At 35.7% G+C, this 72,089-nt stretch overlaps 5 protein-coding genes across 5 annotated transcripts; all 5 read left to right on the forward strand.

The window, feature by feature from the left end:
• The first annotated feature begins 376 nt into the window (after positions 1–376).
• On the forward strand, positions 377–3,029 carry LOC131894967 (olfactory receptor 6C1-like). Its single transcript, XM_059245344.1, has 2 exons — positions 377–1,306; positions 3,009–3,029. Exons 1-2 carry the CDS (start codon positions 389–391, stop codon positions 3,027–3,029), a joined length of 939 nt encoding a protein of 312 aa, XP_059101327.1. The 5' UTR covers positions 377–388.
• Positions 3,030–17,673: 14,644 nt separating this feature from the next.
• On the forward strand, positions 17,674–18,612 carry LOC131894953 (olfactory receptor 6C3-like). The gene has a single exon (XM_059245320.1). The coding sequence runs from the start codon at positions 17,674–17,676 to the stop codon at positions 18,610–18,612; it is 939 nt and encodes a 312-aa protein (XP_059101303.1).
• Positions 18,613–33,019: 14,407 nt separating this feature from the next.
• LOC131895035 (olfactory receptor 6C3) lies at positions 33,020–33,955 on the forward strand. The gene has a single exon (XM_059245413.1). It carries the CDS (start codon positions 33,020–33,022, stop codon positions 33,953–33,955), a length of 936 nt encoding a protein of 311 aa, XP_059101396.1.
• An 8,915-nt stretch (positions 33,956–42,870) lies between these two features.
• LOC131894942 (olfactory receptor 6C3-like) lies at positions 42,871–45,974 on the forward strand. Its single transcript, XM_059245311.1, has 2 exons — positions 42,871–42,899; positions 45,023–45,974. The coding sequence occupies exons 1-2, from the start codon at positions 42,871–42,873 to the stop codon at positions 45,972–45,974; spliced, it is 981 nt and encodes a 326-aa protein (XP_059101294.1).
• A 15,088-nt stretch (positions 45,975–61,062) lies between these two features.
• On the forward strand, positions 61,063–62,025 carry LOC131894924 (olfactory receptor 6C75). Its single transcript, XM_059245291.1, has one exon. The coding sequence runs from the start codon at positions 61,063–61,065 to the stop codon at positions 62,023–62,025; it is 963 nt and encodes a 320-aa protein (XP_059101274.1).
• The last annotated feature ends 10,064 nt before the right edge of the window (positions 62,026–72,089 follow it).

Raw genomic sequence — 72,089 nt, forward strand, 5'->3', positions numbered from 1 at the left:
TGCCTTACTACTCTCCAAGGTGGCTGTACGAATTTACATGCCTAGCAACAGTTCCTGTAAATTCTTTTCTCTCCACAGACTCTCCCAATTTTTTTCCACACTAGGCATTTTTACTGTGTTGATAATATTGATATCTCATGTTATTTTTACCAATTAATTTAGTTTTAAAATCTGATTTCAATAAAAGGTTTTTTCCCCTACAAAATGGAAGGAATTAAAGAACCATTGTTGCTCCTATGTGGCTTCCAATACTCCTGAATATAGAAAAAGCATATTTTTTATAAAATTCTAGCTCCACACTGTAACATTTATTATTCTGTTGTTCAAGTTGGTTGTCTGTGTTTTTTCTTAATAGGTCAGGCTAAAATTTTTAAAAAGTGAATGCAGAATGAAAAACCAGACAGAAACCACAGAGTTTATTCTTCTGGGGTTATCGGATGACCCTAAGCTCCAGGTGGTGATCTTCATCTTTCTCTTCATCACCTACACACTCAGCATCACAGGGAATTTGACCATCATCACTCTTACCCTGCTGGATTCCCAGCTCCAGACCCCCATGTATTTCTTCCTCAGGAATTTCTCTGTATTAGAAGTGTCCTTTACAACTGTCTGTATACCCAAGTTCTTGGGCACCCTTATCTCAGGAGATAAAACCATTTCCTTCAACAACTGCATAGCTCAGTTATTTTTTCTCATTCTCTTTGGAGTCACTGAATTTTACCTTCTGGCTGCCATGTCCTATGATCGTTATGTTGCCATCTGCAAGCCCCTTCATTACCTGACCATCATGAGTCAGAAAGTCTGCACAATGCTTGTCTTTGCCTGCTGGCTGGTCTCTTTCCTAATCATCTTCCCTGCGCTCATGTTGCTCTTAGATCTTGATTACTGTGGGTCCAACATCATTGATCACTATACCTGTGATTATTTCCCCCTGCTGCAACTTTCCTGTTCAGATACAAAATTCCTGGAGAAGATGGGGTTTTCCTGTGCTGTCTTTACCCTAATGTTCACTTTGGCATTAATATTTCTGTCCTATGCATATATCATCAGAACAATTGTGAAGATTCCTTCTGCTAGTCAGAGGACAAAGGCCTTTTCCACGTGTTCTTCCCACATGATTGTCATCTCCATCTCTTATGGAAGCTGCATTTTTATGTACATTAAGCCCTCAGCATCAGATAGAGCATCTTTGACCAAGGGAGTTGCCATACTAAATACTTCAGTAGCTCCCATGCTAAACCCCTTCATTTATAGCCTGAGGAATCAGCAAGTCAAGCAAGCCTTTATGAACACAGCAAAGAAGATGGTATTTTTAACAAGTGCATGAAATAATGTGGCCTGTGAGTGCGGGCCACACTGAAGGCCAATTCAAAAGTTAAACATAAATGTCAGTGAACCAGTCACATCAGTGTGGCACTGCCCACCCTCCTTGTTTTAGTCTTTATTTTTGTTAACAGTTTACTAGCCTATCTTGTTATTGTATGTCTTTTCCAACTATTATCTTCTTATGTCTTTCTGATACAAGATTCTTCTGGTATTTCATAATAACAGCTTCTTAACTGTAATTTATTATACAGATAAAATTACAGTTTGAGATATATGCTGGAAAATTTATCCCCAGAAATGGGAAAGCACATTGTAAACATTAATGTATTTTACTCAATATACACTTGAAATGCATTTGGCAATTTTCACATCTTTTTACATACTTCTCATTATGATTGGATAGTCCCTCTAGGATATATATTTAAATGCCATGAAATTAAATGAAATGCAATGTTTCATTTAATTTCATTTAAAAGCACAAACAGCATTACTTATTAACTACAATGTGATATATTCATGTAATTTATTTATCAATAAAGAATGACAATCAGCAAGTGTCCTTGTGGTTTGATTGAGCATCCCTTGGGTATATGCCCAAGAGTGGTATCATTGAGTCTTGAGGTAGATTGATTGCCAATTTTCAGAGAAGTTGTCATACTAATTTCCAAAGTGGCTGTACAAGTTTGCACTCCCAGCAACAGTGGAGGAATGTTCCCCTTAGTCCAATCCGCTCCAACATAAGCTGTCTTCAGTGTTTTTGATCTTAGCCATTCTCACAGGTTTAAGATGGTATCTCAGAGTCATTTTGATTTGCATTTCCCTGATGACTAAGCCCTCTGCATACAGGAGATAGTTGTGTAGCTTGGTCTATTCGAGGGGCCCCTGGCAATGGGATCAGGAGCCCTGGTGCATGAGCTGGCTTTATGGAGCCCATTACTTATGGTGGGATGCCTTGCTTAACCTTGATGCAGTCGGGAGGGGCTTGTTTCTGCCTCAACTGAATGTACCAGGCTTTGTTGACTCCCCATGGGAGGCCTTACCATTTTGGAGAGGGGGTGAGGGAGCAGGTTGGGGGGGAAAGACTAGAGGAAGCTAGAGGAGGGATTGGTGGGGGTCTGTTGGTATGTAAAGTGAACAGAAAAATTTCTTAAATAAATAAAAAATAAAGAATGACAATTATTCATAATATACACATGAGCTATGTGTTTAATGGACCTTTTATAAACAAATCTCATGATTTCCCCATATGTGTGTGTATATGTGTATATATGTGTGTGTGTGTGTGTGTGTGTGTGTGTGTGTGTGTGTGTGTATGGAGAGAGACTATGTTTAGAGAGACTGATATATATATATATATATATACTGATATATATATATACATACACACATATACATATATGTGTGTATGAATATGTATGGGATCCTGATCCCATTGCCAGGGGCCCCTTTGTCAATAACAGTAGCCAAACAAGATGTATTTAATATGTGCATTTATAGCCAGATATATACTCTATTGACAATTATCTAAACCTTGAGTAGTACATATGCATGTATGTTAATATATAGACATATATGCAATATATTCTTAATAGACATGTTTACTACAAAGTATATTTACACACTTTTTCTTCTAACTTTTGAACTATTTTGAAAAAAAGTATAATTTGATTTATTATATGGAGGATATATTTTCTATAAAATAGGACCCCAAAACAAAGAAAAATTTCCAATTATAAAAAGTTAGTGTTACAGTGTGGGGGTGAAGTTTCTAAACACGGTGCATATGCCAAGGGTTTAGTCTCTGGACGGAGTTACCTTCGGGCAACTGTTGGATCACTTGGCTCTGAATTCATGGATTATAAAAAGGTGCAGCATGGTTGGATGAAGTGGGACACTAGAGATGTGATTTTTGAGAAGTTACTGGTCCCATCCAGCTCCCAAAACATAGTAGTGGAGTCAACAGATAAAAGCTTTAGCCAAATAAATCCTTCTTGTTTTAAGCCATTTCCTCAAGTGTTTTGTCATGGTAATGGAAAACTAACAAGACTATACTTGTTAAATTTTCTATTCAACATATTATACTTAAAATATGAAGAATATCTAAAAATATAACTGAGCAAGGTGTGCATACATATTTATGCATATGTGTATACAACTGAAGTAAGAATTGTGGACAATAAAATTTTTCTCAATTACATGAACTGATGTCTTAATAAAAATGGTATAATTGTGATCTTTGTTGCATTATTTTTAACGATTGTCATAAACTGAGAAAGAGAAAAATGATACATTTTGCTGAAAAAAGAAAAGTAATACGATTTAAAGGGATTCGAAATTATAGATGGAAATCATTGATTTTTTTTCCTAATTTCCTACCTCCCAAAAATGAATAACAAATTTTATATTTAAAAGATAATTGATAGAACTGAGAGTTCTATCACTTCAAAGTACATATTATCCCATCTGCAAATAAAGGAAAATATCAGGTAAGTTAAGACTAAATAACTTTTTGGGGGACAAAATCCCACAGATCTGTAAAGTATAAAGAACAAAGGCCTATAATATTAAAATACTAGTAATTATTATTTTTCTTTAAGTCTAATGAATATACTCATAATTAAATTGTTAGTGTGGTGGCTTGGGAGTCGGCTCGACAAATAAAGGCACCTGCCACCAAGCCTGACAGCTTGAGTTCAACCCCACACCCCCATGGTGAGAGGAGAGCGAATGTCTACAAATGGTCCTCTCATCTCCACACAAATCATGGCCCATGTATGACCACACACAATATACACACAGGCACACAAAATAAATAAGACTTTTATTCATTTATTGTCACCACAAAGTGTATGCTGATACACTGTCTATATGATGCCATGACATCTGAGTGAAAGATTTTGTACTTGCTACACAGATCCTTTACCTTCCTGACTTCATCTGGATGTCTGGACTTGTTCGTACAAACTCTCTGGTTTTGTTGGTCTACTTTCTACTTTTCTTTTTAAATAAATTTTAATTAAAATATAATTATATCACTTGCCCCTTCTCTTTCCTTCATCTGACTACTCAAATGCTTCCTCCCTTAAATCTTTCCTATGTCCCCTCTCAAATTGATGGGCTCTTTTTCTTTGACTATTATTGTTATATATAAAGAGATGCATCAATATATAACAACCGAGTCCATTTTTTGTTGTTTGTGTGCATATTATTTCAGAGCTAACTATTTTGTATTGGATTGTCAATTGGGAGACTCATCTCTGAGAGAGGCTAATTTACCCTCCCTCAACAATCATTAATCCCTGTAGATCTTTGTCTAGGGTTGGGAACCTGTGGTATTTTTCCCTGGCACTTTAGCATGTCTATTGAGAGTGACATTCTTCAGGTTTTGTTTATGCAGCCATTTCCAGGAGATAAGGCATCACAACAGACTTCCTGGTCCTTTACCTCTTACAACCTTTCTGCCTCCTCTTTTGTTGCTCACTGAGCCTTAGTATTGGTATTGGTGTTGTGCTGTAGATGTATCCATCACAGCAGGGTTGCCGCAATCTATTGATCTCTGCATTGTGTCCAGTTGCAGTGTTCTGTAATGGTCTGTATTTTCTGTAAGAGAAGCTTCTTTGATGAGGAGTGATAGCCACACTTTTTGTGGGTGTGAAGATAAGTTTCAGAATGTAATTAGAAATTACACTGGTCTAGTTAAGTGGCAGTAATTGATTCTCCTCCAAGATTTATGACCTCACTAGTCATGGGTAATTGACTAGATTTATGGTACCAGGCATGATTGCCCTCCTGTTGAAATGGCCTTAAGTCTAATTAGGCAGCTGTTGGTTACTGTCAAGATATGAGTGCCACTATTGTACCTGTAGGGATATACGCCATGCTGGTCATTGCTGTGGTTTGTAGGCACACAATGAGATAGAAGTATGATTGTTTCACTCCCTTGGCAGCTTACATAGTACTTTCTAGTAACTATGGAAAATTGACCATAGGAAGGTGGCCTAGAAGTTAGACCCAACTTGAATAATCTGAGTCCTGGATCCTAAGTGTGTGATATTTTCAGCACTAGAAACTTAGCTTCAGTTTCTGAGAGGCAACCAAAGACCATAGCAACAGTCTATACTGTTGGAAGTCTATACTTGAACTATTCTGAACAGTGACTCAGAGTTTTCTCATGCCTGGTGGTTGGGTTTTTGTTAGTCTATGACTTTTGTGGGGAGAATTATCAGACACACACACACACACACACACACACACACACAAATTTGTCTACGTATGGATATAGATAATTTTAGGTAAATATAAAAAAATTTTTAAAAATATGATTCTTTGAGCCTTTATCAAACACCCTTGAAGTTGTTTCTCTCCTCCCTTTTCTCATATACTGACCTCCATCCCCCATCCCAATTTTTTCCATTTCCCCTTTCATATCTCCTGTATCCTGCTGCTCTCCTTTCTAACCCTTCCCATGGTCCCATTTTATTAGCACTATGACTACTGTATGCTGCATGAAGCATTCAAATTAATGCTACAACTTTGAAGAAATTTTGCAGCACTATGGAATTAATAAAATAAATAATTAAAAAGTAAAAACAAATTGTGCATGTCATTTTCCCCATGTGGGAAACTACCTAGGAGTTTTAGGCCCAGATCTTTTAGAACTACCAACTGGTTTTTATAGAGAAATCTTTTATTTTTTGAAATTATAATGTAAATACATCATTTCTTCCCTTTCTTTACTTCATCTAAGCTTTCTAATGCACCCCTTGCTGACCTCTTTATTTTTGTTATATGTATATGTATTTCATATAATATATATTGTATATGTTATATATCCAATATTCCTAATTACATAAATATGCTCTGCTCAGTCCATATGTGTATGGATGCATATTATATCAACACTAGTTTGAACTATAAGTCAGAAGAAGGAAATTAAAGGAGTATAATTAGGAAAATAAGAAATCAAACTTTCCTTACTTATGAATGATATGATGTTATACATGACAGATCCCAGAAAATTCTATCAGAAAACTTCTGGAAGTGATCACAATTTCAGCAAAGTTGTAGGATACAGAATTGCAAAAACCAATAGCCTTTCTATTAACCACCAACAAACATACAGGGGAAAAGATCATGGACACACTCCTATTCAGAGTAGCCTCAACCAGTTTTTAACTGCAGAGGAAAAATAACTAATTATGTGTCTTGAATAATGCTCAGGATGCAGATAAGAAGACATACCTCCTAGGGTAACTATATTTACCCTAGATAACTATATCTACCCTAATATATATTAGCTATATTTAATGATTACAAATTTGTCAAAGACAATATTGCAGAAAGCCACAAAATAAATTACACAAAATAGAAAAAAATGAAAAACAGTATCAAAATTGAAAAGAATGTTAAAAATCCAAGCCTAATCACAGACATAGATAATCATTGCTCACAATTAATTTTGACAATATTGTATTTCTGATATTGGACTTTAGAAGAAATTTCAGGATAGCTGGTCCTTCATTTTACCCTGTCCCTCTAAAAGTCATTTCTCCAACCACATGGGAAATAGAGTGCATTCATCAGGGTTCTCCAGAGAGATTGAAACAATTGGCAATACAAAAACACAGCTATCTGCCAGTTGTGATGTCAGAGGAGCAGCATATGTCAATTGATTTCAGGGGATCAGCCCACCAGGAAACAAAACCCTGGTGGGTGAATCTCAGATAGGCGAGGTCCTGAGCTCAGCCCCAGAATGCTTCTTGCTTCTGCTGTGTCTTTGCATGTTGGCTGCTGCCATTTTTCTCTGGTATCTGGCATGGTGTGAATGGGCATGGGGAGATCCCCACTGCCCTTAATGTAGTCTTGGGAATATTCCATTCTACTGGGTATTTTTACCTATGGATTATTATGAAGATGATTTCCTCCTAAGCTGTACTGTTTAACTGAAGCAATGATTTTATACAGTAAGTGTCAGTTTAAATAGAATTTTGAGGATCGAGGATTTTTAATAAATATAGTATGAGATTATAATAGATTAGTTTAGTGGAAAAATTAACCTAGGTAAGAGTAAGATAAAAATTGTCCCTGCCTATGATAAAGCAGTGTAGATTAATTTCTAATTGGTCTTATTAAATAAAAATCACAGAGCCAAATATAGGGGTGAAAGCCTTAGAGAGATCAGGGAAATAGGAAAAGCCACCAGCCAAATTTACCTCACCAACTCTGTAGCTTCCAAATGCAAGTTACTTCCTGTCTACCCACATCTATTTGCCTTGCTGTTCTGCCATCCGATTTGCTCTCTCCATTCAGCTACATTACTTCCTCTTCCTGCATAGCTCTGTCACTTCCTGTCTATCTGTACAGACCTGCAGACCTCCGTGGTTAACTACTTTTGGAATTTAAAGTGTGTGCCACCACACCTGGCTCTATTTCCAGTGTGGCCTTGAACACACAGAGATCCTGCCTGTCAAGTGATTGGATTAAGGGTGTGTGCCTGACTTCTTTGTTTACTTAATGACAGGCCTGTTTCCTCTGATCTCCAGGCAAGCTGCATTAATTAAAGCACAAATAAAATATCACCACATTTCAGCATAAATAAAATATCACCACAAAGCAGAGGCTACAGAGGATAAAAAATAAAACAAGGAAGTACCACACAATTAGAACACACGAATTTCTATTGGGGAGCCATATAGACTGTGGCTTAGGTTAATGATTAAAAAAAACAATTGAGTCCCAATAGCCCAGCTAGCTTAAATTCTTTTAATCTTAATGTTATGAGCTGTGTTCACAAGTTTTGGAGTGCATCATAGCTGAAACAAAGCCTTAAAGAACAAGTTAGATTAAGATGTTTGTGACTAGTGTTGAGGTGGAAACCATTGAAGTGTTGAAGCCAAGGAAACAATCTAAAGTTTTAGAAAGACACATAGTTGAGTGAGGGACTCATTAAGGTTAGGGAACAAGAACAAAGCAGCCCAATTATTATTAGCTGATGTGCCTTTCTTGCTTAGAATTGGTTGATGACCAAAGGTGATGATTAATTCCTTATACCCATTTCTGCACTCAGCTTCTTGATATAAAAAAAATTTTGGTGATTGGGTATGCACCCTAAAGATTTAAAGTTAGAGATGACTGATTGTCCCTCATATATAAAAATTCAGATTTGTGATTCTTCTAAGGTTTCTTGTAAGATTACCTTTTAAGATAAATAATAAAGTTATTGGTCCTTTCTTTGTAACCACAAAATGCAGCCTGCCAGCAAAAAACTGGCTGAGAAGAATACCTTGCTTGCTCACTCTCTTAATCTATAACACATTGCTTGGCTATGAACGTATGTTGGTTCTTGGGACAACTTGTTTTTCACTTGTAATATGTAAAACATTTAATCATGTAAGAGATATGGAAAACATGCTGTTTTTTACTTGTATTCATTGTAATCATTCACTTGAAAAATATAATGTGACCACATAATTTTTATATTGCCTGAAAGGTTTTGCTAGGGTATATAAGCTGTAAGGGAAAAATAACATTAGTTAGAAGGAAAACATCAAGAGAGACATGTAGACGGATTTCTAAAAGGTCTTATTAATAAAAACGAACCCAGGAGCCAGATATTGGGGTGAATGCTGAAAGATCAGAGAAACAGAACAAGTCACAGCTACCTCACCTCGCCAATTCCTCAGCTGATCCTGTTTCCTCAGACTGGAAGCCTCTGAGTCCTCATCCAAATGGATCTCAGCTGAACTGCTGCTAAAAGCCTAAAAGCTTAGCAAGGCTCTAGTTCCTGGTCCTCATGCCTTATATACTTTTCTGTTTCCTGCCATCACTTCCTGGGATTAAAGGTGTGAGTCACCATGCCTGGCTGTTTCCAGTGTGGCTTTGAACTCACAGAGATCCAGATGGATCTCTGCCTCCTGAATTCTAGGATTAAAGGTGTGTGCTACCACTGCCTAAGCCTATGTTTAATATAGTGGCTTTTCTGTTCTCTGACCCCCCAGATAAGTTTAAGTTTATTAGGGTGCACAATATATCAACCACAGAGACAGGAGTGATACATCTAGATAGAAGTAAGAAATAAAGAACTGAGACTGAAGATGATAGACCTTAATAGTGTGTGTGTGTGTGTGTGTGTGTGTGTGTGTGTGTGTGTGTATGTGTGTGTGTGTGTCCCTCTTTCACTGGCCCAAGTACTGCTGGAGGCTGTCCCCACAGCAGCAGTAGCTATCAGATACATCAAAGAGGTTTATTAAGGGGAATTGGCTTCTACAAGCTGAGAGGGAGGGAGGGCCCAGTGGCTTCCAGTGGCTTCATACCTGATTGAGACTTTAGGCATGAGGACTATCTAAGTGTAGAAGGAGATGGACTTTTCAGTTTACTCAACATATGGTAGCCATGGTGCTTATATAAACAATAAATACTGTCCAAAACCTTATAAAAATCTATGTTTTTTCATAAATTTGTAAAGCTACTATCAAAAGTTTTAGGCCATTAGTAATGGATAAGACTCAAGACAGGAAGGAAAGTTCACTCTTCTGTCATTTTTTCCTATGACAGTCAGCAACAGATAGGACAATGCTTACCCACAATGGGGAAAACATCTTCTCCAGACAGTGTACCAATTAAATGGCAATCTCTTCTGAGACACATACTCACAGACATCCCAAAAAAATATTTGAGCATCATATATTAACTGTCACAATGCCCTTACTTCATGGTTCTAAAATAAGGTGAAATGGAAAATCCCCAGAAAGCTGTTGGAGAAGAAAGAACAAAAGCAAATAATAAACTATTTATTTTGTAATTGGTCCTGTAGCCAAGAGCTGTATAAGATATAAACTACCGATTAATATAAACACTGTACACTCTGCTGGGGATACTCATCGACAAAGTTCTATTGTAGCCAACTCTGCTCTTGAATTTTTCTGTCTCATTTCTGTCTTCTAGGTCTGTGGTATTTGCTTCAGTAGTAGGTCTTTTCACTTTTCAAGTACACAAAAAAACAAAACAGACACAGCAATATTTATATATTTGTATGCACATATATGTACATGTATAAAACAATAATAATTTTAAAAAGAGGCTATCAATTTGAGGAGGGGCATGGGAGGGGTTGAATGAAGGGTATCTGGGAGGGATTAAAGGGAAGAAAGGGAAAGGGGGAAAAGATGTAATTATTTTAATTTAAACATGTATCAAATCTAAATCTCACTCTCATATTTAATCATTCTCTTCTAGTGTAATTAACACCCCTCAAATTTTTTAATTGGGCACTGTTTTTTTAATTTTATTTTATAATTTAACTTAATTTTACATATCAGCCATGGATTCCCCCTCCCGCCCCCCCCCCCCCCGCCCCCCTGCCTTGTCTGAGGGAACCGGATGCAGAGATCCACAGCCAGGCCCCAGGTGGAGCTCTGGGAGTCCAATTGGTGAGGAAGAGGAGGGTTTGTATGAGTGAGAATGTTGAGACCAAGGTTGGAAAAAGCACAGGGACAAATAGCCAAATGAATGGAAACACATGAACTATGAACCAATGGCTGAGGAGCCTCCAACTGGATCAGGCCCTCTGGATAAGTGAGACAGTTGATTAGCTTGATCTGTTTGGGAGGCATCCAGGCAGTGGGACTGGGACCTGTCCTCAGTGCATGTGCTGGATGTTTGGAACCTGGGGCATTGTCTTTATTACATTGTGCCCTTATCAACCAAATCTACACCTCTGCAGTTTAGACCTAAATCCTATTAAATATTACTATCTCAATACCCAATGCCCTATAGAACACACTATCAGTCACAATCCTACTATTCAACCTTTCTATACAAAGTAAGCAAATTAACCTTCCTAGTTCTCTGTTCACATGATTTATTTTATATTATATTTATATATATATATATATTTATAATATACTTGTATATATTATATGCTCTCTAAAACTGAGATTTTTAGATCATAAATGTTCTTGTTGTGTTTCTTCTATATCCATCCTTCACTTACTATAGTCATTCGATAATATTCCCAAGGGACCATGAAATATTCAATAATAAAGACCAGCTCTAATCTAGATATTAACAAACTGAAGGACTAGACATTATACAATTTTATATACAGGTCATAGAAGCAAACTAGAAATTACTAATTCAAATAAAGATATAAAAGTAGGATATGGACCTCTGGGAATACCTATAGGGGCTTATCTTGTTGATGTGGGCAGACCATCCCACATCAGAGCAGGAGATCCTGGTCACAGGAAGTAGTAAAAACAGAGCTAAGCACTAACTGGTATTCATTGCTCTGTTTCCTGGTTGTTGACATAATGTGACTTGCTGGTTTAAGCTCCTGCTGCCTTGACATTCCCACAGTGGTTCACAACATCTTAGACTATTAACTAAAATAAACTCTTTACAAATTAAAAACTAAAAAAGAAAATATGTGAGAATGAAATAATATAATTGTAAATAGCCAATGCATTAAAAAGTTGAAGAAAAATGAAAATATCTTATACTATATGAAATTCAAAATGTGACAAAAATTGAAGATTAATTAAATAGACTTTATAAAATCAAAGGTATATTTGGAAAACAATTAAATTTTACCACATGTGAGAAAGTGTGTGTGTGTGTGTGTGTATGTTTGTATGTTTGTGCATGTGTGATAATAAATCACACTATATCTACACAAATAGATGTATACTTAAAATTAAATGCATACAATTAGCATCATAACTAGGGTTCATACTCTGTAAGTGGAAGGGAATAAATAATGAATACTATAGCAGATAGTAAAGGGATAGCTAGGAAAATTCAATGAAACCATAAGCTGTGGTTTTAAAATGACCAATTAAATTGATAAACCCCTACGAAGACTAACCGGAGCATTAGAAAGAGACACAGACTATTAACATTATGAAATTCGGTGGTTAATCTTGATTGTCAACTTGAATGGATTGAGAGGCACCTGAAAGGTTAATGAAGCGCTTTTCTGTTTATACTGTGAAGGCATTTTCCAAGGGGATTAACTAATAGGGAAGACACAACCCTAATATTGGCCATAATGTTCACAGATAAATTTATATGGACTAAAATTGAAAAGGAGAAAACCATCTAGTGCAAGAATTATTCTTCTCGGGTTACCTGGTCTAAATTGGTTACATGATCTAAACTGTTCTACTTTACCACGTAATCCCATCGCTAACAGTTGAAACCATGAGTCAAAATCAAAATTTTCTATTCTAAGTTGTTGATATATTAGTTTTTAAATTATTCCTTTTATTTTCTGATTTAATATTATATATTTCCCCTTCCATTTCTGCCTTTCATATACTCTCCTTGCTCTTTTTCAAATTCATGACTTTTTCATTAATTGTTACATACAATTTCTTCAACAACAACAATAGTAGTTAAGGTTAGATTAACTACTGAAACATAAAAACACAAGATGTTATGAATATACAGGAATATTTACGTAAAATTGAGATACGTAGAGAAGAATATCTCAGAAAAATTGGCCAAGAAGAATTCAGCTTAGATTGGACCATCCTTTGTACTTGAACAATGCCACAAAGAACTTAAAAAATAATATTCTTTGAAACATATTACAGTAATTATATATATATATAAACATATATATTAATAAATATAAATAGCTTCCAATTGAAAGTAAACATTTAATGGGCAATTCATAAACATAAAAAAACCAATAATAAAGATGTCTATTTTTAGAGAATATGAAAAATTTTATGTATAATTTTTTAAGTTATAATTATTTCACTCCTTGTTTTCCTCCCTGCAACCCTTTACATGCATTCCTCTTGCTCTCTTTTAAATTTGTGGCCTCTTTTTCTTTAATTGTTTACACACACAATGCTACTTGTATATATATGTTCTCAGGGCTGACCACTTGCTATTGGAAAACCCACTGGTGTGCTCTTCCCTGGGTAAGACTTCTACTCTCGGCATTCTTGAGTTGCCTATAGTTCTTCATCTAGGGTTGAGACCTCATGAGCTCTTCTACTTCAGTGTTGAAATGTCTAAGGGTGCCATCTTGTTCAGGTCTTGTTAAGGCAGCTATGTTGGTAGGACTTTATTGGTGTAGCTTCTCGGACATTTCAAGAAGACACAATCTCACTTCAAACTTCCTGTTTTCCTAGCTAGTACAATCTTTCTGGCTCCTCTTCTGTAATTATCTGAGCCTTAAGTGAAGCAATTTTGTTGTAGCTGTATCTATTGGAACTGTCTCCACAACTGCATTTTTATTAGTTGTGACTTTCTGTAATGGTCACCATCTGTTTCAGAGAGAAATTTCCTTGATGATAAGTGAGAAATGCACATCTGAGGTTATAAGGACAAATATGTAGATTTTTTTTGGTTTTTCAAGACAGGGTTTCTCTATGTAGTTTTGGTGCCTATCCTGAATCTCGCTCTGTAGACCAGGCTGGCCTCAAACTCAGAGATCCACCTGGCTCTGCCTCTCAAGTGCTGAGATTAAAGGAGTGTGCCACCACAACCTGGCTAAAATATTTTTATATCTAGTGATTATGCTGGTTTTATAAAGTGGTAGTTATAGGATCCCCTTCAAGATTTATGACTTCACTAGGCCTGTATAATTGTCTAGGTTTCCAGTATCATTCATGATTCCCCTATTGTTGAACAGGCCTTAAGTCCAACTAAGGAGATGTTGATTAGTGCCAAGATACATATACTTCTACTGTATTCTTAGAGTTATCATGCCATGCTTGTCCTTGCTGGGGTTCATAGGCATCATAGATGAGCAGGACTATTGATTACTTCCCTCCTTTGGAAACTTTCATAGTGCCTTGTGGTACCATGAAAGCTAGTCTTCAGGGAGGAAGCATCCAGTTCAGATCCAGCTCAGGGCCTCTGGGCTCTGTGTTCAAAATAAATGGTGTCTCCAGCAATAGAGACTTAACTTCCAATAATTGAGCTACCCAAGGACTAAAGCAACAGCCTGTAATGTTTTGGGAATCTCTTGGATCATCCTGACCAACAACTCAAAAAGGGACTTCTCATGCCTGGTGTTGGAGGTCTATGGTTCTTCAGAGGAGGGTTGTCATACCAGATGAGAAAATTTCATTTAAACTATATAGGTGTATGTATACACAGACTTGCATGTATTGCAAATATTGTTAGTTAATAGTAGGATTCCTTAAAAGTTTTCCAACCTGTTACCTTACCCTTCTCTTCTTCTCATCTCCTGCCTCCTTCCCTAATTAGACTGCTGCTTTGCCCATTTCCCCTTTCATGTGTATACTGCCATTACCTTATCTATTAGCCCCTCTAGTGACCTCATTTCATTTTACTGTTTCTTCAGATACTCATGTTATGCACTCATATGGAAAGTTTTGGAATTCTATAATTCACATACTAGCAATCAGTACACAGGAACTACCCTGTGATGAAACTTTTGCACATTATTTTATTTAATGTTTTCAAAATCCTATTTTATAACTACAAGATATTTTTAGAAATGTCAATTGAATTCTACTACTTTGGAGCAAAATTGGATTTCTATATATCAAACACAAGAAGTATGTTCTTATTTGAATTAGACCACCTTTTCAATTAAATAAATTAGGATATTATTTTGTTCATTTACTTATAAAATTTTTAAGTATTTCCAATTTTGATTAGAGTTTAAGATCAAGGACTTATAATTTGTAGGAGGGAAATGAAATATCTATCAAAAGTTAGTTTATACATGCATTGTACCAATAATTGTTACATGTATGCAAAAAGACAGAATGTAATGCAGTATTATAACCACTGAGGTGGACAAGTACACCAAATTCCCTGTTCTTAAACAAAAATTAAATTAATGAATTGCATTTAAGACTCCTTGAGTATCCAACATAGAAGTTACACAAGAGTGGAGTTTGTCCAGATAATGTGACAAGAATACCATCAGTACTAACTGTGTACTAAAAAAAATGACAGAACAAGAGAGTTACAGAACATTTAATGTGACATAATTGTATAATTATGTCCTTGTGAAATTTGTAACATGGATTAAATAAAATATACCTTAATACATAAAAATATTTGATAGAAAATTCTGTTTTTATGAAGGTAAATTTGAAGCCATGAGGGTAATGAAAATCTGGTAGGAAATACATTGATAGGTTTCTATATACTACTGTAATACTAGATTTTCATATGTTAATTATAAAATTCAAAATAAAATACAGCTGAAGTACAATTCTAATTTTAAAGATATTATGGTTTTTATCACTCCTCTGTGTGGGAGAGATTTACTAATGAATAAAATAAGTGTCCTGTGTTCAAAGAGTCATTGTAGGATTGGATTTAGCTAATCCCAGAGGCATCAAGAATAAATTACCTTCACTGTATATACTGTATCTATCTGCTTAATGGGAAAATTTAGTTTGGCCAAAGGGAAGCCAGGGCAGATTATCAGCTGATTGGTACAGTTTTTCCATTGTCTCTTTATAGTGTTTGGCTTTCCAGAAGATGTGTTATGACACCACAGCATCTTATGAACCTACATCTGCTTGCCTCCTTCCTTTCATCGATCTAGTCTCAAAGGATTTCTGCACTGGTCAGAGAAGGTAAAGTTCTAGTATCTTTGTGCAGTATTCAAGCTAACTTAACCAGGTGAATGTTTCACCTTCCAGTTTCTAAAAGCAGTTTCCCTGCTAAATTTGCTTGAAGAATTCTTACGATTATAATAGCAAACTTTAGAATTTGAGTCACAGGTCTGTTTCTGTTTCTGTGAGACAAAAAAAAGTATTTAAGAGAAATATCTTTTATTTATGAGACTGCCAGATATCTCACAAGCAGTCCAGTCTGTGCTTTTTCTATGTGACACATTTTGTGTGATAGAGACAAGAATAAGCTGGATGACAAACCTTTATTTCGAAGAATACTATGAGTATATTTCATCTTGTTTTTAAGTAAATAAAGACTAATTTAGGATTACATGTTTGATGGTGTCATCAGACATATCAAGCATATGCTCCATACTTAGGAATAAATTCATATTTTTCTGACATCTAAAGGCTTATTTTATTGGAAAAAGTGCAAGAATTTTAAAATATTACTTTATTACTACTACTTTTACATTTTCAGTATATTTTAATCATTGTTCAAACCACAATAATAGTCTCTGCCTTTTAATCTGTAGTTTTAGGACATATTAATGATAAATATGTCTGTTTATCACATATATTCCTAAATAGAGACAATGCTGAGAGCGAGAAACAGAAAATAGTAAGTTAAATAATACCAATCATTAGCCTTACCATTCACATCTACCACCTGATGTGTTGCCTCATAAAGGAAATTATACAACAAATATGATTGAAAATGTAATTCACAGACTCTATGTTGCTTGACAAGTAATAGGAGAGAATAGAAGGGATTGGAATCAGAATAGTACAGTGTAGAGCTTTGTGGTTCAGATAAAGTAAATCTTATAGAAAATCTTATATATTCTGATCAGTCCTTGAAAAGAAAGGTGATGGTATCCTGTGAGATTTGGGGAAAAGGACCTTAAAAATTTCCTTTTTGTACTCAGAAAAGTTTGAAAGGAAAAGCCCAAAGTGATCTTAGCAAAAAAAAAAAATTAAAATGACATAAATGCATCCCACTGTCATAGACATGTTACTCATCTCTATCTAGATTGTAATTAATCTCTCTGACTTGGGCTTTCATTCCTATAGATTAAGAACATGTTAAGAACCGATACTACCCTTGATCTTAGCCAGCACTTTTTTTTAAGCAAAGTTCATCTATTCCTGTATTCCCATGTTGCCAAACATGTTTTTCCATGGTTGTTTTAAATTGATACATACTAAGAATAAAAGTAATTATAACAGGAGAGTGGCTTGGTAGATGTGGTTATGTGATTATTTTCTACCAATAAATTACAGAAGCTTGGAAATGGCATTAGATTTTTAAATTAACATTATCTATTCAGCATAATTTCACAAACTGTACGAAATCTGAAAACAATGTCTTAATAAAAATTTACATATAAAGTTGAGTGAGGTACATTGCAAGAATTTGTGATTTGAAGGGGTATCTCCAGTTTCTAAACATAGATATTTTGTGAAAAATTAATGAAGGTGACTTTAAGCAAAAACAAATACATGTTCTTTTTCAATTGTACACACAACATATATTTTATATAATTGTATGATTGTATATATTTTAGTAGGAATGAAAAGATTTAGTAAAAAAAATCTTATAGAAAGATTCCTATTGCTTCAGCTCATTGCATATAGTAATACCAATATTTAACTTTTCAATTTCTCTGTATTAAATTTATACTTTGATTTCTTTTTTATCAATAGATTCTGTTAACAATAAATCACTATGAAAAACCATTCTGTGATCACAGAGTTTGTGCTCTTGGGCATAACAGATGATCCAGAGCTTCAGGTTGTAATTTTTATCTTTTTATTCATTGCTTACATACTAAGTATCACTGGAAACCTAACCATTGTCATCCTCACCCTGCTAGACTCTCACTTAAAGACTCCTATGTATTTCTTCCTCCAGAACTTCTCCTTCTTAGAAATTATATTCACTAGCGTTTCCATCCCCAGATTTTTAGGGTCAATAATTACTAAAGTCAAGACCATTTCCTATAACAACTGTTTGGCTCAGTTATTTTTCTTCATCTCCATGGGGGTGTCTGAGTTCTTTCTTCTAACTGCTATGTCTTATGATCGCTATGTCGCCATCTGCAAACCACTGCATTACACCACCATCATGAACCAGAAAGTTTGCATCCTTCTTGTCCTTGCCTCATGGCTGGCAGGATTTCTGACCATCTTCCCACCACTCATGCTGGTCCTCAAGTTAGATTTCTGTGCTTCTAATGTCATCGATCACTTCTCCTGTGACTACTTCCCCATCTTACAGCTCTCCTGCTCAGATACAAGGAGTCTGGAGATGATCGGCTTTTACTTCGCTTTTGTCACTCTGCTATTCACGTTGGCACTAGTGATCCTGTCGTACATCTGCATCATCAGCACCATTCTGAGGTTCCCATCTGCCAGTCAGAGGAAAAAGGCTTTCTCCACCTGTTCCTCTCACATGATTGTCATCTCCATCTCTTATGGAAGCTGCATTTTCATGTATGTCAAACCTTCTGCCAATGAAAGGGCATCACTGACCAAAGGTGTGGCTGTTCTCAACACTTCAATTGCTCCCATGTTGAACCCTTTTATTTACACATTGAGAAATCAACAAGTAAAACAAGCCTTCAAGGAATTAGTTCATAAAGTAATGTTTTATAGAAGCAAATGAGAGTACATGTTAACAGAAATGAATGTTGTAGTGACATAAGACAAAATGAATTTTATTGTACTCTTTCATCCTATTCCTACCTATGCTGCTGAGAACATTAGTGTTGCTTGCTACTAATCTGAACATTACTACAGCATAACTTCTTTTACACACGTGTATGCTTAAAGCAATTGGTAGTTTACAATTCTGCCATTTCTTTGCTCTTTTTTGGTTTGCTTGACTGTTAGGTTCATTTTTGAGACAACGGTCTGGTGCATAGCCCAGAGTGGTCTGAAACATCTAATTCTCTTGGATTCTTCTGAGCAACTTAAATTCACAAGCCTGAACCACAAGTGCCAGAATGTTTTACAATTCTGAATAGAAAACCATTTGCTGGAGACTGTATATCAGTGTGTTGATTCTTGATAATAAAAAATTTTACATTGTCTTGGTTTATAAGATTAAACACTGTCTTGGTAAGCTTACATTGAATTTTTCTCTGACACTAATATAAAACTATAGTAAGATTTTTTAAATATATATTTTAAAGAAAATCTGAGTGTTCCACTTATCTGATGTATTTTTCTACTTAGAAATAATTTGAAGTCCATGACTTTCTCTATTTCTTAATTATTTTGAAAGCATATGCTGTAGGCAGTGCTTTATGTTGTCTGTGTTTGTCAGTATTTGGTTTTAGAAAATATAAAAGGGTAGTCATAATTATTCTGATGAAACCTACAAATCTGATGAGAATTTCCTCCACAATACAGTGCTTTTATAAAGCACTTATTCTATGTCATCTTTTGGCTGAGTGTATTTTATTTCATATCTTAATTTTCATAGCTCCCTTGGAAATTTTCCATGGTGTGTCATTGTTGTTGTTGTTTGTTTGTTATACATGAGTGGAGGATGCTCAGGAAGGTTGAATAACAAGACATGTAAATCAGTGATTACATTTTACTGGTTTAAAGAATGACATAACATAGTTTCAGAGCAATAATACCCCTTAAGATTGCCTGATTTTAAAATGAAACAAAATCCAATGCTTTCTCTATTTTTATAATTTTCATAACTAAGGGTTTGCACTATTTTATTAAATTTTTTTCCAGTAACACTACCTTATTTGAGCATGTTTATATAATTATGGTCTCTTAAAGGAAGGTACTAATCTCTCACATTTTACCAGGCACATAAATAGCAATCAGTCAAAACAAGGAACACATAAACTGATGTTGCTGTGGAGTAACAGGTTGAACAGAAAAATGTGAAACATGAGTGTTAGTAAAATGAGTAAATGAATAACTTCTTGAAGGAGATGCTGATTTTTAGTACAGTATAGCAGCTTCCCAAGTCAGAACTGCTGTGGAACCTTGAGTGTGAATTTAGATTCTGGATTTTTGTTGCCCCTGTCTTCAAAAATAATGCCTATGGTAAGATACATTCATACTTGCTATTATAGGCTTGTTATTATTTACTTCTTAATCTCATTGGTCATTGTCGCTAAAGTTTTTATCTCTAATTTCAATACAAATGTACATTATGCTTTATATTCCTTGTATTTTGTGTATATTCCCTTTATGACTGTTCTGGTACTTTGTATTAGTCCCTTGAGCAGCCTGCAGAGATGGTAGATAAAATATATGTAGAAATATGCCAAACAATATGTAGAATATGCCTTCTATTTTATATTTTTCTGTTTTTCATTTTTGTTCATTCCTTTTTTAGTCAAAGGAATATGTCCACTTTCAATAAAATAAGAAAACTAAGACAGAAACATTTACATTAACATCAAACTAGTTCAAAAAAAGTGAACTAAAAGTGACTTTTAGAAGTGTTTCTCTTAGTTGGATAACTGGCATTATATATAATAATACTCATTATTCCAGGCATTCTGAATATTAGTAAAACTCAAAATTGGAGAAATATTAAACATACAGAAGAGAGTGGAAGACTTGGACATCAACATTGACTCTTTAGCTGAAAATTCAACATTTAATCAAACTAAATATATTATATCAGACTTTATTTTGAAGTTTGGTATATTTAGAAGTTAATAGAACTGTATGTTTTGTTTTATTATATAAATGTGTTCGTTTCTGTTAATTAAAAAGGAGGACTTACTATTTTGTGTCTATGTTTTATTGAATTACAGGTTGTATAGAATTGTGTTTAAGGGGTTATCAGAGATTATATTTGACAATCTTTAACTATGAAGTTTCTCTGAATCATAATGCTTCCTTTATTAATAACCATACATCTTTTAAGGCTAAATGAGATTAAAAGTTTTAGTTTGGCTGGACCCCAGCAGCAGCTGAGATGGGTCCGTTCTTCTGTGACTCTCCTTTCTCTTTTGCTTCTGGAAGCATGGCCTCAGGTGCGGTTGTCTCTGATGGTGCCATCAACGTGAAAATGCTCAAGTTGTCAGCACAGTGAGAAAGTACCAGAAGGTAGTGCTTTTCTGCCTGAGTTAGTACAAAAAATTGTCATCAGGGAGGAGGGCAAGGAGACCCCATTAAGTACTGAGGGCCAAACTGTGGAAGACCTTACATCTGCTTTGTCAAGATGCTGTTGGACCAGGGCCTCATCTCCCCATCCCACACAAACAATCCTCTGCTGTGGGATGTGCTGTATGTCACATGTGTTGCTGATTAGTCAATAAATAAAACACTGATTGGCCATTGGCTAGGCAGGAAGTGTAGGCGGGACAAGGAGGAGAATAAAGCTGGGAAGTGGAAGGCTGAGTCAGAGAGACAATGCCAGCCGCCACCATGACAAACAGCATGTGAAGATACCGGTAAGCCACGAGCCATGTGGCAAGGTATAGATTTATGGAAATGAATTAATTTAAGCTGTAAGAACAGTTAGCAAGAAGCCTGCCACGGCCATACAGTTTGTAACCAATATAAGTCTCTGTGTTTACTTGGTCGGGTTTGAGCGGCTGTGGGACTGGCAGGTGAGAGAGATTTGTCCTGACTGTGGGCCAGGCAGGAAAACTCTAGCTACAATCCTCTTGAATGCAACCTATGAGACCAAGAAGAGCAAGACAAAAGGACCCAGTGCTGATCTTCTGGGTCCCTGGGGGTACAATTGTTAAGAGCAAAATTATATATTCCAGTTCCAAAGACGCCATGAGGAAGAAACGGACAGGAATCAAGAACAAATTTCAAAAAATCTAGGTGAAGGTGCATGCAGGCAGAGACACTAGACAATCCCATCATCTTCCCCGACGGCAAACCTTTCAGTCTCCTCCAGCTCCCTGCCTGAAGTACCTAGGAGTCCCAGAGTTGTTCTTGTGTTTTGCAAGCTGCCCTCTTCCTGACAGACCAGAGTATCTGAGGCAGTCCAAGCAGATGGAGGGCAATCATTTTACCCCAATTGTCAAATGTCTCTCCCATTCCCTGAACCAACCACCTCCCTCCATCAACTACTTTTGATCTTTTATTCCTCTTTAATTAAGAAAGACCAAAATACCCCCACGTACCAGTTTGTGGGTGGATAGGATTGGCTGTATCTTTTTAACGACTCCCCTACTCTCCTTTGGTACACCCCCTCCCATACTGCAAACATCTCAGTTCAATAGTGACTCTGCTTGTCTAGTTCTGTGTGGAAATGACCCCTCACAGCACCTGGTTGACCTCCTTCTTCTTGACCAATAATATAAGCAGGAACAGTTAAGGGACCTTTGACTTAAAAAAAATACAGTAAAAAGTTTAATTAAATTTTTTAACATATATGCTAACTAGAAAAATAATGCTTTCCATAAATCACAGATGCTATGAAAAACCTTCATAATGTTGAGAATTAGTTCCAGCCAAAATAAAAAGAAAATAATTAGTACAGTTATTCTTGGAGCCTGAGAGTCATACATTTATGAAAATCAATTATTTATTTAATATAACTTTAAAATATCTCTTGTAATTACAACTCAATTTTAAACAGAGAAACTGGACTTTAAGGAAATTAAGCTATTAATCCACTATCACAAGTCTCTTCAATGACTGTTTGTGCTTTAATCTAGCTCTCTCTGATGGCAAAACCCATATACTTTTTGTGAAATCAAATTGACCATCTAACATCCTAAATAGCAAATTAACATTTTTTCAATATAACTATTTTGTTATTTATTTTTCATCTATGTTTAATCTTAGAAGCTAGTTAATGAATTGAAAGTATCAGGTTTTGAACAAACATTTGCCATAAACCATTACAGTAGTGACTGCTGCTATTAACTTGTTATTAAATGGGATGTAATGGTCTATACCTTTCCTTGGTTTATTTCTATTCAATGTATTAATGCTCACAGTTGAACTCATCTCTCACTACAGAAATCAATAATATAAGACTAATATTTTTCTAGAAAAAGTTATATTAAATAAAATGGAACCATTTAGAATTTTTCATCTGTCTTTAATAGCAACATTCTATGACCCTTCAAACCTTATCTTGGGCCATCACATAAGTTCTCCATATCTTACCTAGTATACTTGAATGGCTGTTATTTGTGAAAGGCATTTCTATAATGTAAGTCCTGAATATGTTATATAAATGTTTTACTTTAAAATATAATATCACATATATGTAGAGGGCCTAGTTCAGTCCTGTGCAGGCTCTCTAGTTGTCAGTTCAGTCTCTGGGCTCCACCTATGAGCCCATGATCCCAGGTTAGTTGATTCTGTGGGTTTTCTTGCGATGTCCTTGACCCTCTGAGGCTATATATGTGTGTGTGTGTGTGTGTGTGTGTGTGTGTGTGTGTATGTATGTATATGTATATATATGTATATGTATATGTATATGTCAGTTGTGTAGCTTGGTCTTCTTGTGGGACACCCTAACAGTGGAAGCAGGGACTGTCTCTGACTCTTTTGCTGGCTTTTGGGACCCTATTCCTCATACTGGGTTGCCTTGCCCAGACTCAATACAAGGTGAGGTGCTTAGTCTTATTACAACTTGATAAACCATGTTTTGTCAAAATCCATGGGAGGCTTGCCCTTTTCTGAGTAGAAATGGAGGAGGAGTGGATGGGGAGAGGCATAGGGGAGGTGGGTAGATGGCCTGGGAGGAGAGGAAAGAGGGGAAATTGAGGTCAGGATGTAAAATAAATAAATTTTTAAAAATAATAAAATTAAATTAGAAAATATAATATCACTGTTAATTTTAATTTTTAAGGCTCAATATTAGACAGATTATTTTGAGGTTAAGCTACAAGTAATTTGGGTGAAATTGTTGAAAGCACATAAGAATGATGGCTGAAACCATATTGTTCCAGAAGAAAATATGGATCTGCACTAAGGAAGCAAAGCGTAAATGATGACTTCAAAGCCTCAGGAGAGCCTATATCCTCTATAAAAAGACATCTTTTGAGTAGTTACAGGCTCCAGGAACTGCAGGCACTTTATATAATATTGAAGTTCAACTCTTTAAAGATTATAATTATTCATAATTATCAAGCTTATTTTATATCAGTACACAAATCAAAAACATGGAATTTTCATAATAAAAGCATAGTACACCATTCCCATTCTGTACATCGGGTCATTTTTGCCAGAGATTTTATAAAACGTTTTCTGGTCTTTCAAACTGGCTATCAAAACTCTCCCAAAACCTTAATCACAACTTTACTCACAAACTCTGTATAGTGTTTTACAGAAATATTTTACTAGTAGCAAAAAACAAGGAATGTGCATTATTATTATAATAAAATGATAAAATTACCATAAAACAGAAAAAGGAAAGTAGATATAGAATAAACATGAAACAAGGTTAAAATAAAATGTGTTGATATTTTTCACTACAGAGCAATAATAATATATAGTTTTAAATATGAATTCTCAATATCACTAAATTGTAGGAGTTTTAGACTTGAAATTGAAAATAAACTCTATCTAATGAGAAGGTGCCTATGAATTCAGGATGTTCTGAGAAATTCATATTTTCAATAAAAAAAACAACAAAATGATGTTGCTAAAGCATGAATTAAATGAACCAAAGGATAAATTGTAGAGAAATATGGAGAAAGCAACTTAAAATTCATGTTTTGTGAAGGTTTGTTTTACATTTGCTTAATACAGAGAATTGGTTCAAGTATATAATCAGATTTTCAGAGATATAGGAAAAACATGTTTTGTTCAACAATGGTTCAGCTGAGAAAGACCCAGGCCAGAGTGGAGCAAGTAACAGAGAATGACTCCTGATGGCAGCATGCAACAGAGCAGATTTGGTATGAACCAGACAAGTGTCCACAAACAAACTAAACAACTAAACCAACAGTTATTTAATGAAGCCACTAAAACAGCATTTTCAACTACACTAGAGCATGCTGAAGTATTTTTCAGGAATTCACAGTGTAGTGGAGGAATAAACAGATTTTAGCACTGTTGTGGAATATTATTTTAACTGGGTAAAGATGTGTTACTTTTGTTTATGCTGCATTTGTTTAATGATGTATGGATGTGTGTTTAATTATGTAAAGATGTGCTGCATTTGTTTCATTTTGCCTGCCTAAGGCACCTGATTGATCTAATAAAGAGCTGAATGGCCAATAGCTAGGCAGGAGAAAGGATAGGCAGGGCTAGTGGGCAGAGAGAATAAATAGGAGGAGTCTAGGCTGGGGAAGAACTAGAGAAAAAGAGAGGAGAGAATGAGGGACACACCCTGTGCAAGAAGCCAGGCAGACAAACAGACAGACAGACATAGAGAAGTAGTGAAAGTAAGATATACAAAAGTAAGAAAGGTAATAAGCCCCAAGATAAAGGGTAGATAAAGAGAAACAGGTTAAATTAAGTTTAAAAAGCTAGCCAGAAACATGCCTAAGCTGGGCTGAGCATTCATAATAAGTCTCTGTCTCATGATTTGGGAGCTGGTTAGTGGCCCAAAAGAGAAAGCCTGGTACACAGTGCAGTCTGAATGTGGGGTACTGTGAAGAATGAGTATAAGTGTTTATTGCATGTATTCAACAGTATGATTCCTACTACCATGGAAATGAGGTAAGAAGGACTTGGGTAGTATAACGTGCTACACACAATGCTAATCATACACACGTATATGTGTTTCTGTGTTTGGATACATACATAATTTATTAAAGTTTCATAAATGTTTTCAGAAAAAATCTTCATAACACCAAGAGAAATGAACTACCAGTAGGTAACAATATTTCAATGTTGATGTGCTATCCAGACTTCCAAATGAAGCAATCACACTTGCCTTTGGAAGCTTGCCAGAAGATGAGACAGGGTGTGTGTGGAGGGGAGGGGTGTCTGATAACAGCGTGGAAAAGGCAAACATAATCTAGTAACAAAGGTTGTATCTTGTATACCAGGCATAAGAACAAAGCTAAGAATCACTGTTCGACAAAGGAATCCTACTCCAGTCGGTGTTCCCAAAATTGTTGCTTTCACACACTCCTCCTGCTGTTAAGCATGTTTATTGCTGTTTATCTTACACATGGCCTCTTACATTGGACACCATCCCCAAACAAAAGGTTCTCAGCTCAGTGGTCAGGGAGCATTTTCTCTTTTGAAACATACATATATAATGTATTAAATATTAAGCATATCTCCAAAGGTTTCATATATATATTACCTTACGTCCTGTTCAAAATTATCTTATGGGATTGATTTATATAGAGAAGAAAAACTGTATTTTTTACATGAGGAAATAGCACAAACAATTAAGAGGCTTAGATTCTTTTTTATCAATCAACAGGCTTAGAAACCTCTTGAAAATGAAGTTTCTTGTCTGTGGCAAGTATATGTATTTAGGAGTGTGTGTGTATAAAATTAATGAAAAATGAGGCCATGGATTTTTTTTTTTTTTGGTTTTTCAAGACAGGGTTTCTCTGTGTAGCTTTGCGCCTTTCCTGGAACTCACTTTGGAGACCAGGCTGGCCTTGAACTCACAGAAATCCGCCTGGCTCTGCCTCCCGAGTGCTGGGATTAAAGGCACGCGCCACCACCACCCGGCGAGGCCATGGATTTTGAAAGAGAGCAAGAAGAGATATATGGGAGGCTTTAGAAGAAATAAAGGGAGGAGGAAAATGATTTGTAATTATATTAATCTCAAAATAAAAAAATAATTTTAAAGGTATAAAATGTGAGAATGTTTATATAAAAATGAGAAAAGAAAGAAAACTTTGTGAGTAATGGAAGCAAGAGAAGAGTAGAATTCTGTCCATAAACAAAGAATAGCTATTTTGTAAAGACAAAATTAACCACATGTACTAGTGGTAACAAAAAATATTCCACAAGATATATATACATTTTATTGTATCTATCCCTGTTCTTGGATACCTATGCTGGCTCTATAATTAATCTATTTGAATATTGCTGCAATAATAATTAATGTGCAAGTGTCTCTGACATATTGACATGGAATATTTTAGATAAATACCTAGCAGTGGTATAGCTAGGTCATATGAAAGATCTATTTTTAATTTTTTGAGAAACATCTGTGCTGATTTCCATATCTGTTAGGCTAGTTTCTGTTCTCACCAGCAATATATAAGGATTCTCTTTTGTCCATATCCTTGTTATTTGTTATTATTAGTTTCTAAAGATTGTCATTCCAACTTTGGTAAAATAGAATCTTAATGTTGTATTGCTTTACATTTCTCTGATGGCTATTAAAGTTGAATATTTTTTCATATGCTTCTTGGCTATTTGTATTTTATCTTTTGAGAGCTGTTTTTTTATTATTATACATTAATATGTAATAGATTTCTGTGTAGCATTTTTCATACATATCCTTTCCCTTCTTTTGCCCTATCACTTCTGCTGAACTTTTTCTCAACTAGTCTTTCTTAAATTTTCATGTCATTTGTTCACATTGTTTTTCCTGGGCTAATGAGTTTCACTAGAGTTACAGCAGTAAGGGTAAAAGGTTATCTATTTATCTATTGTAACATAGCACCTTACCAATGGCTACACCACAGAAGAAAACATCTATCCCTTCTCCAGCAACCATAACCCACTTGCCTTATGACCTCTGCTAAGACAGAATGTTGGTGTCCCAATCTTTGGTAGATTTTTTCAGATAAGCACAGTGCTGTGTGTTCAATAGTACATGACCATGTCATACCCAGAAGTCAACATTCCACACCACTCCTCAACTTCCTCTGAATCTTACGGTCTTTCCACTTCTTATTCCATTATTTACCCTGAGCCAGAGAGATTATATATAGGTGTCCCATATATAGTTAAGCATTCAGATATCACTTATTCTCCTCACTTGACCAGTTATGAGCCTCTGCAGTTACCACTGCCCACAGGAAAGAGAAGCCTCTCTGACCAAGCTAATAATAACAATAACCAATATGCCATAAATGGTGTTATTTACAAGGCAATGTGCTGGACACATTGTGTCCATTTAGCAAAATAACAGCAATAGATTTCCCACTGGGGATTATACCCAAACCAGTAGGGGGCATTTGAACATATTTTTACTACATAAATTCTCTCCAGGGGACTAGGCCTATGTCTAGCCAGAAAATTGTTGGTTACCCCCATAACAGACTTGCCACAGTCTCAGTGATGGTCATACCTTACCTGGCCAGTTTGTGATGCTGCACACAGGGTCCATAGATGAATATGACTGTCAGTGGCAGTTCTTCCCAGCCACTTACACAGCACCTTCTGATTCATTAACCAATTTGTTAATTTGTTTATTTCCTATTGTTTAGCTTACACACATTCTTCTCCCATCTGGGAGATTGTCTCTTTTCTCAGTGAACTGCTTTTTTTCAATTTCATGAGATCCCAATCAATGAAATTATACTTTTTTTTTTTTTTGCTTATTAACTGAATAGTTTATTTCAGGACTCAACTAAGACCCAAACAAACAAACAAACAAACAACAAACTCAACACCAAGAATCTACTTTAATGCTAATTTCTAGGGCCCCCATTCCTCTCTAAAACCCTTGGTGGAAAAAATAAGTTTAATCTTGGAACAACTTTGCAACTAATTCACTACTTACTGTCATTACATTCTTCAATCCAGCCTGGAAACTACAATTACATTATTTTTTTTTAATTTTGCAATACAATTCAGTTCTACATATCAGCCACAGATTCCCTTGTTCTTCCCCCTCCCGGCCTCCTCACCTTCCCCCCAGCCTGCCCCCCATTCCAATCTCCTCCAAAGCAAAGCCTTCCCCACAGACTGAGAAATTATACTGTTTATAGGACAATAGATGTAACTCTAACTAATCATACTAAGTGAACTAATCCAGTTTCAGAAAAACAAATACCATATCTTTTCACTTATTTGTGGTTCCTAGATTTTATACACATATATAGTCACTTATGTATATACAACATGAAAATAGAAATAAAATTATCTAGAGAAATAAAGGGGACTAACAAAAACGGTAGAGTTGAGAAAGAGATGGTAAGCTTCAACATACAATATACTTTTACAAAAAAATTAAATTAAATAAGTTATTTTTTAAAAAACATTGAGGCTGGAGAGATGGTTCAGTGGTTAAGAATACAGTTTTGCACAAGACCAGAGTTCAGTTCCCAAGTGGCTCACAGTGGCCTATAACTTCAGTCCCGGAGATTCCAGAGGTTTCTTCTGACCTCTGCTGGCATTTGCACACATGTGCACACATACGTAGATATGCACATAGAAATACACATAAATCAAAATATTAATTAAAACTCTGTGTACCACCCTGGCTCCCCAAAATTAAAACATATGCTACTAAATTAATGCATATATGCATGTATTATCTACTATATGTTTAATGTACATGGAGTGATCTAGATTGGGTTAAATTATGATCTAAAACATAATATATGATGAAAATTTATATTACAAATCTAAGTGTAAAAAGATAGAATCCTTGAAAATGGGTTCTTGCCTGTTTTAGATGGCCTTAAGAAAGATATAAAATGCAATCCATTCCTCATGCCATATATATATATCATCTATCAGTGTACAACCAATGTGAGAATGTGATATCCAAAAAATGTCACAAGTCATCCTAAAGTAGAGATGTTCATATAAAATATGTCTGAACTATTTCTATCAAAGACTAATGTCATCTAAAGCAAATAAAAACTGTAAGTACATGTGTTGGCAATGAGTTTAAAAGTGTTGGAAACCCATCTTGGAATTTGAGCAGAGGGCTGGAACTGTGGCAACAAAGAAGTCAATGACAAACTGTACATTTACATTACCACCATTTTGTATCATAACAAGTTAATGGGTTAGAGAGTTTTAATAACAATTAATATATTATTATATTATATAATCATTATTATACATAACTATTATATAATAATGACATAATATAAACATGTATTTCTGTTGGAACTTTAAAATTCACTTTCTGAACTACTCTTTTTCATATGAAAATAAGATTTATTAGATTGGCTTACCCAATATAGTCTTGGTAACCCAACAGTGGCTGTCTTCACATGAGATACTGAAACTGGGAGCTGCTCAGACTCCACACGGCTGGATGCTTCAGCAGTCCTAATCTGGTGTGGAAGGCCTGGAAGATTCCCAGAGGGCCATTGTCTTCTGTATTGTTGGAAGGCCAAAGAAGCTGAATTTTGATGCCAGCAAAGGATGATGGGGGCAGCAGCAGCAGCATAAACCGAAATAGGTAGATGAAATTGATAGCAATACATGAAGGCAAAAAGGCAGGGAGCAAAATATTTTCAGCTAGGCCTGCCATGTTTAGTTATGTGTGCATGGATCATTACATAAATACAGTGAATTTGTATTTTGAGGAACACAAAAGAAATGATAGAGTATAGAAGATTTATTATCTGAACTATTCTTGAAAATTAAAATAAGCAAAATCTGAAATGAGCGTCTAAATCTAACCTATAGGAAAGGACACTAATACAAATTGTCCTCCAATGATTAGTAATGAAATATTTTTTACCAACTAGTATTTTTGTGGTTAAAGAAAAATGTAACAACATTTTTACTATTTCCAAGGAATTAAGTTGATAAAGACATCACTCTTTGTGATATAGAGCCACATCTGCCAAGATGTTTATGTACCTCATACTCTATAACACTAAAGGAATCAAGTTTGCATCTCACCCATAATATAGTTCTCTATGAATGACTGTTATTGAATGCACAGGTATATGTATATCAAAGTATCATGTTATATACCTTAAATGTATACAGATGTCACTAGTATCAATAAGGTGGAAAATAAAATAAAAACTTTATTATATATGCTACCTCATTTTTACATACATGAATGGTTAGTTGCTTTATCAAAATGTATAACATTTATTTCATTAAATTATACAACATGAATTTTAGCCATTAAATAATAATTACATTATGTCTTTATTGTCTGGTGATATACATTTTACTGTCAAATATTTGAGAAACAAAATTTGTGGAAAAAATAATTAATATAACTCACTAACCAGAATTTCACATAAAAAATATTAGTGCTCTATGATACTTATAATTTTGAATAGATTGTTTAAAAAAGGCTAACAAGTATAATAAATATGAATAGTGAAAAAGTTTATAGTAAGGATTAAATTATACTGTAAAATGACATTTTATTTCATTGTGTGTACAATGTATATTTTTTAATTATTATTATTTAACACAGCATTTAACCTTTTATTTCATTATACCCTGACACATAACAAAACTAAAAATAAGCCACTAAATATGTACAAAATTTATATTTGAATGATATAATTAAATATCAAATGTTAAAGTGTTCCAGGCTTTCAAGAAAGCACATTTCATAATTATTTTATTGCTCATGAATTATTAGATAAGAATAAAATGTGAAGTAATTGTAGTTAATGTGAGTAAGTATTTAGTAGATGAGAACATTGTGGGCTCTCTGGGATACAACGATGAACACATTCTCAAGGGAGATCCATTTGTGAGCAGAGTTAGAAGTTAGTGAGATATTGAAGGATGACTTCTGGAAATCCCCCATGGTCTACAGGAGAGCAGAGCTATGGCCTGGACTTTTAGTTCCCAAGAGCTCAAGTCTTTTGAAGTCAAAACAAATATACCTGGAGCATCTTTAGCATAAGTACAAGCTGTCAGAGGCAGGGTTCTATTTTAAGCATCTTGTAATCATAATAGCAGTGTTGCCACATCCTACTCTGTTCTCTGTAAATAGTACTTTCTGAACTGCTGCTTGAGATTATAGAAGGCTGGAGTGTGTTTCTATATCTCTGAGGGTTTTTAATACTCTATTTTTGTTTCAAGTACTTCTATTCAGTCATCATAAAATAAAGAAAAATTAAATGAAGCCTGATGAATATGAGTGTTACAAGTGTCCAGCAGAGCAGCCATAACTTTACACTCTGTTCTTCAGAGAAAAAAATCTGCCTTCATGAAATAGAGGCAACAATTTTTGAGATTTAACAGATAAAATCTAAAGAATATCATATCTTCTAATGTTGTGTTTAAATAGCTGAGAATTAACTAAATAGGTGAAGATGAATGGGAACAGTTCTCTATGTATCGCTATGTATCCTTGTGGATGAATAGACACATACAACAAGTGATTTTGTATAAATAAAATATCTGTCCATAAAGCTTTGTAAATAAACAGAAGTATGATCAAATGGAAGACATACTGTAGGGCAATTCAACAGACAGAGCTGCTAAGACCTAAGGCAAGTAATGACTTTTGCAATTTGTGTTCTAGAGAAAAATTAAAAGCAAATAGAATATGTTTCTTTGATCTCAAAAGATAGTTTCCTTTGTACAATACTTGTATTTCTAACTCTGTAGACAGAATCAAGTGTTGCTTACATATGTTAATTGAACGATAAATCAATATCTAAGTATATATTTCCTATTTGTTAAATAAGATAATTACAAATTCTATTTTAATCATACAACATATATATAATGTTCTTTTGTTAACAATTATTCCATAATATTGCTATTAAAATAAATTTAATTACTTAAACATGAATAATAATCTTCAAATATTTTATTTGCTAAGAAGAATCATTGGCTGATTTCTTATATATAAAAGAGTAAAGAGCTGTCATTATCTTTCAACAGCACTAGAATCATCCACTTATGTTTTTAGGAGGACGTTCACTCTAATGTACACATTAATTAAAAAGGTAAATGTTTCATAATACTTACATAAATTTTAATAATATTTCACCTTAATTAGTCATGAAACAAAAATTATTGACTTTATTTTTCATTTTCTAATAATATGTCTTACAATACAAAAATTTCCTAAGATCTCCTGTTGTACTTAAGAGACCACTAAGTAAGTTGCACTCATAAATATCTACTAAAACAATGCAAAGATAGTCCATATCTAATTGTCATGAACTATAGCAGATACTTCAGAGCTGTATTAGTTAGAATGCTATTAATTATGAGTTATATCTTTCTCCTTTAAATTTTTTTTCATCCTATATATCTTTAGAAGAGGAAACAGGAGGAGAGAAGATATGAATCACACGGAGATTACAGAGTTTGTTCTCTTAGGCCTTTCTGATGATCCTGACCTCCAGATTGTGATTTTCCTCTTTTTATTAATCACGTATATATTAAGTGTCACTGGAAATCTGACTATCATCGTTTTGACCTTTGTAGATTCCCATCTGCAAACACCAATGTATTTCTTCCTCCGGAATTTTGCTTTCTTGGAAGTCTCATTTACAAGTGTATGCATCCCTAGATTTCTGGGGTCTATTGTCACCCGGAACAAGACAATTTCCTATAACAACTGTGCTGCTCAACTCTTCTTCTTTATCTTCATGGGTGTTTGTGAATTTTACATTCTCACTGCCATGTCCTACGACCGCTATGTTGCCATCTGCAAGCCCCTTCACTACACGACCATCATGAGCAGGAGACTCTGCACCCTGTTTGTGCTGTGTGCCTGGCTGGGTGGGTTTCTGACTGTTTTCCCACCCCTTATGCTCTTGCTCCAGCAGGATTACTGTGCTTCCAACGTCATTGATCACTTCGCATGTGACTTTTTTCCCCTTTTACAACTGTCTTGCTCAGATACATTGTTTTTAGAAGTGATTGGTTTCTATGTTGCTCTGGTCACTCTGCTGTTCACCTTGGCATTGGTGATTTTATCTTACATGTACATTATCAGGACTATTTTAAGAATTCCATCTGCCAGCCAGAGGAAAAAGGCCTTCTCCACCTGTTCCTCTCACATGATTGTCATCTCCCTCTCTTATGGAAGCTGCATTTTCATGTACGCCAATCCCTCTGCAAAAGAAAAGGCATCATTGACTAAAGGAGTGGCAATTCTCAATACCTCTGTTGTCCCCATGTTAAACCCCTTCATTTATACCCTAAGGAACCAGCAAGTAAAGCAAGCATTCAAAGGTGCAGTACACAAATTAGTGTTTTCTATAAGCAAATAAAATCAAAGGATGTTAAAAATAAAGAACTCTATTAAGATCTAATTAATTATATTCTCAAAATTATTAAATTTCTGTATTAGGTATCCTTGTTCTCTTATAGTTTCTTTGTGTGCTATAACATAGTAAATTTTATAGTTTTACAGTCTATCTCTTTTATTTCTACAATCAAGTATATATAATACATTGGTTTTTGAAATCTTTAAGAAATGTTGACAGCATGGGAAAACCCAAGCCGGACCAAATCTCAGTACCAAGAGGAAAATCAGGCACAAAGTCCTACCCCTAGCCCAGGAACTCTTGGTAATTCTTAGATGCCAGAAAAGTTAGGGTTAGTTTTTTTCTAAGAGTGTAGACCTGGATAAGTTGGTCACATTCCAGTGGAAGGCCACACACACAAGAGTACTTGGGAAGCACAAATTGGCCTTGATGGTCAAAAAAGGACAAGGACACAAAGCAGAGTGAGGAGGAGGAGGAGGATAGATCTGGGAAGAACTGTGCAAAGGAGGATGAAGTGATAAAAATATGTTGTACAAGATTCCCAAATAACTAATTAAAATAATAAAGTTTATTTCCCCTATAGAATTTTCTGGAAACGTTACATTGTTTTTTTAAGAAATACTCTATGGGAAGATATCATATAGCGGTTTTAATTATGCTTATATGTCCATAAAGTTTATATAATCTGTCATCAAATACTTTAGGAATAAAGCTACAAATTATATTTTCAATATAAATTGACATTTTGATAACATTTTAAGATTCTATGTTTTCTATTTTCATTCCCTACAAGCAATATTATATATTATAAAGTATCTTAAATGCAAGATTATTCTTTGTAAATTTTAAAATGTGCCACACTTGTTTTATCTGTAACTTAAATGAGCTACTCCTTTAAAACACAAAAGTTAATTTTGGAGTGCACTTTTAATTATTTAAACCATATGGGCATCATTTCAATAACTCATCTTCTGCCTTGAGGTATCTATTGCTGTTATACTGTGAGAGAGTTTCATCTTCAAGTGTACGATTTTTTTTTCTTTCATGTTCTTCCAACTTATGCAGATTAGGAGGAAATGTTATGTCTCATATACTTTATTTCTAAATATGTAGAGCACCACAACATACAAACTGAAATGTGGAAAATGAATAAAGTGTTTTATAACAATTTTAATATATTTGAAAGGAACGTCTTTGAATAATGAATAGTTGAAAAGAGTATGTAAAAGACATTTGAAAATATGTAATTCAAAGGCACATTCCAATACTTGGAGTATCAAAATGACTCTGAAACAGGATATTTTGTTTTTGTACCAGAAGAAAATATATTTTATTAATTCTCTTAGGTTCCATTCATTGTGTTTCAATCATATTGACCTCCTTCCCCAACTCCTCCCATATTCACCCCCATCTCCCTACCCACCCAAGTTCATGTACTATTTTTCATTTTAAATCCAAATCTGCTCCCCAAATACTGGGTGGAAGGATATCTCCAGGAATGTACCCAACCTACCAGAAAACTTAAAGAAAACTTACTCTTCCTCCTCCAGCAGCTCTAAATTTTCAATATCTTCTCATATTAGGGTGGGACACTGTGCCCATCTCTCTAATCCAAGCTAGAATTTTGTCTGGCTTGGACTTACACAGATCTTCTGCATGCTATCACTGTCACTGTGAGTTTATATGTGCAATTGCCCTGTTGTGTCTTGAAAACAATGTTTGTTGTAGCCATCCACCGTCCCTGGCTCTTACAATCTTTCTGTCCCTGATCCTTTGGAAAACAGACTGTGGTATAGATATCCTATTCAGGGCTGAGCACTCTGCTGGCTTCCAGTCTCTACAGGGTGGCCAACTGTGAGTCTTTATGTTAACTGCCATCTACTACAAGAAGAAACTTCTCTGATGAAGGCTGAGAGGTACATATTTGTGGGTTTAGAATTAAGTCATTAAAAATCGCTTTAAATAGTATGTCCATTTATCAGAATGATAATGGTAGGTTCTCAACTAGGGCTTATGACTTTTCTATGGCAGATTTTTAACCCCAACAATGGTGCCATAAGTGGGTTCCATCTTAGGGTGCAGACCTTAAATCTTGTAAGATCCAGCAACTGATGGGAACAGAAACAGAGACCCACAGCTAAACACTAGGCAAAGCCAGGGGAACCTCACAGAAGACAAGAAGGAAGGATTGAAGGAGCCAGAGTGCTGGAGGACACCATGAGAACAGCACCCACAGAACCAACTAAGCAGAGCTCCAAAGCCTCACAGAGATTGAAACAACAAACGCGGACCCTGTATGGGTCTGAGGTAGGTCCTCTGAACATAAGTTATGGTTGTGTAGCTTGGTGCTCTTGTGGGACTACCAATATTGGGGGGGGGGTTGTCTCTGACTCCTTTGCCTGTGTTTAGGAGCCTTTTCCTCCTACTGGGTTGCCTCATCCAGTCTTGGTATGAGGATTTGTGTCTAGACTTACTATAACTTGTTAGGCCATGTTCAGTGGATATCCCTGCTCTTTTATTTGAAGGGAAATGGAGAAGGAATGGATCTGGGGGAGGGAAGCAGGACAAGGGACTGGGAGGAGAGGAGAGAAAGGAAACTACAGTTGGGATGTATTGTACAAGAGAAGAATAAAAGAAAAAAATAATTTAAAAGAAAACTTTTAAAGGAGATTTCTTTTTTTTCCCCTTTGGTCATGGTATTTTATTACAATAACAGATAGTAACAGATACAGTATAATGATCAGCAAAAATTATACCTGTAATGTGGCAGTTCTGATTTTAAAGTGTTATACATATGAAATATAAAATATATAGTCAAGAAAAAAATTTAAAAGTTATATATTCAAAAAAGGAGCTGTGTCCAAGTTATATAAAGAACTCTTACAACTCAGTAGTATGATGCTAAATAACACAGCTTAACTATGGGCAAAGATATAAAATACTGGGTGGCAAATATATGAATTACCAAATAAGCACATGAAAAGATATTTAATATTATAGTCATTAGATATATGCTAACACAACCACCGTAAGATATCACTTCAAATGAACTAGGATGGCCATGATATAAAGGAAAGGGAAACTAACAAGCATCAGATAGGATATAGAACACATTGCTAGGAATGTAATGTGGGGTGGCTGCTGTGAGAAACAGTTTGATAGTTTCTTAAGATAGGGTTTCCATACACTACAGTAATTTCTCTCTTAGATACACATATAAGAGAATGGAAAATGTAATAATCATATAAAAAGTTACATATGAGTGTTCTTAGAAGAATTATCCACATCCTTAGCCCCCAGAGAAATGCAAATCAAAACTACTTTGAGATTCCATCCTTTACCTGTCAGAATGGCTAAAGTTAATAACAAATAACAGTTCATGCTGGCAAAGATATGGAATAAGTGGAACACTCATCCATTGCTGGTGAGAGTGCAGACTTGTACAGCCACTATGGAAATCAATATGGCAATTCCTTGGAAAGTTGGGAATTTAATCTACCACAAGATCTAGCTATATTACTCTTGGGCATATACCCAAAGGACACCCCATTCTTCCACAAGGACACTTGCTCACCCATGTTCATTGCTGCTCTATTCATAATAGCCAGAAACTGGAAACATCCGACATGTCCCTCAACAGAAGAATGAATAAACAAAATGTGGACATTTACCCAATGGAGTATTATTCGTTTGTTAAAAAATGATATCATGAAATTTGCAGGCAAATGAAAGGAGCTAGAAGAAGTCATCCTGAGTGAAGTAATCCAGACCCAGAAAGATAAATTTAGTATATGTATTCACTTAAATGTGGATGTTACCTATTAAGTAAATGATAACAAAGCTGAAATCCATGGAACCAGAGAGGATAGGTATGGTTACCCTGATCAGAGTGACTAAGATTTAAAAAATAAAGTAAAATAAAATAAAAGCATTTTAAAAGATGGCAAATGCTCTCTTGGAAGTAGACAAAGGGAAACACTTACTCACCTCTTGTTGAATTTCACACTTGTACAGACACTATAGAAATCAGTATTGAGGTTTCTCAGGAAACTAGAAATAGATATCATATGATCCAACTACATATACCATTCTTAGGTATAATCCCAAAGGATTCTATATCATGTTACTTCCTTATCCACGTCCATGATACTCTACTCACAGTCAGGAAATGGAAACAGCCTAGATGTCCATCAACTGTGATACATTTCCATTATAATACATTATTAAGCTGTTAAGAAAAGCCAATTCATGAAATTAACAGTTAAATGGATTGAAATGGAAGTAACCATTCTGAGTGAGGTAAGCAGACACTGGAAGACAAATGTCATGTGTTTTCTCCCATATGTGGATGATATGGCCATAGAGAGGGGTGGCTTTAAGGGAGGAGAGCTAGCAAGTGATGATATAAAGGGAGGAAGGGTAGAGGAATAAAAATAAAATGTTTTGAATGTTTTTACCACAGAGAAATAATTTCTTAAGGAAATAAATGTTTGACCTGATTGAATATTACACATTTACCTCTATCAGACAGCATGACATACTTCTTCATACGTGTGAGTTATATTTTTATATGTCAGTTAATTGATTTAATTTTATAAATAAAATCTATGAAAAGCATTTTTTGTCTCAAAGCTAATCTCTATTTTGTTTCTGAAGGAAAGCTTTAAAGAATAAAATATTTTTGATGGTAAGGTAGCTTTTTTCTTCCTCATTTTGAATTTATAATCCCATTCTTTCTAGTATGTAAGATTTCCAGTAAAATGTCTCCTGCTAGGTGCACTGGGACTCTTATGAATGCTATTTCTTTCTTTCCTCTTGTTACTCTCAGAATCCTCTCTTTGTCTCCCATCACCTATAATGTTTCCTGTAATTTACTTAAATAAGATTTTTAGCCATTTGTCTTTCACTGCTCCATCTTGAATGTTAATGACTTATTCATTTCTTCTTTTCCTACTCATAAATATCTGTAAGCTATTTTCACTTTTTTCTTTTTTTATGAGTATTCCAAATAACTTACCATCAGCTTCACAAATTCTTTCTTTGAATTATTCTGTTCTGATGATGTTGCTTTCTATTGTATTTCATTTTTTATTATATTGATCTTTCTATTAAAGTTCTCTCAGAATTTCTGAACTTTTTCTCTGTATTTTATTTTTTATAATTTCATGCATGAATACTATATTCAAGTTTTCTGAACGTCTATTAAAACATCTATTTTGAATGTGTTGTCAAGCAGTTCATACTCTCCCTTTTGAGCCAACATTATTTTTATTCACTCCGTAATATCATGGCTCCTTGGATATTTTTGTTTCTTGTGATTAGGCATTAATATTTACTTTTTAAGAAGTTACATGTTCCTTTTTTAAATCCTGAAGCTGACTGGGGACATCTTATAACAATGAGCCTTTCAAAAATCTGGTAAAACCCTCAGCATGGTTCCCAAACTCATAAACACAGCAACTATCTGCAATACAAGGGGGCAACCTAAGCCAAGATTACCAGAGCCAGAGCAGGATGGAATAGACTACTTGGCCTCCAAGGCTGGCTCAGGACCAGAATGAAATTCTACAACCACTAAAGCAAGTGTGTTGAGAGAACTTGAAGATCAAAGTCTCTGTGGCCTTCCATCCAAGAGGTTTACCTAAACCAAGACCAGTGCAGTAAACTGATGGTGATGTAGACCACAACTTGAGTTTGTGAAGGAATTATGGATTCCCATGTGCAGGAGTATTATTATTTGGATATGAAATATCCCCTATACTCTTGTGTGTTTGAACACTTGGCCCCAGCAGGTGCTGCTGTTTAGGAAAGCTACGAGAACTTTAGGAGATGGTTATTCCTGGAGGAAAAAGATCACTGGAGGCAGACCTACTACATTATGAATCAGCCTCAGTTCTGGTCCAAGTTATCTCTGATTCCCAACTGCTGATATAATGTGTCTACACACCTCATACTCTTGTTAAACCAGGCCTGAGCTAATCCCCCACCAGTCCTTCTCTGTCGTGATGAACCCTACCCCCCTTAAACCATGAGCCAAATAAAATCTCCCTACATTTCAGTTGTTTCTTTCAGGAATTCTGTCACAATTATGAAAAAGTATCAATAATTGTATCAAGAAGTAGGTCACTGCTATAATTAATATGAAAATGTGGCCCACAGGATTTTGGAACTTGTTTGTGAGGGAAATCTCAGAGTATAGAGCTGTAGGCTAGAGGAGTCTTGGAACACTATACCTAACTTAATAGGTGATTCTAGTAGATGTTTGGAAAATCAAAATGCCAACAGAAAATCAAACATAAACACTGTGCTCCTGAAATTTCCAAAAGGAACCAGTTCTCTATCAGGAAGTAAACCACAAACTATTCATGCTCTATTCTGGCAAAAAAAAAAAAAAAATCTGGCCACATCCTATTTAAATCCCAGATATTTGAATGAGGATAAATTCAAATTTGTTTAGTGGAGATGTTAAGACAAAGTAGGATTCAGGCAAGGGCCAAGTTACTGTTGATTGACTTTAGAAAAGATAAAAGTGAAAATTTTGACCGTGAATTATAACAAAAATGTTTGAAAATGGGCAGTTTGGTGAGGGAAGAGTGCATGAGAGAATCTGAAGCTGTAGACAAAATGACTACAAACAGCAGTAAATGCTAAGGAGATTAGTGCAATTAAAGAAAAACACTGCAGTCTGTACTGGTACAACAGGAGAACAACATCAAATCCACAGAGAGCCCAGGGCTCTCAATTTTACCATGACTGCCTGGGAAAATGATTTCCTAAATTTAGGGATCTGGCTCTTGGAGACCAGAGGCCACCAAGGCTGTCTAAAAAGAGAGCCAGCATGTATCTGGAGCTGTGCAGGAGAACATGACATGGTGTCCATGTAGTACTAGTTGTTTGGTCATTCAGGTCACAAGAGTCATGGGTCATAGGAGCTTGAACTAAGGTTCCATAAAGCCAATGAAGCCAGATAATGTGCAGCATGATCTAATGTGACAGAGACCAAGTATCCTGCCTTACTGATTACAAAGTTAATATCATGTGTGGATCATTGTTCAAATGCTCTCCTATAGAGGCATGATTGCTAAGATCCTGGTCTACGACCCATAAACTTACCCTGCACTTTCAAAGAAGTATGAAATTTTGTGGCCAAACTATGCCTCCTTGGTTTAAAATGTGATCCTTGTTCATGACACTCCTCTGAGTACTCAGGAAATAATTGGATACATTACTAAGAAGTGTCCTATTAGCTTATGGAGTGAAATACAGATAGACCAAAATAAAAGGAAAAACTAAATGTGAAATATTAGATGATGAAAAAAATCTAGGGATAATAGTAACTAGGAATAAAGAAAAAACACAAATATCAGGAGAAACAGAGGGAGAAATCTGAGCAAGTCATTATTTTAGAATCTTGAAAAATGTATTATGGAGAAGAAATGTATAATATAGGAATTCCAAAAATGCTTTTATTTGTTCTACAGGTGTTTGCTTTTTCTTATAAAAAGAAAGTTAATAAGAATTATACTGCTCACAATTATAGATATGATGGGGGAAAATACTAATCTAACTTCTCCTTCCCTGAAGTTTTTGTATGAATATGAATTACCTCTTATATTAATATGTGGGATCTCATAGTTTTGTTCTTTTTAGAAACAGTTTAGCCACAATATGATTGCTATATCTATTGTCATTAATAGGTTTATGGAATAAAATGGGCAAATAACCAGAACAAAGATTTTTAAAACAAAAGGCAGATAAATAAAACTTTCATGAGTATGAACTAAATTTTTAATATTTCTGCATGAATATCTTGGATCAATTATTCTTATAGTGTATCACTTATAAATTCAGTGCATCTCAACCCTTACAGTTTCAACCAAGGGACTTTTTTAAATCTTTTATTTCTTTCCATTTGTCCTACTGTCAGTTACTCTTAGCCATAAGCCTTTTTAATGACCAGCACTTAAAGAATTAAATGCATATAGGCTTTATGCTCCTGAAAAGAACATAAAGAGAAATTGTAAAGTGTAGTGCAAGTTGAAAACACCACATTTACAACATGTATTTTTCAATTCATAATTATTTTCACAAATAGAGGATACATATATACACAAGTATAAGCAAAACTTAATTAAAATAAATGATACAGTGAATGGAATCATCCAAAATGTAATAAATGCAACTTGAAGATAATTTCCCTGTGACACTATCATGAAGAACATTGAAAGGATTTTCCTGAATGTTAAGAATTGAAAGACAGTGAAAAACTGTAGGTTCCCAACACTGTCCATTTCAAAATACATTTAAGTCATAGGAGAAATCAAAGTAGCATCTCATTGTGGCACAGCAAGAAGGATGTATCTCAAAGGATACAAGCATGGCAGCTCTCCTGAAGACAGATCTAGAAGAGAAGTATGAACTCATACAATAAAAAAATAAATAAGTAAACTTCAGGGCTAGATAGATTGCTCAGTGGTTAAAAGCATATTCTGCTCTTCCAGAGAACCTGAGTTCAGTTCCCCACCTATAACTCCAGTCCCAGGAAATCCAAAGTCTCTGGCCTCTGCAGATACCCACACTCACATGCACATACACACACACTCAGATATTCACATCATTAAAAATAAAATATTTTACAAGAAAAATAAAATTCTGTTATATATTATTCATATATTTGTCTCATTTGCTCTGAATTTTTGCATACTTTGTCAATATTAACAAAAATGAGCATGTCAATGATTCATTTGTGTCTTAATGATCTTTCTCCATGGCACTCTTTGTTTACTCATTTCCCTTGGGCTAACAGAAAGCTGCAGATAAAGTAAGTCCAACTCCAGGTCCATTTTGACAGCATACCTAGATAGCAATCTTCTTTATTTTTTATTATTCAAACCACCATTTGCAAAAAAAAAAAAAGCATGTTTCTCTTAAGCCTAAAGAAAATATTGCTTATTTTATGGGTGTAAATTACAGTGCTGCAAAATCTTCACTTGAAATACCCATGTAAATGCACAGAAAAATGTTTTAGTAAGTGCTTTGTGTTGTGTGAAGAAGGGCAAATGGAAGAGGTCCTCCACTAGCACAGGCTTCCCTGTGTTTGTCTGTAGAAGAAAGAGAAATGATGGCGCCATTGTATTCTGATAAATTGTTTCAAAGGGTTTAGAATAACAGAAATTAAGCATTCCATGAGTAACTACTACTGGTCTCTAAGCAAAAGAAATACAATCCGGAGAGACACAAGAAAGTCAAATCATCATGTTTGACAGTAAGAATGAAATCAAATAAGTTACTGAGCCAACCTGCCAGCTCTGAAATTATAATTAAGTAGAATTTCAGACTTCATTTTCAAGATGAACCAGAAGTAAGTTTGTTATCTTCATGTATTATACAATATTCCAATTTACTTAAGCATTTGCATTATTATCTATACATACACACATACTGTGAAAATTGAAGGAGGTCTTATGGGGATATATAAAGGAAGGAACAAATAAGATAGTATAATGGGAAAAAGACTAAATATTACATTTTCTCTCATATACAGAATCTAAATTTAAGTGTGTGTGTGTGTGTGTGTGTGTGTGTGTGTGTGTGTGTGTGTGTGTGATGAGGAGGAGGAGGAAGGGGACCAAGAACAAGGAAAGAGGAGAAATGATGAAGTAAGTTCTTACTCTTGCTCTATGCATATTGTAAGACACAATGATGTATATACATGAAAATGTAATAATGAAACCCACTATATCGTGTGCCAAGTTTAAAAAAAAACTTGAAATATTTTATGTACATTTCTGTGGATTTATGGCCCTTTTAACACTGAAAATTAAATAAATATTATCACCAAAAATACTATTAATTAGATCCTAAAGCTGGACTCTTCTTCCATAGCCCCTATGTTCAATGTTATACTGTGATAGAAATAGTCTTTACGGTTGTTTGGCTCGAACTGTTTGGGGGGCACCCAGGCAGGGGGATCGGGATCTGTCCCTGGTCTATGGGCAGGCTTCTGGAACCCGGTGCCTGTGGTGTGACACCTTGCACAGCCTTGGTGCAGTGGGAAGGGGCTTAGACCTGCCTAGGCTCAGTGTGCTGGGCTCTGCTGACTCCCCTTGGGAGACCTCGATTTGGGGGATGTGGGGATGCGGGGTAGCTTAGGAAAGTGGGCTGGGGGTGGGAGATGGGAGGAGGGGAGATCTGTGGATAATATGTAGAGTGAGTAGAAAATTTCTTAATAAAGAAAAAAAGGTAAAAAAAAAAAACAGTCTTTAACAGGAACTTGCAGTTATTTGAAAGAATATCTACTTCCCTGCAAATGTTACTTTGACCATCTATTTGTTCATTTGTACAGAAATGTTGTGTTAAAATTGAATTATACATTTTATGAATTAAATGTTTCTAGTTAACTACTTATTTAAAAAAAGATGTTTCCTGTCTTGTTCTCTGGTCTTTGTAATATAAAAGAAAAAATTTAATCACACAAGGAGAAAAATATCATTATCCAAAGACCCTGCAGAATGAAATATAGAAGAGAATGCCTGAACACGCCCATGAGTAAGCAGATTGCTTCTCCAGTGAGAAGGTCATCAGAGCCAATGTTGCTGGACTTGGGAAGTTTCCTAAACCACAGTGCACTTAGTTTTACAAAATGTAAATCTGAAGGTAAGATCAAATTACCTCTAAAGCTTTTGAACTGTGTGAGACTGTGCCATGTTCTAGACTCATTTTTACAATGTTGCGGGAAGGGAAGATTAGTTACACTATTTTACATGCTTCATCAGTCAACTTGATAATTTTTAAATATAGATCTAACTACTTTAAAAGCATTGGAAAAATGATTTAAGTGATATCATCAGAATTTTTAATCCACATTTATAGCTATAATGTATTTTTCAGACAACAGATTGAAGAACAGATGTTGTTTGTCATTTGAACTGAAAATAAGGTCAAATTTTTATTTCATAAGAACCTTCATATCTTTAAAAATGTTTTCTAAATACCATTCCCTATCTTCAATATTTTTCTATGTGTTTTATGTTATAGAGGAATATACTTTGTATATTTAAAGGGAATGAGAAGAAGACCCACAATGAAAAACCACACAGTGCCCACAGAATTCATTCTCTTAGGATTGTCAGATGATCCTGAGCTTCAGGTTGTAATCTTCCTCTTTTTAATTATCACGTACATTCTAAGTGTCACTGGAAACCTGACCATCATCACTCTCACCTTGGTAGACTCCCATCTACAGACCCCCATGTACTTCTTCCTCAGGAACTTCTCTGTTTTAGAAATAACCTTTACAACCGTCTGCATCCCTAGATTTCTAAGCACGATTGTTACCAGAGACAAAACTATTTCCTACAATAACTGCACGGCTCAGTTGTTTTTCTTCATCTTCATGGGTATCACTGAATTTTACCTTCTAACTGCTATGTCCTATGACCGCTATGTTGCCATCTGCAAACCGCTGCATTATACAACCATCATGAACAGGAAAGTCTGCATATTGCTGGTTTTCTCTGCCTGGCTGGCAGGGTTCCTAAACATCTTCCCACCCGTCATTCTTTTTCTTCAGTTAGATTACTGCGGCTCCAATGTCATTGACCACTTTGCATGTGACTACTTCCCCTTACTGCAGTTATCCTGCTCAGACACATGGCTCCTGGAAGTGATTGGGTTTTATTCTGCAATAGTGATACTGCTCTTCACTTTGGCATTAATCATTCTTTCCTACATGTTCATCCTCATGACAATTTTGAAACTTCCGTCTGCCAGTCAGAGAAAAAAAGCATTTTCTACATGCTCCTCTCACATGATTGTCATTTCTATCTCATATGGCAGCTGCATATTCATGTATGCTAATCCTTCTGCCAAAGAAAGAGCATCACTGACCAAAGGAGTAGCTATTCTCAATACTTCTGTTGCTCCTATGATGAATCCATTTATCTACACCCTGAGGAACCAGCAAGTGAAACAAGCCTTTAAGGACACCATCCAAAAGGTAGTGCTTTTCTCTGGCAAATGAAAGCATTGGTAATGCTAAAAGTATAATTTCTTCTTTCTGAGTTTATAGGCAAGGGAGAAAAAAGCATAATTTGTAATAGGATTGGCATTTTGATATTTAATAAAATTCCATGTTTAGAGTAATCATGCTCTGTACATTCAAGTCATTTCTCTGTGTGTTCATCTATATAGGTCTATTTATCTACTATGTGTTTACTCATGTCTATATTTTTCTAAAACATGAAGTCCTTTCAGATTTTTTCTATTGTACATTCCATATCAAAATTCTTAATTGCAGTTATATCTTCTTAATTGCAGTTATAAGAAGTTAAAATTCTTCTTAAATGCAGTTATATATATCTTATAAATTTATTCTCATTGTAACTTAATAAACTTGATAAAACTGAATACTGCTTCATGATTTTTTGATGTTTCAAATTTTAATTGAAATGTATTTAGATAATATGAAAAGTCTAGGCTAATGATTATTATTTTGAATAGCAGTACATTATTTTTATGTAGATACAACATTTAGCATGATAGAAAGTATGTCAGGATGTGGATTTCAGAATTGTCATTCTTTTTTTCATTTTTATTTTATAATTAATTTAATTTTACATATCAGCCACGGATTCCCCTATCCTCCCTCCTCCCAACCCCCAGCCTCCCCCCACAACCCACCCCCCATTCCCACCTCCTCTAAGGCAAGGTCTCACCTGGGGATTCAGCTCAGCCTGGTAGATTCAGTTGAGGCAGGTCCAGTCCCCTCCTCCCTACACCAAGGCTGAGCAAAATGTCTCAGCATAGGCCCTAGGTTCCAAAAAGCCATGCACCAAGGACAGGTCCTGGTCCCACTGCCTGGGGGCCTCCTAAATAGTTCAAGCTAATTGACTGTCTCACTTATCCAGAGGGCCTGGTCCAGTTCCATGGGGGCTCCTCAGCTATTGGTTCACAGTTCATGTGTTTCCACTAGTTTGGCTATTTGTCACTGTGCTTTTTCTAATCATGGTCTCAATATCTCTTGCTCATATAATCCTTCCTCTCTCTCTCTCTCGCTGATTGAACTCCTAGAGCTCCACCTGGGGCTTGGCCATGGATCTCTGCATCTGCTTCCATCCGTCACTGGATGAGAGTTCTATCATGACAGTTAGGGTGTTTGGCCATCCAATCACCAGAGTAGGTCAGCTAGGGCTTTCTCATTATTCTTACCATGTAACAGGAGAAAAATGTTACCAGGAAATCTGGTTTTATTTAGCATCACTTGAAATCATATAACCACAATCACTGGTGTCTTGGTTAAAAAATATAAATATCTGCTAAAATATTTGAAAATATTATAAAGTATATGAATCATATTATTTATACTAATAAAGAGAAATGGAATAAAGGTGAAATAAAAATACACAGTAATTAATATAGCTATTGTTACAGTGAAGACATACTCTAATTGTTTTAACATATTGTTTAATTTGATTATTTCAACAAGTTCATGAGGTACCTACAATTACTGCTCCCCATTAATATGTTTCTCTTGTATATACTGGGGTAAGGGAGAAACCTCATGCTAGGGAAATTCCCAGGAATCCACAAGGATGACCCCAGATTAGACTACTAGCAATAGTGGAGAAGTTATCTAAACTGGCCTTCTCCCTATCTGTCATCAAAGAGCCTTCATCCAGTAACTGATGGAAGCAGATGCAGAGATCCATAGCCAAGCATGAAGCGGAGTCCAAAGAGGGAAGAGGGATTATATGAGCAAAGGAGGGTCATGATGGGAAAAATCTATACAGACAACTGAACCCAGCTCAGAGGAACTCACAAACTTTAGTCCGACAGCTGTGGAACCTGCATGGGACTGGACTAGGCCCTCTGCATATGGGAGACAGTTATGTAGCTTGGACTGTGTGAGGGGCCCCTTGCAGTGGGTTCAGGTTCTATCCCTGGTACATGACCTGGCTTTCTGGAGCCCATTATCTGTGGTGGGACGCCTTGCTCACCCTTGATGCAGGGAGGAGGGGCTTGGTCCTGCCTTAACTGAATGTGCCAGGCTTTGCTGACTCCCCATGGAAGGCCTTACCTTTTTGGAAGAGGGCATGGGGGGTGGACTGAGGTGGGGGAAGCTGGCGGGGGAGTGAAAGGAGGGATAAGAGGGGGATCTGAGGTTGGTATGTAAAGTGAATAAAAATTTTTAAAGAAAAAAACTATATATAGTATAAAGCAGAAAATGTAAAATAATCAAAGGAAAACTAACAAAATTATGATAGATCTATGCAAGTTCAGCTTTCTGGAGAGCCGATTTCTAATCTCAGGACCTAGTAATTACCTTAGAATTGCCAATAGGAAAGCTAATGTCTACTGTATGCGTATGTACTGTATAATACCTCAGCTCAGACAAATCACATGAGTACTTATATTGTAAAGTCCCTTAAAATTGAATGATATTATCTAAATTTTATCAGGGAATTAATAATATAAAATAGAGGCTGACAGTTCAAGATTTCAAAGAAAATAACCTAAAAAATAGTATTTAAATTGACTCTTTAACAGCAAAACCTGGATACATGAAGTCAGAATACATTGATATTTCCATTAATTTACTAATAGAATCCCATGTTAAATACTATATTGCTGGTGGACTTTTTAATATTTACTCCCATAAGTGATCAGGGGGTACAAAAAATGATTTCCACATACGTTTTCTAAAATTCCTCATTAAGAGGAATGGGCCACTTATTGTTATCATTGACAGGCTGGCTCCACGTGTCGCGTCTTTGATCCTGTCCTGACCTCATCAGTTTTGTAACTGTTGAATATGTGCTCGTGTTGGGCTGAAATCACAAGCTTATGATGTGTGACAAATCTTGACTTCTGTCATCCTGACTTTCGTGCTTGTGTTTCTTGATTAACTTGGGAGTTACAAAGAGTCGCATTACTTCCTGATGGGAGAGAATTGCTGGGAAGAGCACTGACTCCTCTTCCAAAGAATCAAGGTTAGATTCCCAGGGGTGCCTCACAACCATCTGTAACTCCAGTTCTACGAGATCCAACATGCTCTTCAGCCTCTGTGGGTACCAGGCATGCACATGGTACACAGATGTACGTGCAGGCAAGCACTCACACACATTAAAAAATAAAATATTTTAATTAAAAAAGAACTACATCATACAATTCTAGATACCAGATGCTTTGGGGGTACTTATCATTCTATATCTAGGAAACAATTGTGTTCTATACACAAAGTCATAAAAACAGATACACAGTGAATAACCAAACAAAATATTTTGTAAATAAATGGGTGATTAAATGAGTGATTATACATGTACCATGTTTTCTTAATATCTATATGTGGGAGATAGCAGTTTTCTAAAAACAAATAGGAACCTTCCAGATATAAATTCTCACTAATTTTCATAGTGTTTTAAAAGTATCTAAAATTTCATTCTAAAACATACAATGTTTAAATTTGTCGTATTTTTTGAGTAAGGGTCTCACTATGTTGTCCATGCTGCCTCTCCTCAAGGTGTCTCTGCCTCAGCCTCCCCTCCCATATGCTGAGATTATAGTCACATGTCACCAAGCCCAGGTGTCTTTCAAAACAGGATTGCAATTTTGTGACAGCTGTTGGGTTTTAGGATGAAATCATTTCCACTTTTGAGACTTCTGGCAAGACTTGAAAGGAGATATGTTTAGCTAAAGAACCTTTTTTTTTAATAAAAACCACCTTTCTATTAGTAAAAAAGGATTGCCTACAGTGTCTGTTTTACAGTAATGATGTCCAGTATAGTAATAAACATAATTGAGTGGGTGTTCTGCCAAAGATTACCACGACTACAAACCACAGAGTTGTAAAAGTCATAAGTAAAGTGTGTGGTAAATCGTGAGGAAATGAAAAGAAAGAAGAGAATAACAATTACTGCACATCAATGAAAGAGCTGCTCTTATTCATTCCATTTATTAAACAAAGCAAAGCAACCCAATGAAGCAGTATTACTTTCCTTTGTGTGAACATTATGCTTTGAAGGTCTTTCCTGTATAAAATTTGAGCAATCCCTTTTAAGTGAAAATGTTTCTTTCTTTTAAAGATGAAGCAAAAAGGATAATAGGAAATATAACACATGGCCAATATATATCTAAACAGCATTCCAGTCAGGATGATAATTCAACAAACAAGCTATTGGATCAACTCCCATGGAAGGGGAGACACCTTACAAAATAAAAACATACATGGCAATCTTAGAATTTCAGAATTAAGTGCTATTGAGATGATTTATTCCTCCATAAAAGTATTAAAGAACACAGAACAAAACATCAGGATAGGCTCATAGGGATTTACAAATTAACATATCCCAAGGAAAAAAAAACAGAAGTTCAATAGCCAAAAATTAGTCGTTTGAAATTAAACTTAAATATCTTGGACAACAAAGAAAATCATTTAATTACGGAAGTTTAGAGTTCCCTAACTCTTTTCCCAATAACTTCAAATGTAACAGCATAACTATAGCACACTTCCATTGCATTATATCCCCCTTTATCTTGTGGTCAAAACTATCATGTTTGGATTTATCTAAACTACCAATTCCAGCCCTCTATATAAACTACGTATTTGGTGATTCATTATTTCACTTATAGCTACTCCTTATCCACACTCCATCAACTTTTCATTAAGCCTTAAATCTCTCTGATGTTGGATCACCTATGTTAAAATTCCAAGGTTTTGGAGCCCCAAGATTGGATTTTTGTTTTCTTTTTTGTTCTGTTTATATGATGAGACACACTGCTGTCTTTTAAACATGAATTTGATCCAGGAGCTGGTGCATCAGTCTCATAAATACATGTAACAAAGTTAAGTGCTAGAACAGTACAGTTATCATCCATATAAAGGAATTTTTATGAGGTACTGGAATTTCAGTTTTAAAACCATATCTAGTAATGACTACGCTATTTTTAAAACAAAGAGAGCATTGTGCTCATTATTGTTTCCCAGCGGACTTATTAAAATAAAATATTTGTTAAATTAATAAACAAATAGAAGTCTCAAAATACCTACTCCCTGATCTCATTATCAATAAATATTTTTAAAATTATATTTATTTCCATCTTCCATATATTTTTTTAAAACTATTGCTATTGTCTTCAAATGTCTTTTTTTTTTCAGATTGGTTTAGGGTTTTTTGTTAATGTTTTGGGGAGATTTTTGTTTTTATTTTTGTTTTTGTTTTGCTATGCTTCTACAAAAACATAGACCTTTCCTGCACATAATTCCATGATAAAACTTTATTTTTTTTTTATTTATTCAGTCAAAATTTCATACAGGTATACAATGTGCTTTGATGTTATTCACCCATCATTCTCCCCCTCCAATCCTTCCTATACATCTCCCCTTAATTCCTTCCCAGCTTCAAATCTTTTACAACCTACTTAGTGATGCTCATATGCACATTGATGTGAAGCCATCCACTGCAGCGTGGCCATCTACCAGGGGCCACATTCCTAAAGAAAATTCCCACCCACCTAGTAACTATCAACTGTCAACAGCTCCTCCCCAGCTAAGAATGGGGTCTCATGTGCCCCTCCCTTCCATGTTGGAATGTTGGCTGGCCTGATCTTGCACAGATCTTGTGTTAGCAACTACAGCAGCTGTGGGCACATGAGTATGACTGTACTGCCATGCCCAGGAGACAGTTTTGTCCTTCCTGGTCCTCCTCAAACTCTGGTTCTTACCATTTTTAACCATTTTAATCCTCTCTCCCAAGTTGATCTCTAAGCCTTCCCAGGGGTGTTTGTGGCACTGATGTGATGCATTTATGACTGCACACTCCAGACACTTATTCTCTGTTTGACCAGTTATGAGTCTCTGTATTTAACTACCACACACTACAAAAAAAAGCTTTCTCTGATGAAGACCAAGAAGTGCTATGTCTAGTACAACTACATATTTTCTATTAATTCATTTTTCTATGGCTAGCTCTTTAATTATCAAACTAATGGAGTTAACTTACAATAACCCTTCAACAGTACTGAATGACTTTTTTTCTCTCATGTATTACATTCCAAATGCAGTTCCCCCTTCCTCATCCCCTTTTAGTCCCTACCCTATCCCTGATCCCTCATCCATTCTTCCTCCCATTTCTCTTCAAAAGAGGGAATTCTTCCCATGGATATCAACCAAACACGGTGGTTTGAGTAGGTACCATCAAGTTGCAGTTAAGACTAGGTACCATCCCTCATATTAAGGCTGGACGAGAAAACCCAGTAGGAGAAAAAGGGTCCCAAAAGCTGCCAAATGAGTCAGAGATGGCTCCCTGCTCCCTCTGTTAGGAGTCCCACAAGAAGACCAAACTACACAACCATAACATATATGCAGAGGGCCTAGATCAGACCCATGCAGGCTCCTTGTCGTTTCAGTTTCTGTGAGCCACTATGTGCCCAGGTTAGTTGCTTCTGTGGGTTTTCTCTGATGTCCTTGACTCTGGTTCCTACAGTTCTTCCTCCCTTTCCTTGGCAGGATTCCTCAAGCTCCACCTAATGTTTGGCTATGGGTCTTTGCATCTGTTTCCATTAGTGGCTGGATGAAGCCTCTCTGATGATGATTATACTAGGCTCCTGTCCTGTTTGTCTTTCTGGGTCTGGATTACCTTACTCACTCAGGATGATTATTTTTTCTAGTTTCATCAATTTGCCTTGAAATGTTGTCATGGTTTAAAAGTTGAGCAATACTCCATTGTATAAATATACCATACTATATCTATTCTTCGGTTGAGGGACATATAAGTTGTTTCCAATTTCTGGCAATTATGAATAAAGCTGCTATGAACATAGTGGATCAAGTATCCTAGTGGTAGGATGAAGCATCCATTGGGTATATGCCCAGGAGTGGTATAGCTGGGTCTTGAGGTAGATCGATTCCAAATTTTCTGAGAAACTGTCATATTGATTTCCATAGTGACTGTACAAGTTTACACTCCCATCAGCAATAAGGGAGTGTTCCCCTTGCTCTACATCCTCACCAACATGAGCTGTCACTTGTGTTTTTGATCTTAGCCATTCTGACAGATGTAAGATGAAATTTCAGTGTCATTTTAATTTGCATTTCTCTGATGGCTAAGAATGTTGAACATTTATTTCTTCAAGTGCTTCTCAGCCATTTGAGATTCCTCTGTTGAGAATTCTCTGTTTAGATCTGTACTCCATTTTTTAATTGGACTATTTTGTTTGGTGATGTCTAGTTTCTTGAGTTCTTTATATGTTTTGGAAATTAGCCCTCTGTCAGATAGATGTGGAGTTGGTGAAAATATTTTCCCATTCTGTGGGCTGCTATTTTGTCCTATTGACAGTGTTCTTTACCTTACAGGAGGCAAATTGCCTTCAGTTTCATGAGGTGCCATTTATTAATTGTTTATCTTAGGGCCTGCACTATTGGTGTTCTGTTCAGGAAACTGTCTCCTGTACCAATGCGTTCAAGGCCATTCCACTATAATCAGGAACAAGACAGGGCTGTCCACTCTCTCCATATCTATTCAATATAGTACTTGAAGTTCTATTCAAAGCAATAAGACAATTAAAGGAGATCAAGGGAATACAAATTGGAAAGGAAGTTAAAGTATCACTATTTGCAGATGTTATGATAGTATACATAAGCAACCCCAAAGTTCTACCAGAAAAAATCCTAAAGCTGATAAACACCTTCAGCAAACTGGCTGGATATAAGATTAACTCAAAAAAACACCAGTAGCCATCCTGTATACAAACAATAAAAGCACTGAGAAAGAAATTAGGAAAACAATATCCTTTACAATAGCCACAAATAATATAAAATATCTTGGCATAACTCTAATCAAGCAGGTGAAAGACCTATATGACAAGAACTTCAAGTCTTTGAAGAAAGAAATTAGAGAAGATATCAAAAGATAGAAAGGTCTCCCATGCTCATGGATCAGTGAGACTAACAGAGTAAAAATAGCCCTCTTACCAAAAGCAAACTACAGATTCAATGCATCAAAATTCCAACACAATTCTTTACAAACTTTGAAAAAACAATCCTCAACTTCATATGAAAAAAAAAACAAAAAACACAGGATAACTAAAGTAATTCTGTACAATAAAAGAACTTCCAGAGGTATCACCATCCCTGATTTCAAACTGTACTACAGAGCTATAGTTTTAGCACAAATCTTAAAAGTTCTTACTAATAAAAACAAACCTGGAGCCAGGTACTGGGGTCAATGCTGGAAGATCAGAGAAGCAGAACAAGCCACAGCCACCTCACCTTGCCAATTCCTCAGCTAATCCTGTTTCTTTAGACTGGAAGCCTCCAAGTCCTCATCCAAATAGATCTCAGCTGAACTGCTGCTCAAAGGCCTAAAATCTTAACCAGCTCTAGTTCCTGGTTTTCATGCTTTATATACCTTTCTGCTTTCTGCCATCACTTCCTGGGATTAAAGGCTCTTGTTACCATGCCTAGCTGTTTCCAGTGTGACTTTGAACTCACAGAGATCCAGATGGATCTCTGCTTCTGGAATACTAGGATTAAAGGCGTGTGTATCACCATTTTCTGGCCTCTATATCTAGTGGATGCTATGTTCTCTGACCCCAGATAAGTTTATTAGGGTGCACAATATTTTGTGGAACACAATATCACCACACTATAGTAATAAAAACTGCATGGTATTGGCATAAAAACAGATAGGTTGATCAATGGAATCAAATTGAAAACTCAGATGTAAATCACAGGTTTATAGATACTTGATTTTTTTATAATCAAATGGAATCTTAAAGGGGAGACATAATGTATTTTATTTTCGATAACATAATTCTTTATTGATTCTTTGGCAATTTTACATCATGCACCTCAATTACACTCACTTCCCAGTCCCTCCATATCTGCCCCTCACTCTTACAGTGTTCACCTAAAAGAAACACCTCCAAAATTATTTTAAAAAACAAACAAAAAACCACCTCACCTCTCTGTCTTTCCAACACCTCTTCATTCATCCTAGTGTCATTGGGAGATGAAGTATATCATACAGTATACCCTTTCATCCAATCAGTTCCACCTGCAAAATGTTCATTACATGAATCACTGGTCTGGTTCAAGGCCTCTGGCACACCATCGTCACTGAACACTCGACAGAACTCCTCACAGATATCCTACTGTTGCACTGAGTCATGGAGATCCCGAGGTCATCGCTCCACAGGACCACTCCCTTCACACACTACAGCAAGTCATAGATGGGGTAGATGTTAGGGTGGGCCAGCCCTCAGCCAAGGATGTGGGTCTGGGTAGTAGCTGAGGTGGTCAATCCAAGCCACTGAGACCGCTCCCCTCAGGAGAGGGGTAGAGCCAGCTCTCCTAGGCCCATGCCATCGGGGCCAGCTTGCCCAAGGCCAGTGAGGGACCAGCCAGCTCAACCCAGCCCTCCGATTTCAACATGCACAGTTCCCATGACCCTCTGTGGTAACATGGACCATGGACATCATGACAGACCCCAACTGTAGTAAGAACACAGAACAGACATGGCCCTAGGCAGCAGCTCAACCCAAACATCACCATGGCGCCAGTGATAGCACAGGCCATCCAGATCACTATAGCTCTGGCAGCAGTAAGGCCCTCAGACACCAATATGGTCTCAGGTAGCTGTCCTACCCTGGGCATCTGTACAGCCCTTGGAGCCATAGACATCAACTCAGACCCTGGCTGCTGCTGGGCCACAGACCCAATCATGGCCCTTGGCAGCACCCTGGACCCGGACAACACCATGGCCCCGGGTGGCAGCACATGTTGTCCATATTAGCATGGCCCTGGTGGCAGCATGGTCCTCAAACACCAACATGGACTCAGGTGTCATTCACACCATCTGCAGTAGTTACTGAAGCCATGGATGTCAACACAGACCCTGGCTGCACTAGGACCATGGATCCAGACATGGCCTTAGGCAGCACCCCAGGCCTGAACATCACCAAGGTCCCAGGTGGCAAGCAGGCTGCCAACATCAGCATATTCCTCACCATCCTCACTTCTTCAGATCTGCCTACAGCACATGAATATTCCATCTCTCTCTCCCATTTCTCTACCATATACTTATTCATTGTAATGGCACCCACTCACCTAGTGCCTTGAGGCACTGGGCAGGCCTGTGGATGCCTTCAGACAACCTAGACCATAAGGACCTAGGCTGCTCCATGAGTAGGCACCTGATTTTTGATAAAGAAGCCAAAATCATACAATGGAAAAAAAAGAATGTATCTTCAACAAATGGTGCTGGTATAACTGGATGTCAGCATGTAGAAGAACACAAATATATCTCTATATCTATCACCCTGCACAAAATTCAAGTCCAAGTGGATCAAAGAATCAACATAAAACCAGACACACTTAATCTGATAGGATGAATTTTTTAATAATTATTCAACAGACTGAAAGGCATGCTCTCTCTTCTTTGAAGATACACCTTCCAGGATTTCCACTGGAGGAATAGGCAGGAAAAATTCTTTACTCATTAGGTCACCATTTAAATTCCCCCAAATATTACACTTTTGGTGTTTTCTTAAGTTGGAATATTTTTATATAGTCAAATAGTGAAATATATTATACTAAATAATATAACAAAGAATTTCTGCCTCACTCCTGAGATGTCATAGCTACTATGATGTAGCTATGATGATAGCTACTATCAACTCTAGATAGCATCTCAGCTACTTCTTCAGTAGCCCTGTGTAATCTTAGAGAGTAAAATCTGTCTGTATAAGTTTGGTAACTTGACTAAATTTGCAATGAGCTTCATTGTTTGACAATTAGGGAGAGTAACTTTCTCTACCAGTATGAAACACAGAAATATCTAGGATGTGCTTAATAAAATGTAACTATTAATTCTAGTTCTAAATTAATGATATATAATGATTTGCATTCAATTTTCTCAAGAACAATACAGCTTTATGCCTCTAACAGTGAGAACAGAACAATTGCCTTTCTGTAGTGGTAATTTATTCATGTAGATTGCATTCTCTTTGAAAACATACAATTTTAGGTATTTTATGTATTTGCTCATTTTTCACTTTTTAAAATCCATTCAGATATGCCTATCTATATGCAGAGACTATGTCCAACACTTCCAGTTATAAATGTTACTTCATTCTTCAAGTCAGATATACTCATAGGGGATTGAACTTCTAACTCAGGTACACTTAAGCATTTATACTGCTGGCTTAGATCACAGCAGGTGAAAGTGGTCCTAAACTCACAGGAATAACATTGAATTTGTAAGGGGTAACTCTTGTGGGTAATAAATTTGCACAGTGGCTTTGAGATCATTCCCCAAAGCTTATCCTAACATGTGTTCAGCCTTTTGGTAACTCCTTAAGTCATCCATTAATGTATATGATGTAATTTTATACTTAACCATGAGGAATGAATTCTGTTCTCTAAAATATCATTTGATATTAAAAGTATTCCTAAGAAACAGACCCTTAGATACTAAGAACCTATGGCCAGTTAATCAACTTGTTTGTTATGAAATCATCATTTTATTAGGCAATGAAACACTGATTGTTTGTATTAACATGTTATCAAGACTGAATATATGCAGTACCTCAATTGAGCATACCAACTGATTATTCAATACCAAATGGTCAGCTCTGAAACATATACATATTAATAACATTACATAGACTGAGAAGGTTACATGTATATGTATATGTGTGTGCGTGTGCATGTGCGTGTGTGTGTGTGTAAAACAACAATTTAGGAAAAAGAGACCAGAGATTTAAAAGAGAGCACAGAGGAGTACATGGGAGAATTTGGAGAAAGGAAAGAAAGGATAAATTTTATAATCATATTATGATATGAAATAACTTTAAATAAAAGTATGTGTGTAGGAAGAATGTTATTTGCACTTGACTTGAAGGGACAGATTTCAAAATTATGTCTAATTCTCAGTCTGTTTTATGAAAGTAAAATCCAAATGAGGACTGTCTATTATTTCTGTATGCTAAAAACTAAGGCTAAACTCAAGACGGGGTGGGTTTTCAAAAATAATGACTGAATGAACAAATGGTAGTGATTATAATCACAACTTGGTGAAAGATATAAAATCATAAAGATAAGCCTGATATTTTCTTCATGCAGAATAATGGGCAGGCACATCAGATCATTCTAAAACTCCATAATGAATTATCATTTTCCCCTAAAATAGAAAAACCCTACTCAGTCACAGTTTAATATGCTGCCATTTAGATGCTATTGATCTCTCTTTTTTATGTTTGCTTATTTTATGTTCATAAGAATTTTGCATGCATGTATATATGTGCACCACATATCTGCCTGTTGCCAGTGGAAGTCAGAAGAGTGTGTCAGATCCCCTGGAACTAGAACTATCGATGATGTGAAGCAGCACCATGTGGTACTGAGAACCAAACCCAGGACCTCCTCAAGAGCATCAAGTGCACTTAACTGCTAAGCCATCTCTCCAGCCTCTAATCTCTATTTCTCTAAGTTTTAGTTTCTTCTCTTTATAAAGTTATAGTTAATTATAGAATATAAATCATTTTATATACTTTTATGCTTTTATTTCAGGTCATTTATACCCATTCTAAATTATATACAGTAATTTGGACCACTGCTTACTACTTAGTATCCTGAGGACCTAATCTCCATGGTGTCTTTTGTTTACTCAGCCAGCCAATCCCCTTGAGTCCACAATAGAACAGATAAAATTGGAACTAACCTGAATAGCACTGCTTTGGTACCAATTGTATCACCCCACTCATCAAGCTAGTAAAGAAATTATATTATATATTATATATAGCTTTCATTTATGATGATTTATGTTTTATATATCAAAGTATTATTTCTTAAGATGGCATAGTTAGAATAATCTGGAGTCATAGATCCTTAGTCATATTTGGATTCAGGAGTAGAAATGAGTTGATGTATATCTTTCTAAAGATTGAAAAGTTCTTTGAATTTTATTATTAATATTTTGGAGATTTGGTTACTAGCATAAGATAACAGAAATCAATTACAAAACTCTTTTTAAAAGTCCTAAAACACTTATATTTAGATAAACTAATAATTCATTAGAAATGACAGTGATTATACCAGTAATATTTAGCAAAAAGTAAGTATATTTTTCAGAAATAATTTTTTGCTTTTTAAGTTGCATTTGTGTTCTGTATAAGCAATTTAAATATATACTTTTTATACATATAATTAAACAATACAATTTCAATTAAATCTATAAATTAAAAAATTAGCATTACAAATTAATTTTTCACTGTAGCAAAACTATGTTATAAATCATAGGACTAAATAATCTTTCAGGTTCTTATCATCTTATCAACTTGTGATACTTTTTAGAATTTGGGAAACACAGGATCAGTTTGTACAAAATTTTTAAAAGTTATTTGCTATACTAAGCAAATATACTTTGTTTTGGCTCTGTGCATGAGTCCCAAACTTTGCTATGTATAAAATTCATCATGTAAAACCAGATGACAAGAAGCTGCATGCCATATGACCACAAAGAGCAGATAATAGTGAAAACACCTCACTTCCAAGAAAACTTATAAGTAAAATTGAGGTAAATTCATTCACCTATCAAATTAATCAACTAATGCTGAAGAAATGCCATTCCACTTCATAGCAGTAACACTTGTAAAGATTGCAGAGAACAGATGAGACTGGGCAAGTTTACTGGGTACAGGGACATATCTAAAGCTTTGAAATAACTTCATGCATGAATGAACAAATAAAGAAAACTTTGTATGACATCAAAATTAGTGATGGATGAAAAATATGGAAGAAAGAAAATTATTTTTCTCTCCTGAAAACTTATCTTGAATGTTGAATTGTGTCATTTAATATTCACAAAACAGAATAAGCAATGCTGCATGAAAGTGATTTACAATGCTAGAAACAGAACAGGTAAGCGCGCTTGCAGTTTACAAAGAAGTCCCATCTGTAGTCTCAGTTCATAGGTTTGAGGCAGGAGATTATGAATTTAAGGCAAGTCTGGCTACATAACAAGACTAGTCTCATAACAAATAAAATAAGTCATTTCACACAAGTATTGCTTTATATGAAACAATGTAGACTTAAAATAGGAATGTGGTAAATAAAATATATCCAATAATAGAGTATTTAGATTCCTACAGAAAATCATTATAGCAGACAGGAAATGTATTGCAACACAAATGTTGAGATTAGACTCAAGTTGTCTTTCATCTATCAGAAATGTCCTTGTGTGCATGCCAGGAACACATTACTCTGAACTATAGAGTTGTCTCCAAAAAGTATAAAGGTTTGTAAAGATGAAAAGAATTAAAATAGAGAAATTTTTAAAAATGTAGAGGAAAGCACTATACATGAAAATCTTTTAGAGAGCTACACTACACTGAAAGTAAGTTCTCAAGTATTTCCTTGTTTCAGGGAATATTCAGCAGACAGAGACTCATGATGAAATATAGGAGAACATGATGAAGAAAATGAAGTCATCGTTATGAAATGAGGTAAGAACAGAGGTTTTTTTTACAGTATTTTGTTTGATTTACCACAAAATCAATTTTAAACAATGATAGCAACAATGATATTTAAGTATATATGTCTAGCCAGGTATTTTATTTATTAGATACATAATGTATACCAGTATGTCTTAATATTTATATATAGTAAAATGATTACTACAATAAAGAAATTTATTTTATGTATCATCTTCTATTTGTTGTTTTTCCATTTACTGCAAGAGTACATAAAAATCTCCTCCCAAAGTAAATTTTAGTAAACAATACAACAGAATTAAGTATACTTTAGTTAATATAGACACTCCCCATTAGTTATCTAGACTTATCCTATGTAACTACAAATTTCTACTCTTTGAAAATATTAGGATTACATAGACTATGTTACAAATATAAAATAATGTGTAATATTATTTATGTTTATGTACACATTGTGTAATAATATCCAGCTTTATAAAAGGGACATTGCCACATCGACGTCTATTACATCATAGATGAATTTGAAGAATATTGTGCTAAGTAAAATAAGCTGGGCACAGGTAACAAGTTCATTTTTTTTTTAGCAATATTGATTTCTTATTTCTTCATCTATTTAGAAAATGTCTTTAGAAGCAGAGACTATTATGAGAAATTCCACATCAGTAACAGATTTTATTCTTCTTGGATTGACAAATGACCCACAATGGCAGCTTGTGATTTTCACATTTCTTCTTATTACCTACATGCTAAGTGTGACTGGAAACCTCATCATCATCATCCTCACCCTCTCGGATGCCCATCTGATGACACCCATGTATTTCTTCCTTCGCAATTTCTCATTCCTAGAAATATCATTCACATCTGTCTGCATTCCCAGATTCCTTGTCACTATCGTGACAGGAGACAGAACCATTTCCTACAATGGTTGTGTGGCTCAGCTATTCTTTTTCATTTTCTTGGGAGTAACAGAATTTTACCTTCTGGCTGCCATGTCCTATGATCGTTACGTGGCCATCTGCAAACCCCTGCACTACACAACAATCATGAGCAACCGTGTGTGCATTCTTCTTGTCTTTAGCTCATGGTTTGCAGGATTCCTGATCATCTTTCCACCAATTATCCTTCTGCTACAGTTAGACTTCTGTGCCTCCAATATAATTGACCACTTCATCTGTGACTCTTCTCCAATTTTGCAGCTTTCTTGCTCAAACACTCACTTTCTAGAACTCATGGCATTTTTGTTAGCTGTGGTAACCCTCATGGTCACCTTGACATTAATTATTCTCTCCTACACAAACATCATTCGGACAATTCTGAGAATTCCTTCTACAAATCAAAGGAAAAAGGCCTTTTCCACTTGCTCCTCCCATATGATTGTTGTCTCCCTCTCCTATGGCAGCTGCATCTTCATGTACATTAAGCCTTCTGCAAGGGAGAGGGTAACTTTAAGCAAAGGAGTAGCCGTGCTCAACACTTCAGTGGCTCCTCTCCTGAACCCCTTCATCTATACACTGAGGAACCAACAAGTGAAGCAAGCCTTTAAAACCATGGTCCAGAGAGTCCTCTTTTCCTCAAAGAAATGAACATGATCATGAGGAAAAGGGACTTCTGAAGACAGAGCTGGATGAAAATCTCTGTCCCTCTCCACATGGATTCTTTCCCAACAACTATTAAAATGTATTAAACTTACTAATAAGCTGGAGCAAAAATGTGTGTAAAGAATAAATAGAAATACAAGATGAAATGTATTGGGTGTTTTAAATTATTTTTCTAAGGAAAATATAATTAAAGGTATATAAAAATTTATGAAATTTATTTTATTCTTTGGTACCATCTCTTAAATGACAGATTATTCAACTGAAAATGTCTATATTTCTACTAATCATATTTTAAAATGAAAATCATGACTTCTACAGGTCCATTGTTATCCTGACTTTACATTCATATTCTTTCCACTGGTATAATTGTCATTCCCACTGACATGCCACTGAATGAACAGAAAGTGTTGAAGTGTGTACAACAGTGGAATGCTGCCTTTATGTTGATTAGCCTGGAAATCACAAATGCTGACTACTAATGTCTTAGACTTTTTCTATAATTCAACATGCAATAATGTCTTTCTATTTTTTGTTGTCTCCTTTACAGAGGTTTTCTTCCCCATAGGCTCATAGTCAAGACAATGACTTTTAGAAGTAGCCAAGAAATGAAAATAGTGTTCCAAGGTTGGTCCTGTGCCTAATGAGTCCCTCGGGTCCTGTGCTTCACTACGAGTAGTTATCTTGGGACAGAAGCTATGAGTCTGACTAGATACCAGGTACATGATTTGATTTTTAGCTTCTTGATTTTTAGCTTGATCTGAATGACAGGTAAATGTGATGAGCTCCATACATTTCCTATGTGAATTCAAGAATTATTCTCATGAACAAGAGCGATATGAAGCTCTGATTATTTCACTGTACTCCTATGGAATGATGTACACTTCATTCAAGTATATTTTAAATGTGTAATTATAAAACAGTGATTAAGTGATATTTTATTTGATTATAAATTCTTTATTGAGGCAATTTATAAAGAAATGAAACTATGTAGTTAGCTTTAAACGATAAAGGAAGTAAGCAGAAATATAAAATGAAAATCCAAAGTGTTTGGAAAAAAGTATAAAGATTAAGTAAATGAATGTAAACTATAAACAGACAGGAGAGAGAACATGAGATAAGAGGTGAATGGAAAAGGAGAGAGTAAGGGAAAATTTATCCTCTTGATTAGCAAAGCTTATCTGAAGACATCAACTCCAATTTAGGAAAACTGAAAAAAAAACTTACAGACAAACTGCTGTTCTGCATAAGTTCAAACTGCCTGGATCCATTAATACAGAAGTATTTTCACTTTTCTATTATTTTCTACTTAAAGATTTGTAAAAATTTGAAAAGGAATCTTGCAAATAATCTGAGATACTGAAATACTGATAAAATTTTGAGTAATATTACTTGTGTGATTTTTTTTACTTATATTTCATTGTCAGTAAGATCTTATTGATTATAACTGTTTTTCCAGCCAAATACCCTGTTACGATCTCAAGGAATACAATGCTGTAGATCCACAAATATATAAAATATTTAGACACTAATCTATGTTATCATTTTCTGTATTAAATACAAATAAAATTATTAGTGTAAGTTACAGATTACCAGAGTTTATACGTACATGCACTTAGAGGTCACATTGTGGCTCCATCCACAGAGGCGAGAAATACAAGAAAACACAAAGACGCGTAAAGTTGACTGTAGTCAATTCTGTGACTGTGTAATAATTCCAGTCCTGTTGCTACTTCGGTATGCACAAGCATAGACGAGTACCCCTTAGAAGTCTAATTCTCTCTCCACAAGTTATTACAATAATTTATTACCACAGTAAAAAAATGATCTTTAATTTTTACTTCATCTCATTTTCATCACATAGGATATGTACAACAAATAAAATTACATATCAATAATGTGTTTAGAACTGGAAAAATGAGTCAGTTTGTAAAGGGTTTCTCATTCAAATATGAAGAACTGGGTTTGGATCCCCAACATCTATGTAAAAACCAAGGTGTGATGGTATGCACCAGAAAGCCTAGCACAGGAATGTGGGCATAGGAGGAGGATCTCCGGAACTGGTGAGTTCCAAGTTTAGTGAGAAACCCTGTCTTAAACAAGATAGAAAGCAACAGAGGAGGACACCAAACATTAACGTTTGGCCTACACACACACACACACACACACACACACACACACACACACACACGTGCATGTGCCCCCTATGCACATATAAGCATGCACCACACAAACACACATGACCAGGTATACATTTATTAATAACATTTTCACTCAACAGCAAATTTTTAGTAGTTAATCTTTGAAGAGTCAAATGTTATACGAAAGTTTTTTACTGTATGGGTGCTTAATTAAAAAAACACAACAGTCACAGTTTAGAGATGCAAACGTAAAAGACAGATTTTATCATAAAAAAATTAAAAATGCTATCATTAATTAGCTGCCACCATAGGAGGACTACAATATGAAAATAGGTTATACCTGTGAAGGAAAAGCAGACTTCCTTACTTGAGAAAGAGTTCTTACAGAAGGTAAATTGACAAAGACAGAAGAAAGAGCTGGAGTATATGAATCTGTCTGGTACCTTATTCCCCTAAATCATCATAAACACAGTAGCTAATAAAACATGCTCTGATTTCAACAAAACCATTACAAATGTCACAAAAGACATCAGCACCAGAGCCAGACATAACTAGGAACTGGAGCTCTCTGACCAGGAATTTAAAACTATGATTACTAGTTTAATACATTAATTGATTAATATGGCAAGGTGCTCTGATGGGAAAAGTAGATGACATGCAATTATCTGCTAACTAGTATAACTAGAGGAATGAAATGAAAGAATCAAAATGAAATGCTAGAAATCAAAATAAATTAGAAGAATGTCTTTGATAGGTACACTGGTTGATCAGATGTGAAAAAAAAAATGAGTCAGTAATTCCTAAAGGCAGCTCAATGGAGATGTGCCAAACAGTATTTTTTTTTAAAGAAAAAGTAATGTTAAATTAACAAAGCAGGACTTTCCAAATTAAGCTTCCAAATATTAATTTGGAAGGGCATTTCAAACACTGGAATACCAAAAGGGGAAAAGAAAAAACATTTGCAAATATAATGGCATTCAAAAAATTTTTAATTGATGACAAAAAAAAAATGAAACATGGATTCAAGCAAACTAGAGCAGAGTACACACCAAATTGGATATGTTTTGATTGCAACCATGAATGTCAGTTTCAAAATCAGAAAAACAAAGATAAAATATCTAAAACAAAAAAAAATCCAGGTACAAGAATGGCAGGTTAGAAAAACAAAAGTAAACTCACAGAACAGAGAAAATACATAGGAAAGAAAATGTAAAGTGTTGAAAAAGAAAGGACACTAAGTTCTATCAATTTCATTTATTCTTCAAAGGGATAAAAAAATACAGACTTTCTCATACAAACAAAAACTGGGTGGATTTGTTATAAGTAGATCTGACCTATCAGAAATGTAAAATGTTCTTCAAGCACAAGGAAAATTGTACAGATCAGAGACTCCATTCTACATGAAGAAATGTAGCTGAACAATAAATGAGTTTTCTTTTAAAACATGTTTATAATACATGTTCATTTTACTTTATATGTGAAGGTTTTGCCTACATGTATCTATGTTCACTGCATGCATGCCTGTGCCCAAAAAGGTCAGAAGAGGGCATCAGATACCCTGGAACTGGAGTTATAGATGATTGTGAACTACCATGTGTGTACCAGGGCTCAAAACCTGGGCCTCTGCAAGAGCAACAAGTGCTCTTAACCACTGAGCCATATCTCCAGTCAAGTATTCTTAATGAACCAGGAAAACAAATACTGTTCAAATAATATACTAGTAACAATTAATTAATAGCAAAGACATGAGTATACAAAATGCATGACATCAGTGTCATAAAAGTCAGAGTATATTGTTATAAAATGCCACTCTACATGAACAGGTAGAGTATAGTTTGAAATTGGCATAGATTAGTTTTATAATGTATATTGAAACTATCTAGTAACTGTTTAAAAAGTTAAATATACATCTGATATATTAAAATGGGTGATAAAAGAAAATTATATAAATTTATTATTAAGAATGTGAAATATTAGGAATGTAAAATAAGAATTCAAAATAAGTAAAAAAATATAAATATAAAAGATATCTGAATTATAGCAAAAAATACTTTAAATGTGACTAGTTGGACTGTATAAATTAAAAGGCTGAGATTATAAAGGGAATTAAAAACCACACCATCAAAAACTAAATTTAATGAAGACCACATGAGAATAGGAAGAAACAAAGTGCTAGAGAGGCCCACAGAAATCCACAAAGATACCCCCACAACAGACTGCTGGCAATGGTCGAGAGACAGTCCGAATTGACCTACTCTGGTGATGGGATGGCCAAACACCCTAATTGTCGTGCTAGAAACCTCATCCAACTACTGAGGGATCTGGATGCAGAGATCCATGACTAGGCCCCAGGTGGATCTCTGGGAGTCCAATTAGCGAGAATGAGGAGGGTTTATATGAGAGAGAATTGTTGAGACCAAGGTCGGATAAAGCACAGAGACAAATAGCCAAACAAACGGAAACACATGAAATATGAACCAATGGCTGAGGGGTCACCAACTGGATCAGGCCCTCTGAGTGGGTGAGACAGTTGATTGGCCTGATCTGTTTGGGAGGCATCCAGGCAGTGGGACCGGGTCCTGTGCTCATTGCATGAGTCGGCTGTTTGAAACCTGGGGCCTATGCAGGGTCCCTTGGCTCGGCCTGGGAGGAGGGGACTGGACCTACCTGGACTGAGTCCACCAGGTTGATCTCAGTCTGTGGGGAAGGCTTTGCCCTGGAGGAGATTGGAATGGGGGGTGGGCTGGGGGGAAGGTGAGGGGGGCGGGAGGGGGGAGAACAAGGGAATCTGTGGCTGATATGTAGAACTTAATTGTATTGCAAAATAAAAATTTTAAAAAAAAAACTAAATTTAAATATAAAGATACAGCTAGGTTCCAAGTAAAGGGACAGATAGCCCAAAACAGAGCATATAAACCATACCCAGGGACAGAAAAGATGTAAGAGCCTGAGGTGGTGGATGGCTACGAGGGAACGGTGTCTTCCGGACAGAGCAGGGACATGTACAGATGAAGTCACAGTAGCTGTGACACTGTGTTCAAGACTTGAGCGTGTCTAAAACAGATCATATCTCAGTACGGAAAGGAGGATCTACTGAGAACTGAACACTGCTAGGGGAGAAACAGTCAATTTTCTCTAAAACTGTAGGCCCTCATAAGGCTACTACTCCCCAAGAGAAGACCACTCACACGAGAACATTTGCTTAGCATAAATCGGCCTCGAGGGGGAAAAAAATCACAAAGCTGGATGGAAAGATAAAAAGTGGTGAGTCCAGGAAGTGTGGAAAGGACGAATATGATCAAAACATACAGAACAAAATTCTCAAAGAATTATTTTTTAAGTAAAGGAACAGAGGGCCTAGGGATACAGCTCAAAGGGAAAAATGTTTGTCTAACATACAAAAAGCCTTGGGTTTCAGCGCACTGCATAAACTGTGCACTGTGGTATACATCTGTAACCCAAGCCCTTGGGAGACAGAGGCAAGAGAATCAAAAGTTCAAGGTCATTCCCAGCTACATACATAACAAATTGAGACAGAATTTCTCAACAAAATATTAGTAAATCAAGCTGAACAGTACCTAAACTAAACATCTATAGTTAGTCTAGTCAAGAATTTGAAAATTATTTTAAACAATTTGTCACATCACTGACCTCGAAAATAAAAATTATGTGAATAATTAAAAATTATTGTATATCAAGTGAAGCATTCCTTTTAGAAGATTTGTTTAATTTTTTTTCTTTTCTTGTTTAATTTTTCCCTCAGCCCTGAAAAAAATGCATTTGAGTAACATTATACAGACTGATCAGGTTATAGGCAGGAATATATATGTATATATACATGTATGTAATAACAATTAATTAAAAAGAGGCCATAAATTTGAAAGAGAGAAAGGAGGAGTATATGAGAGAGTTTGGATGGAAAAAAGAAAAGGGAGAAGTGATGTAATTATATTCCATCTCAAAATAAAAGAGATAGAAAAGTGGGAAAAGAACTAGTTAAGAAGGAGATTGATGGGAGTTGGAGGGGCAATAAAGGGTTACAGTGGATGAACACGATTGAAACACCGTCCTGTGTAAAAGTGTCACAACAAAGCCCATTATTAAGCATAGTTAAGACACACTAGTTTAAAATACTAAAATTTTTCAACGAGAAAAATAATAAACATTATATAAACTAAATGGAGTTTTATTCATCCACAAATTAAAACGAAATTCTGTCATTTGAAGAAAAATGAAAGATTGTGCCACTCATCTTATTAAATAAAGTGTGTGAGATTCAGAAAGACAAATACTATATATTTTTCCATAAACAGTATCTAGACATGTGTGTGTGCGTATTGCATGAGTGTATGTGTGTATTGTGTTTGTGTGTGTGTGTGTGTGTGTGTGTGTGTGTTAGGAATGTAGAAAGACTGTGACTTGAAAGAGGAAATAGCATAAAGAGAAGGTAGAGAAGGTATTAAGAGCTAAGAAAGATAATGTATCACACTTCTTTTCACAGATCTAGATTTAAATGTATATAATATATATTGTGCATACATGAATATACACATAACTACAGATATACATATCTATACATACATACATATACATGAAAGCATAAGGACTATTTGTAAGGAGGAAGGGATCAGCAAATGTGGGAATTAGGGGAAGTGGGGAGGGTGGGGAGGTGGGTACAAGCAAAATACAATATTTTTGTATGAAAATGTCATATTTAAACCAATTATAAAAATGCTAATGATTAAAATTTCATTACAAAGTAATAAAATAGGGAAAAATCATACAACGTATTTTGATATTGTTGCTCCCTCCAAAAAACACTTTATTTGCATGTGATATGATGTTCTATATGAAAAACGCTGAAGAAATGATTGACATAGTATTTTTAAATATCTATAAAAATAAATTGTTCAGTGAATGAAATACAAGTAATAAAACTAGAGAAAATATTCATAAATAACATAAAGAACATTTCTCCAAAATGTACAAAGAATTCTCAAAGTGAATGAGAAATTCCCTAAGCGTTCCTTTTTGCTTTTTTTTTTTTTTTTTTGTAGTTTGTGAAAATGTTTTAATTGGAGGATTTGTTGATACAGTGGTTCATCTGTTGCTCAAAATTCCTTACCAATGAGGCCTCATGCTGGGATACCCTACTCCCAACTGTTTTAACACAGGATGATCACAGACTAAGTCTCATGTTACAAGATTCACATCTCTAGTAAACTAAGGACTGTGGTACAAAGGAGTAATTTTACAGCTGGAGTCACTACAGTTTGCTAGAAACATCAGTTAATTTAGATTACTTTAATTATAAAATATATTGACTTTCTATATATGAGCAATATGTGTGTGTATCATATCTGTATGAGTTTATTATTAAATGTAGTCAGTTGTAACACGACATTCTGAGACCAGGCTACCTACACACACACACACACACACACACACACACACACACACACACACACCAGCCTGAACTCCCCAGGTGAGGCACTGTGTCACCAACTGCAACTGTCCATCCAAACTCAGCTCTAGACTGTACTCATAGCTAAACACACTCACAGGCCCTGGCAAACCAGTCTATGCAGGTGCCCCTAGCTGTGAGGACACAAGCCCCTCCAATTTCAGAGTGGAGACTCCTGGCTGCAGACCTGGGCATGGGTCCAGCCCTCCCTTTCCTGGTCCATGGAATTGAGCTGTTGGTGACTGTTCCCATGTGTCTTGATTAGGGTTTTTATTGCTAAGATGAGACATCATGACCATGGCAACTCTTATAAAGAAAAACATTTAACTGGGGTGGTTTACAGTTCAGAGGTTCAGTCCATTATCATCATGGGAGAGACATACAGCATGCAAGCAGACATGGTGCTGGAGAAGGAGCTGAGATATCTTTGATCCACAGGCAATAGGAAATGAACTGAGACACTCTGTGTGGCTTCAACATATATAAGATCACAAAGCCCAACCCCACAATGACACACTTCCTCCAACAAGGCCATATCTACTCTAACAAAGCAATATCTCCTAGTAACTCCAATCCCTATGAGTTTATGGAGGCCATTTACATTCAAACTACCACATTCCACTGGCCCCTATATGCTAGCAACAATATCATACTGCAAAATCCATTTAGTACAATTTCAAAAGTCCCCATACTCTATCATAATCTCAACAATGTTTAAAAGTCCAAAGTTCAAAGTCTCTTCTGAGATTCATGCAATCTCTTAACTGCAATCCCTATAAAATCAAAATAAATTTAAAAAATCACATACTTGCAACATATAATGGCACAGTGTTGTTCCAAAATGTAGGGAAGGAAGCATAGCAAAGAAATACTGGACAGAAGCAAGACCAAAAACCAGCTGGGCAAACTCCAAACTCTGCATCTTCATGACTGATATCAAAGCACTCTTCAGATCTCCAACTCCTTTCAGCTTTGTTGACTGCAACACACTTCTCTTAGGTTGGTTCTATTCCCTGTTAGCCACTCTCCTGGGCAGGTATCCCATGGCTCTGGAATCTCCAACATCTTTGGATCTCCAAGGCAATCTAGGCTACACCTTCACAGCTTCATGCAATGGCCTCCCTAGGCCTCCATTCAAGGACACCCCTGACATGTGCCTGGCCTCAGTGGCTTTCCTTAGTTGCAGAGGGTGATTCCATAATACTTTTTTTCTATCCTGTATTCTAACACCAGAACCATGTAGCTGAAGCTGCCAAGTTCTGCTGCTTGCTAGGGCACATAATTGAATGGCCCCCTTGTTCAATTACATGTTCACCAACTTTCTGTTTTCAGTGGCTTCCTTCACTGCCTAAGCTTGCTCTGTAGAACAGGCTGGCCTCAAACTCAGACATCTGCCAGCCTCTGTCTTCCTAGTGCTGGGATTAAAAGTAAGCATGACCACACCCAGCTCTAAGCTTTTCTTTAATTGCTTTTCACAAGTTGGAAACTTACCTGCGTTTTTTATTTTTATTTTTATTTTTCCTTGCTCAGCTTGCTCTTTTTTGTTATATCTCTTCATTAGTGTTAACAATAGTAAACACACAACAGAGTCTATACTAGGCTGTTTTGAGATTTCCTCTGTCAATGGAATTAATCCAGAGCTCTTCACTTAGCCCCAGGAAGACTCTTCAGACAAGAGCAAAAAGCAGCCACATTCTTCACCAAAATAGCATAAAAATTACTTCTAGGCCACATATTAATATTCTTCTCCTCTGAAACCTCTTGAGCCAATCCCCCCACAGTTCAAATCACTCTTAGGACCACTGTCTTCCATGCTCCTACTAGTATGGTCCATTAAGCAGCACTTAAAGCATTCAACTGAATTTCTAATTCACAGTCTCAAGGTCCATATTCCTTCCAACAAAAACATGGTCAGTTCTATCACAGCAATACCTCACTCCCTGGTGCCAACTTCTGTCTCAGAGTTTCTATTGCTGTGAATAGATACCATGACCATGGCAACCCAAAAGGAAAAGATTTAATTGAGTGACTTACAGTTCAGATATTCACTCCATTATCATCATGGTTGGACATGCAGCATGCAGGTAGACGTTCTGGAGAAGGAGCTGAGAATTTTACATTTTTGATCTGCAGGCAACAAGAAGTGAACTGAGAAACTGGGCATGGTTTGAGCATATATGAGACCTCAAAGTCCACCCCACTTCTTTGAAAAACACCATACCTACTCCAACGAAGTCACACTTCCTAATAATGCCACTCTCTATGAGTTTATGTTGGCTAATTGCATTCAAACTACTATACCATGACAAAGATCTTCCAAGGAGACTCAGGAAGAAGCCTGGTGGTGAAGATTATAATCACTGGCTATATCCACTACACATCTCTGTCCTCTCTAAGCACCAAGATCACAGACTCAGCCTGGCAGCAGGCATGGGCTACAGGCCACT

This window comes from Peromyscus eremicus, chromosome 18, assembly GCF_949786415.1.
Source record: "Peromyscus eremicus chromosome 18, PerEre_H2_v1, whole genome shotgun sequence".
NCBI classification, from domain to species: Eukaryota; Metazoa; Chordata; class Mammalia; order Rodentia; family Cricetidae; genus Peromyscus; species Peromyscus eremicus.

What these genes read in the sequence shown, in the direction of transcription:
- LOC131894924 (XM_059245291.1), top strand. Translation starts at nt 61,063, where the DNA reads ATGTCTTTAGAAGCAGAGACTATTATGAGAAATTCCACATCAGTAACA.
- LOC131894953 (XM_059245320.1), top strand. Translation starts at nt 17,674, where the DNA reads ATGAAAAACCATTCTGTGATCACAGAGTTTGTGCTCTTGGGCATAACA.
- LOC131894942 (XM_059245311.1), top strand. Translation starts at nt 42,871, where the DNA reads ATGTTTCTCTTAAGCCTAAAGAAAATATT. An exon ending in TTAAGCCTAAAGAAAATATT is followed by an intron (nt 42,900 to 45,022) that starts GCTTATTTTATG and finishes AAAGGGAATGAG; the next exon opens with AAGAAGACCCACAATGAAAA.
- LOC131894967 (XM_059245344.1), top strand. Translation starts at nt 389, where the DNA reads ATGAAAAACCAGACAGAAACCACAGAGTTTATTCTTCTGGGGTTATCG. An exon ending in TGAACACAGCAAAGAAGATG is followed by an intron (nt 1,307 to 3,008) that starts GTATTTTTAACA and finishes TATTATATGGAG; the next exon opens with GATATATTTTCTATAAAATA.
- LOC131895035 (XM_059245413.1), top strand. Translation starts at nt 33,020, where the DNA reads ATGAATCACACGGAGATTACAGAGTTTGTTCTCTTAGGCCTTTCTGAT.